This window comes from Arvicanthis niloticus, chromosome 12 (assembly GCF_011762505.2).
Source record: "Arvicanthis niloticus isolate mArvNil1 chromosome 12, mArvNil1.pat.X, whole genome shotgun sequence".
Classification (NCBI taxonomy): Eukaryota; Metazoa; Chordata; class Mammalia; order Rodentia; family Muridae; genus Arvicanthis; species Arvicanthis niloticus.
The window spans coordinates 56,058,240-56,130,328 of record NC_047669.1 but is presented as its reverse complement, the minus strand read 5'-3'; positions in this window follow the sequence as shown (position 1 = coordinate 56,130,328).

Sequence of the window (72,089 nt, the reverse complement as noted above, 5' to 3'; positions counted from 1 at the left end):
ACAGGGATTTTTCAAGCTATTAATAATATAAATATCATAAATAGGAATGAACCAAGTAATTAAGTGATCATAGAACACACATTACAAAATAAAAATTATTTTTGAAACATACCAACATTAATATTCATCTATTGCAAACCCTAATTCTCATTCATAAATGTATTAGTTTTATATATGTATTTTTCCCAAAATATCTTTATAATATATACTATCTCAGGCTCATAAAAAATAGTCATTAAAACCTTGAGAATGCAAATTATCTTCAGGAAACATGTCCATTAGGGATGAGGCCCGGTGTGACTATTCTTGGAACATCAAATATATCAGTTTCAATCTTTCACATTCTGATAAATAATTGCATAAAACACATCTATTGGAACAAATTATTTTGATCTCTATAAGCCTGGTACCATAGCTACTTAGCAGAAAATCAAAGACTTAGATTATTGAACACATGATTAATTAATAAGTACACTATGGTTTTTCACAGTTATCTGAAACTAAACAAAATAAATCTTTATCTAAAACAAGTCTTTCTGCTTGGGGTCGGGGGAGGAAGCTCTGAAAACATTTAATCAATTTTATATAGATTCAATAATAGTAGACATATGAACGCATGAACGCACACAAACACATACAAACATAGACACAAGGTCTTATAAACACATAAATGCAGAGACACAGGCACATAAACATAAGCACGTGCACACACACACACACACTCACACACCTCAAAACGCCTCACTCAAAGTTGCAGAAACCAAAGATCACATCACTCTGTTGAGCATTTTAGTTTGGTTCTGAAGAGCTGTGGCGGGAAGTCTGAGAGTCTCTCTACATTCATTCTGTTTCACTTACATTCTCTTAACTCATAATGGGATTACAACCTGCAGTTGAAAGGAAAATTAAAATGGTAGCTGATCACTCTCTCTAGATGTATGCACACCAATTGAAGCCAATTAGGTTTGGACAAAAATGCTAATTATCCCGGGGTCACTACCTTTTGCAAAGCCTTTTAAAGTGAAAAGGAGGTGTGGTTTAGCACTCAGAAGTTTCAAGCGATCCTTTAATTGACTTTTTTATTTTTTATTCAGCAGTTCAGTTGGTAGAAAGGTTAAATTACATTTACTCTTCTCCATAAAGGATAATGAATGCTCCGTTATAATTATCATTCATTCACTTATAAAGCAAATATCTATTGATCCTGTGCTTTGAACTCCAGAGTGAGACAACCAAGTCGCAAATGAGAGAAGCGGTCACTGGTGGATATTACATTTTGTTTTTAATAGAGACTCTCGCTTCCCACTCCACAGATGATTTTGAGTGGACTGCAGAGTACTCCCAAAGTCTAGAAGACTCTGGGTCTCAAGCCCACCTGTGTTCTAATGCAGAATACTTGGTTAATAAAGACATCACAACTTTCCTTTGCTAAAATATTATCAAACTCTTCCTTCATAAGTCCACTTCATACAACAAACAAAAGCTGATGAATAAATCATACTCACTGCCAGCAGCAGAAGAGGACATCAAACAGTTAATCAAAGTACTAACATACTGATTTCAAAGGTGGAACCAGAAGCATGCCATGAGCTGAAGTTTCCTGCAAAAGCCTCGTCCATGCTGAAGTTGACACAGACATATAGATTAATTAGAACTCCCAGCTGTGGAGGGTTGAAATGTTGAGGATTGAATGCTAAAATCCTGTTTGCAATGTCTTTAATTCTTTTCATTGCCATTTATTTCCCACCTCTACATTTGACCCAGAATCCCGCTAGACTAACAGGTGGAACCTTTGAGCATGTGTTAACTTAGCATGATGACCACAAGGTTCAACGCACACAAAGCTGACATGAGTTAGCATCAGGAACCTAAAGCCATGTTTCCCTTGCTTTTCTGTAACCCATCTACCTGCAGCCCCCATCAGTGGATTTGGTAAATATGTTGATTTGTGGATTTTGAGACTATTGAGGTTGGTGTACAGAAATGGGTCAGCAGTTGAAAGCACAGTTTGCACTTTCTGAACAGTTAAGGTTTGATTTCTTAACACACATATGGCAGCTTGTACCCATCTATAACTCAAGTGCCAGCATATCTAATGCCCTCTTCTGGTCTCCATGGACATCAAGCACACATGATACATATACATATACATATACATATACATATACATATACATATACATATACATATACATATACATATACATATACATATACATATACATATACATACATAGAGGCAAAACAGCCTTACACGTGAGGACATGCACCTATCTTGTAGGGAGGCAATTTGTGAAAATCTTGTCTCTCTTTCCATGATGTGGGCTTTAGAAATCAATCTGATGTCATCAGGCTTGGTGACAGGTGCCTTTACTAGCCTATTACATGAACCCCTATGGCTTGGTTTTAATATAACTTGTGTCCAACTTATCTTACAGAACCCAAAAGCATGTTCAGTATTTCCCAGGAAGCACACACACACACACACACACACACAAATGCACATGTGTGTGCACACAGGCACACATACACACACATGCATGCACACACACACATACATGCACACAGGCACATATGCACACATACACACACATGCTCACATACATACTTTTATCAGGCACTTGCTCTAAGGGACAAAAGGCAATCTTGACATAGGACAAAAACAGTTTTTTCAATTAGCAAACAACAATTCTCTGTAATCATGTAGAAAAATTATATATACATATCTACTGTGAAATTCTATAATTAAGGAAAAATTTTAGTGTTTTAATGTACTTTATTTTGTAAATGATATGAAAAACAGTTCATAATATACTCAGTGATAAATGTTAGCTTCTCATAACTTCTGGTTAATATAAAATAAGTAGTAGCTGCATTCCTCTGGGGGGAAATTGCACATACACATGGAATAGAGAAAACACATAGAAAGCTACAGAGAAACCTTGATGTCTGAGCCAGGAAAGAAATCCCAGCCATAGGAAAGATAACAGTGTTCAATCTTCCATCTCAGGAAGGATTTCAAATGTATTGCCTGCCTGACCACAGACAGGATACACTTTCTCTCAGAGCTTATGGGGAAGAGTGATTTATTCACCCTAAGGAGACTGCTATAGGGATGAAGAGAGAAATGCCCAACATTCTGAACAATGCCAGGCATAAAAAGACTTCATATTATACCAACATCATTATGACAATAGTCAGTGATAATGACAATAAAATATTGCTGACATGAACACCCAACTCAGATACATTAAGAATAAAGAATATAATTTATACAGTTTTTTTCACAAAGGAATCCCAATAGATGCTACTCATTATCATCATTATGGTTTTGATTTCTTTTCCTGTACAGAAAGTCAGAAAAATAACAGTTGTGATTTCCTGTATAATAGGTAAATTAACCATCCACAGACTGTGGCACAATATAGAGCTTTGGAAACCAACCTAGTTTGGGAGGTACATGAGGGTAAACAAAGCATTTGAGAATATCTTTTAGTTATAGCCTAAGATTTAGATTCCTGCCTGAAATTACTTCTTTATTCTAACCTAATATCAGAATCCTGCCTGAAGCTCACTTCCTTGTCCTTGGCCAATGTCATATTCTGTAGATGTCCAGTGGCCAAGGACAAACTGGGTTCACCTGAAAGGAGGGCTGGAAATGAAAAAAGAGATGAAGGGGCAAGAAAAACATGGAGCTAAGACAAAGTGTTCTAATCAAGGCTCAAAGTTTAATATTCAGCATTTGTATATATAGGAAAAAGCGCCACTGAGCCCATACTTTATTTCAGCTGGATTATGTCACAAGGCAAGCTCAGTGGGCAGTCTATTCTTATAAGTTCCTATAGGAAGTTGTATGTGCAGCCATGGTGAATGACTCCACCTAGGTCCTATTGTTTCAAGGTCTATTGTAGTAAACAAGCTCTTTCCAGGCTGCTCAAGGCTGGAGAAGGGCACAATATTCCTGCCAAGCAGCCCATTTTCTTGTCCTTGGCCAACATCAGATTCTTGCCAGGCAGCCACAAAAGCTCTCCACCTCTCCCCCTTTTTATTTCATAAACAAGACTGAGCCTGTCTTAGGTCATCCAGACAAGAATGCCTTCCTTACCTGCCATAAAATATGCATTATCAAAAGTAATGCACTTATGTCTTAGGTTGGTAAGGCTCTGTGCAGAATCTTACCCATTTTGAGCTGCCAGTTTGTTAATTGAATAACTGTGTCTGGGGGTCCATTTTCATTTTCAAGCCAGGTAGTTTGGCTGCCAACATGTTGATGTTGTTAAAGACAAGTTTTATCACTATGAACTGGAATAAATGTATTCCCAGGACAAAAAGGGCTAGCATGATCAAGCTATATATGCCATTTTTAAAGCTTGACCAAAATAGATATACTGCCTTCAGGCCATGGATAATTTTATCAGCAGTATATACTGCATCAACACTCAACAAAGCAGCATTCTTGAAATTCAGAAGCTCACTATGTAAAGTCAAAACATCCAGAGAGGTGTTAGAATTATGCCAAACATAATGTAAGCATCTTTAAACTTTTTCCTAATTATAATGACTATCATTGTAAATTTTAGAAGTAATAAAAATCCAATGGTATTTGTCATGACACTCAAGATGGCTCCTAACTCTTAAACTCTGACCACCTTCCAATAATTTGAATAGGATAAAGAGTGTTGTTCCAAACACCTATCTAAAACCTTTTGTATACTCAACACATTAGTAACATTTTTTGCTAACTGATTAATGAAAGTAGCTGTCCTAACTTCTTGTTTCAACGCATTTGCAGAAGCAGTGGTGTAATTAATGTAATTAATTAATTAATTAATTAATGTAATTAAAACTGTTATACCAGCAATAATCAAGCCCACTACTTCTTGCTTCTGCTTAAAGCTTAACTTACTTCTTCCAGTACTTGCAAGCTTTTTTCAGAATACCAAGGTTCTATAATACTCAGGGCAATAAAACTAAAGCTGGTTGATAGACATCTATAACAGACATGCCAGGTTTCAATACACTAATACAATTAGAAAGTGTACAAGCAATGCAACTTACAATAAATATTGTAGAAGAAACAAAAATAATTTTAACATGACAATTAAAAAAGCCTTATGTACTAACACTTGTTTGAAATCCAGATCTTGTCCCAACTTTTTCTCTTGCTAATATAACATCATAGAGAACTGCACCTAACTTCCAAATATGCTTCTGAAAATGTCCGGAACCAGCCTTTTAAATAAAGACTCTTATTTTCAATATTGGATTTGATTTCTAGACCAGTTCATGATTGAGTCCAAATAACTGGTCACATTTAAGAAAAATACAAGAGTCATTATAAATTTGCTATTTGATTATCTCTTCCACAAGGTCTAAAAACTTGAGGCAAGGCACCTTGTCCCATCTGGGATATAGGCAAGCAAAAGTGGGTCATGAACATATGTCCAATACAGCTTCCCAGTCACCATTGTCAGGACACTCAGCAAGCTCACAGATCAGCATCATTCTTTGTCCAGGCATCAGTGCACCTCACCCCTCACTCTGGCAGCCACCATGCTCTTTCAGCACCATGCACAAAAAAGTGTAAATATGCCCTCTTCCCCAATATTAAATTCCTGATCAGAATTATGCCTTATGCCATACGTGGATCCTTCCCTTTCACCTAGGCATAAGTATGCCTAGTTGTAGGGTGACAGAGACACTCAGACATGAAAATGAATTTGGGCTAGGACATGGACATTGGCTCAGATATTTTGGTCATCCTGATAAGCCCTTAGAAATAGTGATCATTGGAATGATCACGGAACTTTGTTTATTGCCTTGTTTGTTCTTTAACTAATTGTGTTTATTGTCTTGCTTGTTCCTTGACTGTTTGCATCTATTGTATTGCTAGTTCCTCAACCTAGAACTGACCTTAATACTTGCATGTAATTAAAATGGTATAAAAGCAAAACGGAGGAGGGGGATTGAGATGTGGGTTTCTGAGGGGAGGGAAATGGGGAAAGGGGATGACATCTGAAATGTAAATAAATAAAATATCCAATATTTTAAAAGAGAGAATAGCTTTTAAATAATTATAAATGTGACTACCATGCAAATATAAAATAAACATATGTCAAAACATTTGTTCAACTCATTAGTTAGGAAAACACCAAGATATGAAGGTCATTATAAAACATGGTTTGAAGAACAAAGACTCAGTTAAGGCTGTTGAAATGAAACATCTAAGAAATGGAAAACTGATTGAAATCCTGTAGGTCAATGTCATGCAAATATTAGTGTTAAATTTCTTACAGAGCAAATCATAATTATGTATTATCTAGACTGAATTCATTTGAATTATGTCAGACATAACAACCTTCATAGAAATAAACTTTCTAAAATTTTACTTCCATCCCCACAGGCTCTTGTCCCCAGAAAGTCAAATCATTCTTTTTGGCCCTGTGAAAACAGAAGCCAACATGTACCTGAAAAAAATACAGCCAGCCACTTAGGACAATCTTGCTCTGTGCCCCCTCAGTTTCCTCATCTTTGTCTCTTATATAGTAACTGTGTTTAGAGGATATACACAGAGTTATGAAGTATAGAAGATACTGTCTGACAGATATTAAATACATAGTGTTCCAGGAACAATTCATCCTGTCTTTCATCAATGAACTTCTAAGGAATAATTTCAGCTGCTACCAAACTTTAAGCATTATCATGAATATTTAAAATGAGGATGTTAAAGCTGCTATCAACTCTCATTTTCAGTGTTCTAGACAAAAGTGATTTTCAGCTACTTTGAATAAATATCAGGACACATAACTGGCAGACAAAACCATGCATACAAGTTACACATAGTCTATAAATATCTCCCAAATCTTTCCCTGTCCCTGTCCCTGTCCCTGTCCCTGTCCCCTTCACCGTCCCCCTCCCTCTACCTCTTCCTCTTTCTCTCCCTTTCCCTCTCGCTCTCCCTCTCCCTCTTCCTCTCTCTCTCTCCCATGCTATTAAACAATGAATTTTAAAGTCCAGTTGCTCCACATTGAAATGTCAAAGATTTTAAATTCAGACTCTATTTGAGAGAACTTGACCTAAGTTTGAACTCAGCTAGACTAACAGGCTGGTATCTACCATTAGTTTTCAAGTTGCTCACCACCCCCCGCCCCCAACAAAACCTGACCTTAGCTCTACTCTCTATTCTAATCCTCAACAAGGCCAGAGTTTCCTTGTTACACCCTTAACAAGACCAGTGTCTCCAGGATATTGCCCCAACAAACTAGCACCCCAGGTTTGAAGCCCACCCCTTGCCTAACTCCCACCAATGCTCTTAGAGGGGAGTAGAAGTTTATGATATGACTCCCAGCACTAGACAATTACATTAAAGGCCACAGTAGCTTTCCAATTAAATGCTTGTACACGTACTCCCTACTTGCTGCTTACTATAAAGCCTTGCCCCAATAGACATTCAGGGCTCCCTCCCCAGCAAAACCATCTTGCATGAAGGTGGTGCTTTGGGGGGTGGGGAAGCTGAGAGAGCTTGAATAGGATAGAATAAAGACTTTGCTGTGAGTTGCATCAGATTGGGCCCTGTTTGTGTTTTGGGGATCACCAACATTTCCCTGACACAACAACATGAACTCAGTGTTGGGTAATTTAGGATCTGAAACTTTGGATATTCAATAAACATACAAGACCATCTTTCAGAAGTTTCCATTTGTATTTGTCCTGTGTTTTCTTTGCTATGATTGCTTGTTATCTGTATACCCACATTAGCAAGCTGTCTGTAGATTAATCAATTTTTAAAATTGGATTGTTCATTTTCTTTCCTTGAGTTTAAAGATTTATTTGCACACTGACATCAATGTTTTCAGACCTATATTTTTTAGATACTACTCCCACTTCTCTAGCTTAACATTTCATTTTCAGAACTTTGGCTTACATAAGAAGAAGTTTTTAATTTTAGCAAAATCAGGCTATTCAAACTTTTTAAAATGGAGCATACCTTTCCTGTCTGTCCACACAACTTACTATCACAAACTCATATTCTAATGTGTTATTCTCTAGAATTGAACAACTCTATAGTTTACACTTAGGTTTTAGAATGAAAGATTTCTGTGTAGATGTTTTTATCATCTCTGGAACGCTAGTCCTTTCAGTAATATCTATCCAGAAAGACCATCCTTGCTGCACTGTGTCCTGTATCATGTTCTTTGGTGATAGAGGAGTCTGTTACATTTTTTTTCTTATTTTTTTCAATTTTCTTTTTTTATTGGATATTTTATTTACATTTCAGATGCCATCCCCTTTCCCCATTTCCCCTCCCTAGAAAACCCCTATCCCATACCCCCTTTTCCTTTTTGCTTTTATACATTTTTTTTTAAAATGTTAACCAAAGGCTTTATAAGTTTGGTAATGCTCAATCAGAAGTGTAACCCAATACCCAACCTAGACATATCAACTATCTTTGACTGGTAGAGACACGTGAACATCTGCTTCCATGTCTCCCCCTCTTTCTCTCTCTTTCTCTCTCTCATCATCTAGCTTCTCCTATCCTTCCTCTCCTCCTCTCTTTACTCCTTCTCTTCCTCTTGGTACTCCTCCCACCTTAGCTCCTCCTACATATCACCCTTCCTGTTAAAATAAAATTTTTCTCTCAAAATATAATTAGTGCATAATTATGCCAATTTGTACCAGTGAAGTACAAGATAGTCCTAATACCCAGTCCATCATTTTGTTGACTAACCAGAATCTCTGTCATCTCTCCTAACTAAAACCCTTAGTTCTGAACCTGGCTTTTTTCTTGGCTTTAAATTAAATGTCAGCTGAAAACCATCCTCTCAAATCTTTTCTCTCAAAGTAAATAGCCGGGATTGGCTATAAGACTATAAGTTTTCAACCCATCAGAAATCCAGAATGACTGAGTTAACTGAAATTATGGAAAGCACTAAGCATAGCTTCTAAAACTTAGCCAATTTATAGAGACCTCTGAACACCTGGAGAGTCCCTATACTACAAAACGTTGGAGCATCTGCTCTTCAGCCTTCTGGCCCAGAATCATCTGACAGACCTTAGTGATGCAGAATTATTAAAGGCTGATTACTCTGTCTAGGCAGATATAATCAGTCGACTATTCTGCATGTGTGTCCTTTTCTGGACAGTAATTTGACTGTAGATTGAAAGAGGCAATTCTTGACTAGTGACTGTCTCACCACAACTAGAGTAACTCCAAAGATGCTCAATTTCTTCTTAGAATCCAAGACAGAAAGCTGTCAGGAACAGACAGGTCTCTAATCAAAATGAACATTAATACAGAAATGTTTGTAACGTCAATTCTGTGGACTTCTGACGTTTTGAAAACCAACTATCCATGTAAGGTAACCTGGACTGTTGTCTGTTAACTCCTCTCAGCTATTTCTAAATAAAATATAGAAAACACCCTAACAATAAACTCAAAGTCATGAATTTGCTATAGTCCCTTAACTCACAGGCTAACCATCTCAAATCAGTTTAAAAAAAAGTTAAAGAAGGACTGGGTCTAAGCCTTGTATTCCTAAATGTGTTATACAGGCACAATGCATATGAGAGTAACAATATTCACCTCACTTTTATATCAATAAGAAGCTCGTACTAATGGAAACCTTAAATTTGAAATCAAAGTAAATTTTGTACCATTTAAGAAATTATAACTTCATCACTAAAATTTGTTTTGAGAATTGTATATTGCAGAGTACATAGCCTTGGTATATCTACTCATCAAGCAAGCTGAGCACACCTGCTCAAACCTCTGAGGTCCTGGAATTTCTTCTGGATGTAGTGAAGACACAGCATCAGAGGCTTATCAATTTACTCTTCCCCCCACCCGTCTTCTAATATCTCAATGCCAGTAATCAGCTTGAAGAAGTTAATGAAGAGTCAGTACCCCTCTTCCTTGGGCTTGGGGACTAAGGTGGTTAATATTGGGCTGTCTTTCTAGGGAAAAGTAGTGGTTTTGTTGGAACAGAGGGGATTAGCTAGGATTTATTTCATAGCCATAACCTATTGGTAGAAATCTGTATAATTATTATCAAGATGAAGTCTGTTACATTTTTATAGATCTCTTGCTGAGTTCTCTGTTCTTTTTTCCATTTGTCACTGTGGCTCTTTGAGATTTGTGGGCATGTGATTTCGTGATCACAATTAATTCAGAGATAGTTTTTAGTCATTCTTTTCCCAAATATTGTTTCTGTGCCCCGTTTTTTGTGCATGACACAGAAGTTACTGCACTTCTTTCATGCTCTTGGCTAATCTATTCTTTGTTCTAAGCCACATTTTTTTCATCATCTCTGTGGTGGTTTAAATAGGAATGGCCCCCATAGACTCTTATGTTTGAATGTTTGAATGATTGCCCCATAGGGAGTAACACTGTTAGGAAGTATGACCTTGTTGGAGTGAGTACAGCCTTGTTGGAAGAACTGTCACTGTAGGAACAAGCTTTGAGGTCTCATATGCTCAAGCTATGATTAGTGTGACCTACAGTTTTTTTCTTCTACCTGTGGATCAAGATGTCGATCTCTCATCTCCTTCTCCAGCATCATGTCTACCTACATACTGTCATGTTTCCCACCAGAACAATAATGGACTAAACCTTCAAGATCGTAAGTCAGCCCCAATTAAATGTTTTCCATTATAAGAGTTGGTCATGGTCATGGAGTCTCTTCACAATACTAGAAACCCTAAGACAGTCTCAAATGTCTTCTCTTCTGGAAATCCCTATTGACATATTCACAAACTTAACGAGTTTTTTCGCAGCCTTGATAAGTATACCAATAAGTCCACTGAAAGCATCCTTCATGTCTGCTGCAGAGGCTCTCGTTTCTAGAATTGCTGTATTCACAACAACTCTCATCACTATGGTCCCCTTGTCCACCAACATTATCCATCATGCCTTTCTTTTATCAGATCACTCAGCTGTTTTATACTCTTGTCTAAACAATTTCAGCATTCCTGACATGACTATGTCTAGTTCTTACTCTGACTCTTTACACTCTATAAATTATTTTTAATATGTTCCTTCATTATGTGTGTGTGTGTGTGTAGAGAGAGAGAGAGAGAGAGAGAGAGAGAGAGAGAATGAGAGAGAGAGAGAGAGAGAGAGAGAGAGAGAGAGAGAGATCCTAGAAATATACAGTAGGAGAAACAGCCTTAGTAATGTCATGGTAAGCTGAGGCAGAAAGGTTGTGTAGTGAGCCGCTGTTTCAGTGGCTACACACGTGCATTTTCCAAGATGGCGCTGGCCGCATGGTTCCCCAGCAGTAAACAATCATTCTGCGCAGCTGCTAGGCAGAAAGAGCGCCAAGCCACTGGCCTATCCCGAGGCGTAATATTGGGTGGTGAGCGAACAGCCATTCAGAAGTGAATACGTCACTCTAGGGTGTATTTAAGGGATCCTCTTCCGGTTTCTTGGGTCTTTCCGCTTTATCATATGGAGCAGTAAAAAGTTCCTCGTGGCAGTAAACCCGACTACCGCCTCCTGTCTTTATTCGCGGGCGAAAAGGGATTTTGGGGGCGTTCGTTACAGGTTGCTCTAGTATTATGGTTAAGTGTTGAGCTTTTCGGTGAACTATGGACTTGACATCCTTCTCCTGCTTTAGACAGAGAAGACAATTAGAGCAGATGGGACTTGAGTGTGTTTTCACTACTATATAGGTTACCTTTTGGTAAAGTCCCAGAAGATAGAATTCTGCTAAAAAAAAAAAAATTAGCTGCTTTCTGAGAGCACGTGTTATTAAGGTGGGAACAGGGTATTCAGGTATCCCTCAAAATGGTTTCTTTCTCCCTTTCCTAACATGGAATAAGTTTTCATTCATATGAACCATGAGAAACTGGCTTTGTTCTTAAATGTAAAAATCAGCCACTGTCCTTTACAGACTGGGTCCCAGAGAGTGTTTCAGATTCACACTTGTTCACACTGACCCCCAGAAGTTCATCTATTCTAGTTCAAGTCTCTCCTGAGACTTGCTTGACTCCTGTGGAGACTTTAGTGCATGGGTTTCTGCCTGCCCATCTCTCTAGTTTTGAGAGTAATAGTTGGTCCTATAATCTGAGAAATGTAGGAACCATGGTTCATTTTTCTGACTGTTCAGCCAACTTTTCCTCACTTAGGTTACAGCTAAGGTTTCCAAGCTCTGTACATGCTGAACATTAAGTCTTGGTGCTGTTTCCCTGTGGTGCTTCTGCACAGACCCCACACATCTCCTCATGGGTGACTCAGAATCTCCAGCAGTTCAACAATCAGCACACAAAAAGAAATCCTTCTGTTCATATCAAATACCAAGGAGGAATGCTGAGATTAATTTTAAAAATGATAAAACAAAACAAAACTGCTTCTGATTTTCCCCCTCTCGTTATCAACAAGAGAGTGGAGCAATATATTTAAAACTCTTTTGTTCTTGTTCATAGGTTCTAAATCCTGCTCATCTCTTTAAGTGCCCGATCTGCCCGTGGATTCCATGCCTGAATCAGTTCTAGTCACAGCTACTTTGGGAACCTGGCTGTGGTAGTCTAATATGACTTCTAATGTGACCACATCACTATTGTCACAGAGAACTTTACCCAGATAACACAGAATGAGAATGTACTCCTTTCCTTACTGGCTTCAGTGGAAGCAGTTTCAAAGAGGTAAGAAACACAGTTTCAATGGCTTCAGCAAAGCACATCTGTCTTCTGGTTTTCATCTACTTTTGTGTTTTTAATGTAACTGTTGTACACATGCTCATCATCTTTGTTCTGAGACCCGCTGACACCTGCAGCAGCAAACACTCGTGAAACTCCCTTATGTCCAGTTTGTCCTCATTTGTCTTTGCGTTGTTTTCATTATTGCTTGCTTGGAAGATTTCCGCCCTCATCTCTTTTCTCGTAGCAGTTCATTGTACTATTTCTGACATTAAAACTCACTATATAATCCCTGTGAATTATGAGATTATCAAATATTGTCGTTTTCTTAGAGGAAATGGGTTTCGAGTATTTTTTTTCCCAATTCCCACTACTCCATACTTGCTGCAATTTAGAAAAAAAAAAAAGTGCTGATGAATCAATTAATGCAAATGAAGTAAAGGCTTTCTTCTGTAATTTGAGCTCAACATGCCAGATCTAGCCACAGAGCTTTGTATTATGATGAAGTGCTAGTTAAAACACTAGGTTCAGTTTTCATTTACCTAATGTTCCCCTGTAAGAAGACATGTCTATTAAGGACATCTGTTACAATTTGGAAACCTCTAATTTTAATGGAAAATAATAGAGTTCATGTCTGTAGATTAGAGGTTATGGACTAAGTCTTTAAGCTGGTTTGGCGCCCTTGATATATTGTTCTGCCAGCCAACCTAATATATTCACTGAAGGTCCAAAGTCTTGATTTTCCAGCTTTAAAACAAAAAGAGGGGGAAAAAAGAAAAGTGAAGGGGGAAAAACTTTCCCATCTTGTCACATTGATCAGTGCTTTGTGGAAAAATCTGTCACCACCTGCTAGAGAATAATTTTGTGTTTCTTTAAAAAAAAAAAAATGCACACAGGAAAAGACAAGAAACCAATGAATAATTACACAGGAAACTGTACTCTGCCAACTTACTACCAGGGGAGGGAGAGGGCAGAAGATGGGACAAATAAGCAAAGCATAAAGACAGAAGTACCAGGAGCCAGGAGGTCGAGCCAGAGTTCCTGGGAAAATAGGAAAGAAAGCCTGTGGACTCTTGGTGTGGTTCAGTTTTTTAATGCTTTCCTTTGCTAGGTGGTCAGGGATAAGGGTACTAACAGACTTACAAACCTTTTCCCTCTTTTTCTTCTGTTGTACTTACAACCAGTAAAAAGAAAGCAATGACATCTCCCAAGTTGTGACAATGAAATCCTGATTGGTTTTTCTTATTCAAGCCAATCTTAAGCAGTCCTTTCAAGATCAACTCCTTAGTGGCATTTATGACTCTCACAGGCATTTATCTGCACTGAATATCTTGCATTTGCTATGCCAAGAACCTATCTAGAGAAAGAAAGAAAGCATAAAAAGAGAGAGAGAAAAAAAGAAAGAGAGAAAGAGAGAGAGGGAGGGAGGGAAGGAGAGAGGAGAGAGAGAGAGAGAGAGAGAGAGAGAGAGAGAGAGAGAGAGAGAGAGAGAGAGAGAGAGAGAGAAAAGAAAAGTTCTGTCATTTTATTCAGGCTTCAACAAAGAGCACTCCAAGCCAGTAAATCATTAAATGCAGCTACCAACTTCCTGTGTCACCCATGAATAATGCCTGAGCAGCCAGCTCCCTGCCTAAGAGCTTAGCAGGGGAGGGAACAGAATCCTGCAAAGTGTGCCCAGAACTTCATCAAAATCAAGCCATCTCATTTGACATCTGAGTAGTTTTCAAATGTTCTAGCAGAAAGTAACAGAACCAAAATTATTTCCAGGATCATTTTTCCTTTAAGCTAGAATTATAGTGACCAAACTTGCTAGGTTTTAAGTAACACCAGACGAAGAATGGCAACTGGAGGTCTCAATTGTGACACAGCAAAGAAGGCGGCAAATATTCAACATTGAACACCCTGAGTGACAAACACTGAGACAGCCAGGCTTCGCACAAATATGTTTTCTTTTTTCATTAGCACGATAAAAGTGGAAATAACCTAGATCAAATTATTAGTTTGAGTTTAAGGAAGGGAAGTAAAATCTGGGAAGACAGCTCCTTTAGTAACATGTTTACTAGGCAAACACGAAGACCTGAGTTCAATCTCCAAAATCTACATAAGAAATCCAGGCCTCTTGGAAAAAGCTTGTTGTCCCTCATCTGAGGAGATTGAGTCAAGCGCATCCTTGGGATACCAGCCTAGTCCTGAGCCAGTGAGAGACTATGTCTCAAAAAATAAAAACAATAGTCTCTGATGATGAAGACACAGTATACTTCACATTCAGGACTATGAAAATATAACTTGAATCTTGTGTGAAAACTTCTACCCAGAAGACTGTTAATTACTGGAAAGTGCTATGAAATCTTGGAAGGGAAAATAATAATCAGTAGTAGTAGCATCCTACCTAGTAGCAAGACTCTTAAACCACAACAAATATCAGCACAGCAGCATATTCCTAAAGTTTAACAGTGGCACACATATCTTGGTGGTAACCAGAAGCTCTCTAGTTATATTATAGTTGAGGATTCTCAACAGGAAGAAAACCATGCGTAGTATTGGAAACCTATGAACTACTCAAGACTAGTGAGGTCATGGATCTTAGACATCAACCTATTCCCTCAATTTTACTGAACAGTATAATTCCTAACTTAATTCTACATACTTGCCCTTATACCCACAGATACGTCTACCTTCCATCCATCATTAAAGAAGCTTCTACTTGCAACCAAAGAAGACTACATTACAGAAGATCACAACTGGTCAAAATACAAACAACTGATTGTGAAATGCCCAGCCCTAGTGGATACATCCAAAATGAAACTCCTACACCCAAGGTCAAAGGAACATTATAGAAAAGAAATCAGAAAGATTGTGAGAAACAGAGGACCAGAAGTCTTTTAAAAGAAGTGTTTCCTGGAAATGAATCCTCAACAGTCTGGCTGCTGAAACAAGACCTGAGCAATGACAATAGAAGTGCTAACATAGTAGGGGCAAATCTCACAAGGTTTCATCCCTAGACAAAGAACTACAGGCAACTAATAATTGCTGAAAGAAGAAGGGTTATTCTTTCTCAGGGATGAGACCCCTAGTTGGTTATCCAATGTCAAGTGCTCAAACTTGAACTCCTATAAATACAAGAAACATCGAACAGACTCAGCAAGTTATAGTTATATACTTATGCATATATTTATATATGTAATATATACATACATACATATAAATATATATACACATATACACACATATATATTGTTATATATATACATATATATACACATATATATCTATTGTTTCATATATATATATACATAAATTTGAAAGGCATGGAACATGGAAATGTTTGGAGGAAGAAAGGAGGAGGTAAATGATAACTTATAATTTAATTAAAAATAAAAAATTAAAACGACCTCATAAAAACCACAGAAGGTGAACAATTTGCCTAAGGAACAACACCCAAACTTGATGTCCTCACATATGCATTCCTACACACACACACATAGAGGGGGCAGCAGGGGGTGGGTGGTGGAGCAGAAAAGAAGTCAGGAAAAAATACTCTATACAGATCACATAAGATAAAGATAGGGTTATGAAGTTTTGACTATGTAGAGAATGATGGTGAATATATGTATTATAGTCATTTGCTAATTAAATGGTCCTTCATCCAAGTGCATCCATCGAAATCCTAAGACAGACCTGTCTTCCCGTTCTCTGTGTATTACTTCCCTATTGAAGGAAATGATCTGTTTAAAACCATTCACTGAGTACATTTATCCTTTGAGGGAGGGTCTGTTTTCCACAGCTGAGTACTGAACACAGAGGTACCATGCTATGTAGTTACTAACTTTACAAATAGCTGCCTCTCCTATCTCGAAATGAACATTCCATGTTGTTTTTTATTCTCATCAAAAAACAAGTTTTATGTTAAATCAATTACAGTCAAGTTTACTAGTCATTTTGATAGAAAGATTTCTTGATAGAAGATAAAATATACTATAGCAATACATAATGAACATAATATCTTTCGCCTCCTTTAGAATTTTTCTAAGCTCTTGAATATATAATCTAATTTAAAAAAAAAAAACATATGCTATACTTTCCTCTTGTTAGCTTGTCTTTTGTTATAAAAATATTAGCCATGACACTCAGGGTCAATGAGGCTTCTACAGTGGCCTTTATGATAATAGGCCATTATTAAAAGGCTAGGAGTATATCCAGTGTATGTGTGTGTGGGTGTGTGGGTGTGTGTACCTGTTTGTGTAGAGGTCAGAGGTCAACATCAGATGTCTTTCCTAATCCATATCCAACTTGCATTTTGAAATAGGGTCTCTCATTAAATCTGGAGCTTACCAATTTCACTATGCTGGTTAACCAGTTTGCTCTGGAATTCTGTCTATCTCTAAATTCCCTAGCTCTGGGAATGTAGACTGCCAAGCCCAGCTTTTACATAATTACTGAGGGTCTGAACTCATGTATTTGTGCATTCGCATAAGGCATTTTATACACTGAGCTAGTTCTCCAGTCTCAGCAAGCAAGATTATATGCACATACTTAAAGGTCAATAATTTATTTACAGCAGCCTTTATTCTGGATGTAGATTTTGAGTGCTGAACTGCTAGGCTTATTTAGCTGACAGCCTTTTCCCATTATAATGCACTACTCCAGGCATATTATTACTGACCTGCTAGAAACTGTTGGTGGTTCCTCCAGTATTTACAGTGTAGTGAAATTTAATAATTTCATTTCCTTAGACCAGCTTTTAACAAGTTCTATCAGTCAATTCGAAAATGTGTTCATTTCCTCAACACGCCCTGCTGTTTCCAACATTACTGAACCTATTCTTCAATGATTCTATGCACTTTCCTCTAAGCTTTAGTCAACAACAAAGATACACTCTCCAGAAATCATTTCATTCCCTGGGAAGATTTGCAAATTGCATGAGCTCATGCATGCCATGAATACTTCTTTCTACCCATGTACTTTCCTTATCTATCGCTTTCTACTTGTGGAATCTTTAGTACACATTGTGTTTCTTTTCTACAGCACAATTCAAATTTTAGCAACTGTTTGTCACAGTTATGCTTTGCATTCTGTTCTAGAGACAATGTACTCAGAGAACAGACAAGTGTCATGGTGAAATTACTGTCTAGGAATCTATAATGCATAATTATCAATGATCCAATTAACCTAGAAAATATCATACCTGTAAATTTAAAAATAAAATATTTTGAAATACCTCACAAAACACCTTCTTCTCATTGGATCAACAAATTTAAGAGCTGAAGAAGAAAACAAACATCTGGCATTATCAGTAAACTGTGAAAAAAGACAAACCCAGAACTCCCACCAGCATCCTTTATCCTTTAAGGGACCTCTACTCAGGGAAGGTTGGATCCTTGGCTTCACTTCAGAAAAAAAAAATCAGAATGTGCCAATTCAAGGCAGAGTTGAGGTTTATTAAAAAGATACTTTTGGTGTAGATTTAAGGCTTCAGGAATGAAAATGACTTTGGGCTAGGACAGGGAAGTAGACAGAGATATTTTGGTCATCCTGATAAGCCCTTAGAAACAGTCCTCACAGGAGTGATCATGAAACTTTGTTTATTGCCTTGCTTGTTTTTTGACTATTTGTGTTTATAGTCTTGCTTGTTCCTTGACTATTGTATTGCTAGTTCCTCAACCTAAAACTGACCTTAATACTTGCATGTAATTAAAATGGTATAAAAGTAGATTGGAAAAAATAAAAATAAAAAATAAAGGACAGGAGTTAAGAGAGACATGCTCTGTGAAAAAGTAAGGAAACACACACACACACACACAGGATATACTCCTAGTCTTTTAATAATGGCCTATTATCCTAACGGCCATTGTAGAAGCCTCACTGACCCTGAGTGGCCCCCAGGAAAGCCTAGGTATGGGACTTTCAATTTAAAAGCTGTACTTCATTGCATTTATAGTAGCCAATTAATGTTTTGGTAAGTTCTAAAGTTATATCCTTCAGTGATAACAATGTGGTACCAAGATGCTCCTTTCAAAATTGCAGGTAAGCTAAATCCCTAGAAATCAGCCTTCTGGGAAGTTAAAGTAGACAGAAGTTAATAGTCATCTATGTAGAAGTCACAAAACATATTGGACTAGAGGCCATATCCACACACGCCTCAAACCTGGTATGTTGTTACTTAACATTCTTTTTTGAAAGTAAGTCTGCATAAAACAAATATTGCTTTTCATGTCAGCAACCTTCACAGCAAACATTGTTAACTATGAGGGAATTCTTGACTCAAACCTGGCAAGAAGAGTTCTTCACCAGAGTCCAGACAGGAAGAGCTTCCTTTTCTCTCCTACCTTATGATCTTCTCTAGTTTCTACTCCATCATAGTAAGAGCTGAACAGATTCAGAGTGTGCCAGTGCAAAATATGCTTTCCTGGAATGAGGCATGTTCTGAGCAACAGCAATAAAAAACAAACAAGCAAAACAAACAAACAAGAGAAGAAAAAAAAAACTCCATGCTCTCATTCTCTTCTAGAAAACCCAGCGACTCTTAACCATAGGACATAAATCTGGCCTCTTATTGATCCCATGTAGACACCAGAGACTGCTCTATCACAAGCCAAACTTTAGCTCCACCAGACACTTTACACAGTGTTGCCCTAGAAGCCCTTTTCTTTTTGTCTTGTTCCTCTGGGAAATTGTGTTTGCTCAGAGGAGATATTAGTGGAAATCTTTGTCAATACGCTGAGTGACTCCGTGTGTACACAATGGTCCTGTTAATAAACTTCTTATTTTCTTTGTTTTAATTTACCTTTGGACAAGTCTGATTTTTAGAGATCTAGTCAATGTACCTAAAGCAGGTAGAGGAAAAAGACAATTTATCTTTTCCTACACAGAAAACTAGATCAATACTTCCCTGATGGACCATCACCAAGGCACTCTGGTAGACTAGGCGCACACAGAGATGTTAAGGGAGAAGATTTGGTATTGTCTTATTTAGGGTTCTCATTGCTATGATGAAACACCAGGACCAAAGCAACTTGAGAAGGAATGAGTCTATTTGGCTATGCTTATGCCTCACTGTTCATCATTTAAGGAAATAAGAGAGAAGCTCAACCAGGGCAGAATCCTGGAGTCAAGAGCCAATGCAGAGGACATAGAGCAGTGCTGTTTACTGCCGTGCTTCTCACAACTTGCTCAGCCAGCTTTCTTATAGAACCAAAGACCACAACTCCAGGGCTGGCATTGGCTACAATGGGCTGGAACTTTCCACTTCAGTTACTAACAAAATGCTCTTACAGTCTTGCATACAGCCCGATCTTATGATCTTATAGAGGTATTTTCTTAATTGAGGTTCCCCTTTCTAGAATGCCTCTTGTGGGGCAGAGGTCTGTGAAAGGTTAGCTTGGTTCCTGGTCGAGCACAGGCCTTGAACCCTGGACCCTAACAGGAGGACACTAGGTGTTCAGCCACACTCCTAGACTCCAGGCTCCTGACTCTAGACCCCCTCCCCCACAAGAACTTCATTGATCCTCATCTTTCCCTCCCAAAGAGAGGTTTTTGTCACCTAGCACAGGTAGAGAGTATGAGTACAGGTTTCAGCCTCAAGCGATTTCCATATTAATGAGATACCCAAAGGCCAGAGGGCATAGCCAATTAAGTATTCTTTCCCAGACTTTCCTCCCTCCCTATTTAACTTAGGTCTGCCCTGAGTTTGGGGGGGGGGGTGGTGGAGGGTATAACCAGATTCATCCACCATCCACCATGACAATAAACCTTTTGGAACCATGTACTTCTTTGTGTCTTGGGGGGGCCCCCACTGTGGAAAAAGCCTTTAACCAATGAGTTAACCACCTAACCTCCCACTGAGAACTTCTCTACATTCCTGCCATGGAGGCCGCCAATTCAACCAAGCTAACAACCCCATAGTCTCTATTCTGTGTCAGGTTGACATGCAATTAGACAGCACAATTATCAAAAATACTTATGTTTATTTTTTTTTAATTTTTAGCTCATACATACTTTTGATATAGAAAAATCTTACAAATTGCTTAAAGTGTATAATAATTTATAGCTTGACCTTCACAAAGTATTAATTGAATTGTATTAAAACATTTTCTATGCTTTTTGCATGAATTTCTCCTTTTTCTTGCTGCCTATAATTCATAGGTTTTGCCTTTGTATTGAGTCCCAAAATTATTACATGTTCCTTTCACAATTTTCTAATTACTCATTGACCTTGAATGACTGATCTAATTCTTCTATTTTGTCTTTATGGTCTGATATTCTAAAAGTATTGATTTACAATAATAACTTGTTCCTTTCGCTCTCTCAAGAATCTTTCCAAAAGATTACATAGATTTTGGGGCATAGATGTAGAAAAGAATACAATCCCTGCTTTTAAGATACTCAATGTACATATAATCATCATGAATGCCATTATGTCCATACATGCATGCTGAATTTTAGAACCAAAACATGTATCCTGCTAATTTCATCATAACTATACAACCAGGGAACTATTGTAGCATCCTGAGAATAGAATGTATCAGTTGTTTTGTTGCTATTTTGTTTTCTTTTGGACTTGTTGTTGGGTCTTATAAGTACTTTTATTGAACTTTCTTTTTTGAATAGATAGAAAAGTATAAAGGGAACATCAAGCTTGGTCTTTCAAAGGTTTCTGTAAGTACATGATTATTTTTATACTTTTATATTTATATCATTTTGGTTGCAGATTAGCAATTGATATATGTACAAAGTCCCTTAGGACATTGGGATAGTTATGGCTTTTATTCATTTCTTTACTCGATTTACATTTTAAAATAAAAGCCATGCATACCATGAGTTATTTCTTCTTAACAAAGGTCTCTCAGAGTTGAGTTATGGCTAAGATGTCAAAAACACTGAGAAGGGTCTGAGATTTTCATCAGCTAGGCACCTTTCTATAGGGTTTTTCTTACTTTTCTTAATCTGTGTTGTATCTTTCCTATGGGTGGATTATTTCATTTGTACTTCTCTTTTTTTTCAAGAAAATATGACATCCCTTTGTGTCTTTTGAAAATAAAAGGAATATGTTGTTATGTTTTAGACATTGCATCACTTGCTTGGTTAAAGCACAATTTTAGGAGAAGCTAGCTGGGGACAAAGTCTTCCCAAATGTGTTGAGAAAATTCTTCCAAATCTATATGCTTTTGAATATTTCTATACATCCCCAGAAGAGCTACACTTAGAATAATCTGAGCAATTCTTTTCAGTAATTTTTCAACTTGCATCTTCTAGTAATATTTTCTTTTGCCAGTTTCTATTTTTTAATGGTCTCTTAAGTGATCAAAAATTTTGACTCCAGTAAATATATTAACCTCAAATATAGGCATTAGCCCTGAAAAATCTTTGGTGTCAAAGAATTATAAAACCTTTCTGAGAGTAGAATAAACCAATATCATTTTGGTGGTTTGTATATGCTTGGCCCAGTGTGTGGCACTATTAAATGTGGCTTTGTTGTAGTAGGTGTGACCTTGTTGGTGGAAGTCTGTCACAGTAGGTGTGGGTTTTAAGACCCTTGTCCTAGCTGCCTGGAAGCCAATCTTCTCCTAGCTGCCTTCAGATCAAGAGGTAGAACTCTCACCTCCTCCAGCCCCACATCTGCCTAGACATTGCCATGCTCCGGCCTTGATGATAATGGACTGAACCTCTGAACCTGTAAACCAGCCTCAATTAAATAGTGTCCTTTTTAAGACTTGCCTTGGTCATGGTGCTAGTTCACAGCAGTAAAACCCTAAGATAATTCTCTATCTTGTACTCTTAATACTGTACCTCAACAGAGATGATAGACTCAGACTCCAAGTGACTCTTAGGTGGCCTGGCATGGAGATGAGTCATCAAGAAGCAGTCTTTGGAATCATCATCTTCCAGTCTGTCAGTGAGCGTGGAAAGAGACAATAGCAACTTCTATAGCTCAAACTGCCATAATACTTACATCTGCTGTACATAGTTATGATTTGTAAGATGTTAAACTTAGGCCCATGTATTTGAAGACCTGGTCCCCAGCTTCTGGTTCAAAACTTATATATTTTTTTAAAACTTTTGATTGATTCTTTGTGAGTTTCACATTATGAACCCTAGTCCCACTAATCTCCCTGTCTCTTCATATCTACCCTTCACCCTTGCAACCTCCCCCCATGCCCCAGCCAGCAGGACATTGAACAGGGGTCTGGGGAGATCACCTGAAAGAGAGAATGGGGGACACAGGCAAACACAAAGAACAGCAGCTTGTCTATAGTCTGATCAAACCACTGTTCTTCCGTTAACCTAGCAACTTGCACGCCTACACTGCCTCTGCGTCTGTCCCCATTAAAAAGCAAACCTCCGCCTTTAATGGCTGATAGTACCTTGGACAGGTCTGCTCCCTCATCGGTCATTATTGACATGGAAGATGCTGCTAACATTCCCCTCCCCACCTCCCCCACCCCCTAGAAAACCCCCTTCACAGTATGCCCAACTTTGTAATGTTACCCTTGAACCTGATATTAGCAGCCAATATTTAGTTCCACCAAATGATACTTGGTGGATTTGCCTTGAAGGCCTCACCCCCTGCCTCTCAGCCAGTGTCTTTTTGGCTGAGAATTCTGATTGTTGCATTCTTATACCGTTGGTCCCTCTATTGGTTTATTGCCCTTCAGAAGAGTTTTTTCATTTATGGGATAAGTCTACTGATTCCTCTTCTTCACTAGTTTGCCAGCAAAAAGAGCCCCTAACTGATATAACCATCACAGTTCTCCTAGGCCTTGGTGCCATGGGCACAGGGACTGGTGTTTCCTCATATGTTCTCTCCAAATATAGGTATCAAGAACTCAGTGTCACCATTGACAGAGAAGTTCAACATCTTCAACAAGGTATCAATGACCTATCAGACTCCCTCTCTTCTTTGACTGAAGTCTTCCTCCAGAATCGTAGAGGACTTGATTTACTCTTTTTATAACAAGGAGGACTATGTGCAGATCTTAAAGATAGGATTGTTTAAAGAGAGCATGAAAAAGGTCAGAGATGGCCTTGAGAAAAGACAGGGAGAGAGAGAAAGAAAGACGAGAGCTGGTACAAGAATTGATTTTCAACCTCTCCATGGTTGTCAACCCTACTTCCTACCATTTTGGGACCAGTAATTGGGTTACTTTTGCATATTTCTTTTGGTCCCTGGGCCTTAAATAAATAGGCTTACTAACTTTGTGAAAAAACAGATAGATAATTTGATAGCAGAACCTATTCAGATACATTATCATAAGCTATCTATGGAGGACCATGAAACTCAAGACAAGGTTGTTACTCTATCCAGGGTGGTAAATTTTCACCAAAGCTGCCTGTTTACAAAATCTTATAGCTATTTGTTTCAGTGTTTTTTCACGGAGACCCAAGACTTTGTGTTAGCAAGCTTACTTAGGCCTATTGCTTATTTTAGGCCTTCAGTATATAAGCAGGGCTGCCTCTGACACCCCCAAAACAAAACACATGAACAAGTAAACAACTACAACAACAAACCAAAACCAAAACGAAACAAAACACTCAAAAAACAAAGTGTAGAAAACACCTCATCCTGAAAGTCACACTGTGAGTTACTACACGGTATATCCATCCCTCTGTCTACACATCCTGAAAGTCACACTGTGAGTTACTACACGGTATATCCATCCCTCTGTCTACACATCCTGAAAGTCACACTGTGAGTTACTACACGGTATATCCATCCCTCTGTCTACACATCCTGAAAGTCACACTGTGAGTTACTACACGGTATATCCATCCCTCTGTCTACACATCCTGAAAGTCACACTGTGAGTTACTACACGGTATATCCATCCCTCTGTCTACACATCCTGAAAGTCACACTGTGAGTTACTACATGGTATATCCATCCCTCTGTCTACACATCTTAACTTGCAAATGGTCATTGCAATGAGTCATTTTTCTGATGTGCGATCTCTGGTTTCTGTGATACCATCCATATTGGATCCTCATCAGGGCTCTCCTAGTTTTTGCATCATTGCCCTGTGTCATAGAGATTCTGCAGCTTTGGAACAGCAGAACTATCCTTTCCACAAGCCCCAATAGCTGGCAAATGATACATACTTGGGAGAGGCCCAATTCAGAGCCCTGGATGTGGGCCTAGGTGGTAGCTGATCTGATTGACTCACCAGCTCTCCCTTACCCACACCACTAGGAATAGCTCTCCAGCACTGCCCCAGGTAGTCCTCCTAATGCCACCATAGGCAGGGTCAGCTCTCCTGATCTCATGCCTTCTGCCTGATTCACCCACACCCAGTCTCGAGACTCAGCTCCACTGTGCTGCTCAGTTAAGATTTGGGGCCCATTCTCTCAAGTGCTGCAGCCTGAGAGGGGCTGGGCCGGCTCTCCTGCTCTCACAGCTTGAGTGCGTTTGTCATCAAGGCAGCTCCACTGTATTACCCAGGGGAAGGTAAAGGCTGCTCTCTGGGAGTGATGCAGCCAATGAAGGGGCAGAGCCTGCTCACCTGTTCTCATAACCCTCAACTCTTTAGACTGCCTCACGTGGCAAGGGTTGAAGGCTGAGGGCATCTCCTCCCTTGATCCTCCACGTCCCCCCAAGGCTACCTCACAGCAGAGGAGTAGAGGGGCCAGTTCACCTCTGTATCCGCCACCAGGGCCAGCACTACAGTGCTGCCCAGGTTAAGATGCAGTCTTCTCTCCCAAATGCTGCGGTTGATGAAGGGACAGGAATAGCTCTCCCACTCACATGACCTTGGGGGCCATCTCTCCTGACTGACACAGGTGGTGAGGGGTAAGGAGGGCATGGAAGTAAGGCATCACCCTTACAGCTATGGTACCTCATGGCAGACGAGTGGTAGGGAATCTCTCCTGTGCTCTCACCCCCCCCCCCAGGGGCCGGCACACCTACACTCCCCGTTCAGTACTGCTCTGTTGTCCAGACGAGGTTCAGGGCTCTTCCCAGTTCTGCTGATGGTGAGGGGCATCCACAGCTCTCCTGAGCTCAGGATCCTGTGGGAAGCTGTCTCAAATACTAGAGGTGGCTGGGATGGCATCGTCTCTGCACCCATGCTATTCCATGGCAGACGACTGTCAAGGTCGGTTCTCCCAAGCTCACACCCTTGCAGCTGGCTCACCCACAATCCTGCCACTGGGACCAGCTTTACTGTGATCCCTGAGTGAGCTGCAAGGACCACTCTCCTGAGTGCTGCAGCTGGTGAAAGATGGTGCCATCTCTCCAGATTTGCCTCTTCCAGTGACGGGTGGGAGCAGTTATGCATAGCCCCCGTACATCCACATCATCCCTGGCAGCTGCCCTGGCCAGGGACATCCCCATGTTCTCTAATGGTAATATGAGCCAAAGACATTGACGCTGACCCATGTACTGCATAATCACAGACTCAGACATGGCTTTAAGTGGCAGATCTAGCTGGGACCTCATCATGGCCCCAGGTATTAGGACTGGCCACTCATAACAGACTAGTCCTCTCCATCCTCGAGTCCTCAGTTCCATTTCTCTTCAAAATGCTCAGGCTGCTCTACTTCTCTTTCTGTCCCATCTGTCCACCCCATATTCGCACATTGTGATGGTCATGCAGAAATGCGCTGGAGGGCAGGTCTCTGGGTGGCATGGAAGTCCACAGGTGTCTGTTTGTCTTCTTCCTCTTGTGCTGCACTGTCTGGATTTGATTTGGTTTGACTTGATTTTTATAAGCCTTAGGCCCAAGACAGCTTTGGCCACCAAGCCAGGCATCAAGCCAGGATGAACAGATGAATCTGCTCTGCCTGGGACTAATGTAAGATCAACAACACCAACAGGGTGTTTTTTTAGTTCATTGCCAGGGGTTCAAGTTTGTTTGCCTGTGTATTTGTGTGTGTGTGTGTGTGTGTGTGTGTGTGTGTGTGTGTGTGTGTGTGTGATGCACATGTGCATGCACATGCCTTGATTTGACCTTGCTTGGTATATGGGCAAAAAGACTGGATGTCTGCTTTTACCTGTCCTGAAGATCGTGCCTGGGGCACTTGCAATGAAAAATAACTGATAAGAGAAAAAGCAGAATACATCTCCTGAGCAGGAATTATACGTGAAATGGGAGTGTAGAGATAAAAGATATAAGGAACACAGTGTTTGTGATTCAGTTTCATTGGACAAAATGGAAAAACCCAACATTAACACATAGTGGCAGAAGAACTTGAGGCTTTGTCCAGATTCACAAACTCGGTATGTAAGCATGTCTTTTTTTGAGGGGATGGAACAGGAGATTTGTAGAATAAAAAAGAAGGTTCCAGGTTTTAACAGCCCATTGTCTGGGCTGCTTACAGTTAGAAAAAATGTCCAGACAGAGAACAGTGGGAAGATGAGAACCCCCTGCTTCTCTTCTTGGACCCTCCTGTATCCTTTGGCTCAAATAGAGTAACAGCATCATGTTCTGGGCCCCAGCTTTGGTATAGCGTTTCTTTATTCTTTAATTTTCCTATTTCTGAGCCATAATGCTACGATTCCTTGTTTTATTAAGGGAGAGCTTAACAGCTAAAATCTATGTTGTCAACGCTGTAAAACATGGAGGGCACCAGCAGACATTTAGTTCTGGATTATCACATCTAACTAGGGGCACCTCATTAATCTTCCATTTTCTTCTCCGGATTCCAAATCGACACACTTAGGCGATTTAACACTAACTGAAATGATTAATAGGTTTCTCCAGAACTAACCTAATTGCTATGACACTAAAGACAAGAATGTTACAAAAGATAAAGCATCGAGACCCAAACTACCTCCCTTCTAGGTGGCAATCAGCCGTTAAAGCAATTCCAGGACTCCTTTGAGCAACAAACAAATGACCAATGCCAAGAGTAGTTTTATCTGGTTAGAATTCTCATGCCCAGCTCACTGTTTCATGCCTCCTCTGAAGTTTTTGCCACTGAGTGTTTTCACACATACACCATCCTCTGAAAAATTCTAATTTATTTTTCGTAGTTCATCTCCATATAGCAACACATCCCTATGTATGTATACTATAGTCTCATTTTTGATTAAAGTAATAGTAACCTAGCATCAAAGGACTCTGTCACTAAGGCTAACAAATTAAGACAATAGTCTGAAAAGTCACATTTGTGATTTCTTTATATTTAGAAGAAACCCATGCATCAAAATAGCAAATATATTATTTCCAGTTTTAGGGTTGATTTTCTCTCTTAAGGTGACCTAATTATAAACTGTCTGCTTTGTTAAAACTCATCAAAATTATATATCAGAATTAATCATCAAATAAATTTTTTCTAGTATTTCTTTTGATTTTGTTTTCAAATTTGTATATCCACATAAGATATGCCTTTTAGATCACTTAACTGTTAGCTTTTTTTCACAACAAACCTGTCTCCCAAAGTTATCCTCTATCAACAGCTAGGTCATTAGTGGGTGGATATATTTTCTTTTGTACTTCATACATATCTGTGATATAAACACACACTTGTAAGTTTTTAAAATGTGGAGATGTTGATGTGGTTGGGTCTATATATGTTCAATCCCATCCTTTTCATGGGATGCCCAGGACCTCAGGATCCCCTACTACAAGCAGAGTTTGTCCGCTCAAAGAAAAATATTTTCTCTCCTTTTGTATTTTGTGAACCTAGTATTTTATTAAGCTGTTTAAAAAGACACTTTAGCTTTCTTTAGGTCCTTTACTTGGTGGCATTGCCACCACTGAGTTTTTATTATGTAAATTATTGCAATCTGGTTAGCTCCTTCCGTCTTTTTTTTCTGAACAAAAGGGGTCTGCAAGTGCTAATCAAAATGTTGCAATTTACATATTAATGAATTTTTCATACAGACAATTTCTGTATACACTGAGTGAGCTAAAGAGGGACTTTTTACTCTTTATATTTTTTTAAGAATGACACCACCACCAAACTCTGGTCTTGAGAAATATCTTTAAAAGTTCCCAAATCTGATTGGAATTACATTAAATATACTTTAATGTGATGCCAAAAATCTGAAGTCTGAGTTATTCTTGTGATGCTGTAATGTTTATAGGGGAATTTCTGTATACATTTGTGTGGTTAGGATGACACAAACTGCTAAGAATTCATTTGGCATTTATGACACTGCGCACAATCAGGGAGTAAGCATTTTCAGGAAAGAAAAACATTCCACTTAAAATGACTGAAGACCAGGACTGTAGGACAGCTCTGGAGACAGGGTTCAGCTGTTTGCATAGAGTATAGGTGATTTCCTGATGCTAGCAAAAATCCAGAAGAAACATTATAACCAGTACAAGTGCAGATGATTGCCAAGATGCTCTCAAGTAGAAGAACCACAAAAGATGGAGAGGAAATGAATTAAGTGACCACTTTGATAGCAAGATACTTTGAATATAGAACTATTTTGTCTCTTTAGAGTGTATCACTGAGCAGCAAGCTGAAAAACCAGTCAGTAATATGCTCTCCCACAGACATTATGTTCATAAATGAAAAGACATACTCCAGTAATCATCATTTGTCAATTAATGATAGTCTTGGAATATCCAGGCAAGAAAACAACTTGAGTCATATTTTCTTTACTTATCAAAAGGTACAATATATGTTATGAGAATTATTGCTTCAAATAATAGCACCCTAAAATCAAGCATTCCTACATTAAAGCAGAGGAGATAAATTTTGTAAATTCTTACAGTATTAGCTAATATTTCATGTGAAAAATGCACTATTCATAACATTTTTTAAAAAAACTTAGAGCTTTTTCTAAATCCCACTTCTTAAAAAAAAAAAAAAAAAGAAAGAAAGAAAGAAAGAAATTGATGCGAATTGGGAATTGGTTAGCTTTTCCTGGGAGTAATGGTATAACGCTTGATGTGTTTTCTGTATAAAAAGAAATCATTCAGTGGCTAGGACCAGCAAAGCTTTCAGAAGATTAAAATGTCATATTCCTATTCCTAACAATTACCTACCACACTACAAACTCACATTTAAATCTGAAAAAAATCAATACAGAGTGGTTATATCTCAATCATCAGCTTGACTTCAATCTAAGTTAGGTGACTACATCTTTATTGTCGTGTGATAAAGAAGAGGCTGTTCATGTTTTGAATACATACAATGGAACCCCAACTGTAAAAATGATAAAGCAGGTCTTGCTTCTTCTCAGAAGAGGAAGAGACTGCCCATTCAACTGGATTAGACAACATCATGCCAAGAGGCACTGGTCCAGTCAATGACTTGTGCCTGACAGGGCTACTGTGCAGACACATAGGACCACTTCTAGCCACATCTGGCCTCTTGAATTTGCAAGTTGGCACATGCTTGCTATGGGAAGAATGAACACCACTGCCCAAGCCATTTGCCCTAAACTCTTTACTATTTCAGGGTTATTTCTTGTATCAAAGGAAGATGCTTATAATTAGGGAACTCTCATCTGTGCCCTTCTGATGGTAGAAACTTTATTTTTCTTCCTTTTCTTTGCTTCAGTAGTTGGTTCCAAACAGCTTCAATCTGCCTCAGGCCTCTGGACTGTTGATTGCTCGTGTTCAGGTATTGATTTCAGGTTGTGCCAATTCATTGAAATTGTACTTAATTTCAAAGAACCTCCATCACTTGCTGGAAGACCAGTTTGTGTGAAAGTAGACAAATGACTTCCCTCCGGGAAACCTGACCTCTCCCAACTATAGGTATGTATAGGGCTTCCAATGACAGAGAGTAATTGTCCTAATATTTTACTGGTTATTGCATGGTTCTCACAATTGTTTCCTTTTCCAAGGGGCAAAAATTATTTTGCGTAATTTTGTTCATTGTTGTTTTTCCTCACCACATCTAGAACAGTTATATAATAAAATGTACTCACTAGTACTCCTGGAATAGCAAGCTGAATTGTAGATAACTGATTTACATACAACCCCCAGCAATCCTTTACACAACATTGTCATCTAGAGTTAAAGTGTACAACAAACTCATGAATGCACACACACACACACACACACAAACATACCAGTAACTCATCAGACACACACACAATTCTTTCAGTAAAGATTAAATTGTTAAGCTGGGCACCTTTAATCCCAGCACTTGGGAGGCAGAGGCAGGCGGATTTCTGAGTTCAAGGCCAGCCTGGTCTATAGAGTGAGTTCCAGGACAGCCAGGGCTACACAGAAACCCTGTCTCGAAAAACAAACAAACAAACAAAAAAATTCAATTGTTTTCTAATTCTATCTTTATAACCATCAAATCCTACACCAGTCTGATCGCTAATAAGTCTTTTCCTAAAACTCACTGTGTCTCATCAGTTCATTTCTACCTGTGGTGCTTGTCCCAGTATTACCAGATTAAGATGCAAAATGGTTATAACATGTCAACAATGTTCTGTGTTCCTAGAGAGTTACATTTGATAGATTTCACCCCTCATCAAAGTGACGTGCACTTGTAAGCAACAGAACACATCGCAGAAAAACACAGCTGATCAAATTAGACAGAAAACGTGACTACGTAGTAGCCAGCCCCAACTGATGTATCTATAGCACAACTCACGCACCTAATGCTCAAGAATCCCTGTGGAAGAGAGCACAGACAGACTGCAAATGCCAGAAGAAAACAGAGCCTTCTTCAAGATGACATCTCCTAGAAGTGTCAGAAAAGCTACATTCATGAAATGTGACCACCATGGCTGCCCACACATGACCCCAACAAGGACTATACCAACAGATGTGTTACCTAGGCAAAGAACTACAGGTAATTAAGAATTGCCTAGGAGCAGAAATGGTCTCCCCCAGGGAAGAGCATCAAACATCAATTGGTCTTCTAATAGCAAACAGTTAGTCTCGAAAAGATCACTGGGTACGTCATATTTACGCACTTATGAACGTTTACATATATAACAACAATTAAAGAAATGGAGACCATGAATTTGAGAGCGAACAGGGGAGAGAGTGCTTAGAGGGAGGAAAGAGAAGAAGAAAAACAATAGAATTGTATTTTAACTTCAATAAATATTTTTTAATGGGTTGCATTTCGGCCCTGTGTCACAGCTTCAGCTGTCAACTTGACACAAAGAATTGCCACCTTTAGATTGGACTGTGAGCATGTCTACAGTGTGTGTTCTTGATCATCGCTAACTGACAGAAGGGCTAAGCCCTAGCCTGATATGAGCAGAGCTGTGCCTAGGCAAGTGGGCCTGGCCTTTATTGGAGAGTTCCTGTGACTGTGTGCCTCAAAGCAAGTACTAAGCCGTATTCATAGGGGCCCTCTGCTTCAGTTCTTGCCTCCAGGCTCCTGCCTTGAGTCTCTGCTTTGGTTTCCCTAGATGTTGGGCTACATACTATATAGACTTACATCCTATAAGATGAAACCCTTTCCCAGGTCGGTTTTCTCATCTTTTTTTAATTACAACAACCAAAACAAAACATTAAAACAGCCTGTTCTCAACTTAATTCAGTGAAACATGAGAAAAATGTAAAAGGTCAGAATGTAGAATGGTTTACAAATTCTGTTGACTTGTTCTCCAAAGTCATCTTGCCTTACAGGTTTTTGCCAATGCAATGCTTTTGTGGGTACATTTCAGGTTATAAGAAGAAAAACAAAAGACAGTGAGTTCACTTGGTTTTTTTTTGGTTTTTTTTTTGTTTTTTTTTTTTTTTTTTTTTTTTTTTTTTTTTTTTTTTTTTTGCTGTAGGGAAATAAGTCTAAAAAAATGCATTAAGAGTCTATTAAGCCAATTCTACTGAACGAAAACCTGAAAACACCTTTTAGTAACATCACCAATGCTAAAAAATGACCTCATTAATATTTCAGTTGATCTTCTGTCTAACACTGAGGGAAAACAAAAAGTTCATTTCTCACCCAGCTCAGAGTTCATATCTGAGACATGATTAACAAAGAAAGAAGTCAAACAAGGGCATTGTGTACATGTATTCATTTCTGGAAGGATTATGTGACAATAGAGTCTTTCAAGGTGAAGAATATATATATACATATATATATATGTGTGTATATATATATATGTGTGTGTGTCTGTGAATACGTATATATGTATATACGTATATACACATATATATATACGTATATATATGTACACTGTATATGTATATGTATACATATAGAGTGTACATATATATGTATATATATTATATACATATATATATGTATATATATAATTCTGAATTAAATGAAGATGTAGAAAGCTATGCAGTGTGATTGCACAAAGGGGATATGCTCAAATCCTCACAGCTAGATAGGCTTGGCAACACCTGTGTCTTTTGAGTTCCAAGTGCTCTTCAGTGTCCCAGATAAGGGTGTCCTTCACCTCCATGTGGAGTGGGCACCGCTCCACAAAGGTTCTTATGGCCTGTGTCAGAACAATGTGAAAGAAAACAGGAATGATGGTGTCATGGGATTGTTCTGTTGTCATCTCACCTGTTGCCATGCCAAGGTGGGGGGACATAGCTCAAATCCCATCAACATTATATTTTTAACATCAACTTTTCCATGTTTATAATAAAATTTATTTAAAAGATTTGATATAGTAATTTGACAAATCTAAAAGCACTGGAAAATAATTATTATAATTTTAAATGCCTTAAAAGATGTCAACAAGTACAGTTTGAACATAAAAACAGATACACAACTTTCCACAAATAACTATTTAACAATATCAAACCTACCAAAAAGCAATGAGGATCCAGACACCTCTTAGAGCTATTTCATTTCTTTTTAAAATGTGTTTTGTTTTTAGTCTTCTCTTCTTTTATTCCTGATTCTAAATCCTTCTTCCTGAAGTTTCTCCACTGTAATTTGCTAAGTAGATATAAGAGGGTCCTATAATATTCTTCATTTTCACAGGTCTGCACAGGTCTTCCCAGAGGAATCTAAAAAAAATCTGATGAATGTTTAAGAATCTTCAAAGTGTTTCATTTTGCAGTTAATCTCACTCCATCCTCCCTTCATAGGCTCTCATAATCTCTGAGCTCCTCAATGAAAGCCTTCCTTCCTTCTTTCCTTCCTTCCTTCCTCCCTTCCTTCCTTCCTTCCTTCCTTCTTTCCTTTTTCTTTCTTTTTTCCAATGTGTGTATGTTCATGTTTGTGTGTGCGCATGCACCTGTGAATGTGTGTGTGTGTGTGTGTGTGTGTGTGTGTGTGTGTGTGTGTGCGCGGGCACGTGTGTGTCTGGCATGCAGGTACACACACATGATAGTATGAGTGCATGTTTGTTGTTGAAGAATGGACATCTGTGCATATGAATGTACATCTGAAAGCCAGAGGTAAACTTTGGGCTTCATTCTTCAATAGAATGTTTTGGAGAGAGTGATTCTCATTGAGACCTGGGCCTTGTTGAGTGAGTGATGCTACTTGTCCTGAAAGCTCCAGAGATCTGCCTACCACAGCCTTCCCTAGGATTATAGATACAGCCACCATGTTTTGCTTTTTATGTGGGTGCTGGTGATCCAACTCAGGTCGTTGTGGCTAACCAGCAAGTGCTTAACTGCCTGAACCATCTCCGATCTCCATTCTCCCCAGTGCAGGTTCACTTCTTTCAGAATGTTCCCATTACAAGGACTTCTCACAGGGGGAGACTTCTATGCAGAATCTTGAAAGTGGATCACAACTGGACAGAATATTTTAAGAAGCATGTGTTCAAAAATTTCTGCACTAATCAAAAGTGGCAAGCTTTCAGTTTTTATTGCAAATATCATTTTGTTCTCTTTGATGCTAAACATGTAAATTGTATAAAGTATTTAATACATCTATTCCCCTAAACATACACACAGCTTATGTATGTGCACATGTGCGTAGTGTGTTTCTAATATCAGAAGCAACTGTGTCCCGTTACTCATCAAATATGAAATCTATTATTTGGTTACTAATAGCCAGACTATGTGATCTTAATGTTTGGAAAATACATTTAAGCTTATGTTATATGAAAGTTTATCATTAAAGTTATTAACCGTTCCTTAGAGGAGTGATGAGTTCCAAGGCTCATTCCTCTTTTCAGCTGTAACCAAAACATATGCATTTTTCCTGATGTTGCTTTGTTTCCAATATGTTGTAATGTTCTTAATTTTCATGTTGAAATGGGTTTCACTCTGTTTTCTTACCATATGGAATCCAAAGGCTTTTGATTCTTCCTTTGCCTTGCTGAACAGTCAGATTTTTCACACTTTCTAATTTTCTATTCTCTCATGCTACTTCTATTTAAAAATAAAAATTCTGCATACTGTATTCCCTACACTTCACTTTAATGCAAGCGCTGATCCTTTGAGCAGAGTGGTGGCACACAATGACTTCTCTGTTTGTCTATGTTTACACTGCTCAGCTAACAACTCTGTCTCTATCACATAGAGAATATAAGATATTTTGATCAACACTGGCTGCCAGGACTAAATGCCTGTATCTTCCTAAGAATCCAATATTAAAACTGAAGCCCTCGTGTGACTGTGCTAGGGGCCTTTGTGAGGTAATCAAGTGATGAGATGATTCAGTCAAGCCCTCATGAATGGGATCAGTGTTCATGTGGAAGGGAATCTAGAGAGTTTTCTCGCATGTTAGCTCCCATTTGAAAATGCAATGAGATGACAACAGCTGGCAACCCAGAAGAAGCCTTCACTAGAACCTGCCCACACTGGTACCCTGATTGCAGCCTCCAGCTTCCAAAAAGATGATGGGAAGATCCATGTTGTTTATAAGCTTCCATTCTGTGCAATTCCATCACTGCATCCCGAGTCCAAGACATTGGGAAATGTTGATTGGTATTTGACTATCATTCCATGCCTAATAATTTGATCAATTCATTCTTTTTGTTTGTTTGTTGAATATTTTATTTATTTACAATACACATGTCATCCCCTTTCCCCATTTATCCTCCCTAGAACCCCCTATACCATTCTCCCTCCTTTATGCTTTTCTACCATTTTGATTACATGTATGTATTAAGGTTAGTTCTAGGTCAAGGAACTAGCAATACAATAGATGCAAATAGTCAAGGAACAAGCAATACAATAAACACAAATAGTCAAAAAAAAGCAAGGCATTAAACCCAATTATATGAACACTCCTGTAATCACTGTTTCTAAGGGTTTCAGGATGACCAACGTTTCTGAGCCTACTTCCCTAGTCTAGCCCAAGGTCATTTTTATGTCTGAAGCCTACTTCCTTGTTCTAGCCTAAAATTTAGATTCCTGTCTGAAATTACTTCTTTGATCTAGCCTAATGTCAGATTCCTGCCTGTAGCCTACTTCCTTGTCCTTGGCCAATGTCATATTCCTGCCAAGCAGCCCATAAATGACTTATATTATGAACAACTGAATGCAAAGGGGAGATTCTGTTGCTAAAGTCTTATCCCCCAATTGGTTCTTGACTTGTTAATAAAGAAGGCTGGGGAGCCAATTGTTGGATGGAAGGTACAGGTGGGACTTCCATATCCCAAGAGGAAAAGGAGATGCAGGGAAGCAGAGAGGGCTTTTTCTGCCATGCTTTGAAACAAGCAGAAAGTGGCAGTCATGTAAAGTCTCAGGTAACTGCAACCTGCAGCCTCCACTGCAGGCAGAGGGCAAGGATGTCGGAGAGGGCTGGTTGATGTAGGCCATTAAGTTTATGGAGGAGGGAGAGATGGAGATGAAGAATTGATGGGGCACACATTTCCAGGCAAGAGGTATCTGTGCCCAGCAATTGTGCCTAGAGGCAAGTTCTAAAGATAACAGAGCAAAGTGTGTGTGTGTGTTTTATCCAAGAATTCAAGGGTCTCGGGAGTGGGCTGGAGGAATGGTCAACTCCTGGAGCTTAAGACAGTAGAAAATGAAGGCGGGTGGGAGCTGGCTCTGCTGAACCCAGAGCTGAGCATGGTGGAACAAAAGGGAGCTGGAAGGGGTCAGAGCACGGGCACCAGCTCCCAGGAAAAGACAGGGCATGTTTATTAAACTACACACAGCACTGAACATGGGGATACATGTCAATATGAGTTTGAAACAAAGCAGGCTAATATCTTAGCAGCAACAGAAGTCAGTGCATGATAAAAAAAAAAAAATAAAGAAAGAAACAGAAGAAGAATGTCATTTCAATTCCACAAGTCACTGTGCTACAAAATGTCAAGTGTAGATTAATGACACACAGTGTTTTAAAGAAACAATCATTAGAAGATTCATCTATTGTTCATGATTGGCTCTTGTGGTTACAGAGGCCATGTTCAGGTCTAAGAGCTGCTGGACATGAGAATCAACAAGCAGTTCTGATCCATCCCAAAGCCTGAGAACTAAGAGAGAGGTTGAAACAAGTCCCACTCTGAAGCAAGCTGCCTTAGTCTGCAGAAATATCGTCCATTTTTTCATTCACTCTTTGTGTCCAAAATTCCAAATTACTAGTGTTTCAGCTCCAGTTGCCAGGCAGGAGAAGCTGCCTCATCTCACCTCTGTCTGTTCTTTGCAGGGATTCAGTTGGTTAGATGAGGCTATTCACATCAACAAAGGGGACAGTCTACCTTACTCAGGCAAAACTTTCCGATGCTAAGCTCGTGTGGAGTCTTCCCCACTCACATGTATAAAATGACATTCGGAAAAATATTTGACTTCATCCCATGGCTATCCAAACTGCCACATAAAGTAAAGCACTACATCAATTTTAGAGGAAAAAAAAGGTTAAAGATAAAACAAGAGAAGCCAACTCAAAGGTTAAATGGATACGTTTTTAGATTGAAAATAAAATAAGTAATTAGATAATTAGCTACATGAAACTTTACAGAAGGTAAAACACTCTCTCCCTGCCTCCAACCCTTCTTTCCTCTCATCATTTCCTTAAATACTCATTTTTATCTCATCAAAATCATTTCTGTCTAAATTTTGACCATATTATATAGAAACATCACTACCACACTGTGTACTCTGTTCTTTGCTTGACTTGTTCTGGTAATTTTAGTGTGTCACATTCCTTCACAGACAGTAAAACAAGACAAACTCAAATGTAACTAGAAGAGACCAGGACTGCTAACAGCAAGCAGTGAATGGTGTCTTCATGGTGAAGTCCAGACTGCATTCCCAGACTAAACACATGAGCATGAACTATGTGGCATGAGCTCATTCCAACCATCCTTTCTCTGCAAAACTTGATTTATAGGTGTGTATGTTTGCTAACTAAATACCTCTTTGAAGTTCATGAGAATAGACTTCTTGTCTCTTGTTCATTATTATATATCAAGTGCCTGGCGTAATCCTTGACATAGAATAGGAATTCTATAAATATCTTCAGGATTATCAAAAGGATAAACTCTGCATTTTCTCAGTATCCTGACTCTTTCTATTGTCTTTCTAAGAACAAATAAAGGTAGGCAGGTGGTCGCACACATATTCCTACCCACCATCACTTGGAACAATAAGGTTAGACTTTCAGTTTAGAATTAGGGAGGATTACTCTTTGCTTTGTAGGTCCCAGGTCAGTCTAAGAGTCATTGAGATAAATTCAACGTTGGTTGTAAGACCTAGAGTAGAGCAATCCTAAGGCACGAATGTATAAGGAAGGGAGCTAACACATTGTGATAATGTTTCCAGGACTTCACCATGACTATTTAACATCGCTGTGAGGAGTGACTTATTTGGTCACTAAGGACCCGTTTGGATGCTAGTAATCTGATTGTACCTAACATGGTGTCACCATCACTTAGGTTCCCCATCCAGTTACTTAAGAGTAAATGAGGAATAGCATCCATTGACGGCAATGAAACTCTTCTCATTTCCTAATGACAAGTTTCATTTTAATTTTTAATTGTACATATGAACTAGCACATAGCGAAATGCTCAAGAGCAGTTTGCCTCACAACACTTGTGAGATGAATTGTCTCTTGAAAATACAAAAAAAAAATTAATAATCTGAGATGGAAGAAAAGGTTGACCTAATGTGACACTAGTAATTAAGTGATCATTCTGTTAGATGATGGGTCAATGTTCTTGTCCTCCCTGACTGCTCCTGTCTTTAAAGTGAGGTTAGGAAGATGCACGGTGAGATAGAATGTATACATGTAGATGTTACAAACGCCAATCATAAGAAATACTTCATATACATATATGTCTTTAAAAAAATTTTTTTTATTTCATTTTTATGCGAGAGTGCTCTGCCTGCATGTGTACCTATAGGCCAGAAGAGGGCATCAGATCCCATTATAGATGGTTGTCAGCCTCCATGTGGTTGTAGGAAATTGAACTCAGGACCTCTGGAAAAGCAGCCAGTGCTCTTAAATGCTGAAACATGTCTTTAACCCCCAACTGTATAAACTGATTCTACATATGGTTTGAAGTTATAAAATTAGTTGTTGTTGTTTTTTTAATACAGCAATGGGAAAATGTCATGCAGTAATAAAACTCATGCTTTGTATTTTTTGAAAATCTTACTGGGTGAAAATAATAAAATACCTATCCTGAAGCAACACATGTGCATGTGTACACACACACAAATACTGCACACCACACACCCTATTTCATACATATTCCACACCACATACCACACGTACACACACAGCCTATACCATACACACACTGTACACATTATACACATACCCCATTCCATACAAATACATGTATACAATACACATATCACGCACACACATACCCACACATCATGCATAGCACATGTACCATATACACTCACACCAAATACACACACTTTATGCCACATAACACACACACACACATATACACACCTTGTGGAATTCTCTCCTTCTTTTTAGGGAATTCACTTAATGGTAGTGCTATTAGCAAAATAATCTAGATTAGAAATCAATTTTAATGTGACTGTGGCAGTACAGAAATAACATAAAACAATATAGATAGAATAAAGCACCCTTCCTCTGCCTTCCCATAGAGCACTGATTAACCCTCTAATTACCCTCATAACAATGTCATATATTTTTCATTTTTGGGCCATTCTTATGAAAAGTCATCCTTTCCTCTTCTGTAGCTGAAGTAACCAGGCAAGTATCTGGACACTTGTATAAAATCATTCAAATATCTTCAGAGATAGCAGCAAGTAGAAGTAGGTATCCTTATCAAAGCCTCAATCAAGTATTATCTTTCCAGGGATTTCTATCCTTGGTGCAGAAACTAACAACAGTTGTTCCTTAATAATTAGTTATTTCCTTTCTAATTCACCCAGCAAGGTGACTTGGTTTCCAGGGTCACCTTTTATTCAAAATCCATTTGGGCTACATGTTTGCTAAGGCTATTATCTCATAGCAAACAAAAGCTGTGCTTTGTATGAATGGACAAAGCCATGAAGACCTTTAAGTTTGGGACCATCACAATTGGGTTCCTTGTACAGGTATAAATGTCCATCAAAGACCACCCATCTCCCTCCACAGCACAATGCCAAACACATGAATGGCCGTTAAATCTAAGCAACAAGAAGCCTGTTAGCAACCATCATGACTTTTACTTTATTACTGGACAAAACTATGTTCCGAGTCAGATGGATGATAATTTAGTTCTGAGATTCTGATAGATTGTAAAATGAGATGATTTAAATAGAAAAAAAATATTGACATGTGACAAAAGCTACAGAGAAATATTTTGCTCCTGAATGTATATATGATCCTGTGTACTTTGCACTGACAGATGGCATATATAACATGAGCTCGCTCACATTCCTCTAATCAGAACCACGAATCTCTTTCCTTCTTTTCCTCTCCCTATTGTTATGATGCAGAGCCCTTGAAGCTGTCAAAGACATCATTCTCTACAAATGCACTGGCTCTCAGCTCCTCGAGCTTTTGCTCATTCGCCATCCCATCCTTGGCTAACATACTGTGTAAGCCACAGCTTATTAATATCATTTTTATGTAGCTTACTGAGACTCCCATTGTTTTGCTCAAGTGTCTGTATTTTTCCCCCCATCTGGAATCGAATGCCTTGATGTCAGGCTGGGACTTGCTTAGTCTGCACTCCACCTTCTCATACTGAGTGCCTGCCTGTCTCCCTGTGGGTGATTGTTCTTATGAATGATAATGAGATATATTCACTGTCCTGAAAAGGAATATAGGTTGGTTTACTAGCAAATTCTAAGGTTGTTGTCAGCATGAAATTACGGGTGGCAAACATTTGAAATGATATTATATCGGCACTGGCTATTATTAGCTATCTAGTAATGTCTGGAGAAAAATAATGAAATAGATTTTACAAAACTGGATATAAGCCAATGTACTAGGAATTAGTTTTAAAGCAATAAAACTTAAGATCTATTATATATGGCTACGCCTTTGCAATGCCTCAATTTATTCGGTCAGTGGGTATCTCTTTTTTTTTTTTTTCTTCCAGTTATAATATTAGCAGCTTTGCAGGGAGAATGATGACAAAAAAAAAATGATAGCAGCATTGTGGCTTGATTAGATGGTAAAACTTCCACGAGGGTCATGATACAAAATAGGGCTTTTAAAACAACAAAATTAGATCAGGTTTTATAGATCTAAGGCCTAGCATGGAAGGAGCAGATGAATGACACCATTTTCCCTCTTGCTGAGAGCTCAGGGCGAGGTGAGCCTGGTGTTTAAACTAACAATCCAAAGCTCGGTGTGATGGGACAAGCTTAGGAGAAATGCAAGTAGGAGTTCCTATCAGAGGAGAAAGCAATTAATTTATCCTCAAAGGTCTGGAGAGGTTTTATTAGCAAACTCAGAAAAGGAAACAGACATTTTTGAGGCAAGTTGGACTGAATATTATATATATATATATATATATATATATATATATATATATATGGAGGAGGAAGAGGGGGAGGAAGAGGGGGAGGAAAAGGGGGAGGAAGAGGGGGAAGAGAATGAAAAGGAGAAGGGGAAGGAGAAGGTGAAGGAGAAGGAAGAAGAGGAGGAGGAGAAGAAGGAAGTCAATGGCAATGACAAGGGTAGAAATTAGGAAAAAACCAGAAGGTTGGTAATAGTTTCTAAAACGTCCTTTGTATTTGAATCAATCGAGAATGTTACATAAAAAGAAAACAGAACAAACAGAATACAAGAAAACTCCAACAATTGAAGAAGAGATTCAAGGACAAACAAAATCAAATGAAATTGGAATTGTACTGGTGTTTCCAAAAATGGTCCCCACACAAAATCAACACAGGTTACACAAAGAATTAGAAAGCCAAAATTGGAGCCACCATAAGTGTATCTCGACATTCATGGGCTTCATGCCAGCACTACCCAAAACCTACTTGTCTTCACTTTTTAAAAATTGCCTTTGTGTTTGTGGCCAGCAGAGGGCTGTTTTCACCCAAGTGGGTGCACATGGAAGCCAGATGTTGATATCTAGATGTCCTCCCTCAATTGCTTCTCTGTCTTTGTCATTTCGTTTCATCATTTACCTTTTGCAGCCCCGGGGACTGAACCCATGTATCATTCACAAGGCATTGATTAAATGTTATATTCACCCTAAAAATCCTTTAGAGGAGAAGGAGACCTTTTCATGGTATAGCTGCCTGGAAGATGTAGAAGGAACTCCAGTGACAAGGCTTTATGAGCCATTCTGGGGTGGGATTCTCAATGTTTCAGCTTTGTTCTCAAGTAACCCCAAAAACCTTGGTTCAGCCACATGAATTTTGATAGAGCTGAATCTTTAACTCGTCATTGCCCTCTATAACTTAGGTGGCCTGAAACAGGCTTCTCTTTTTAGTCACATCTAACCTCTCTTTCCAAAAATTAAACATTGAATGCCACAGAGTATATAGCATGTAGTTTCTACTACCTCTCTTTATGCTCCTGTGGACAGTGCTACCAGCCCCACCCAGATTCCCTTGAATCTGCAGATGAAAGACACACACACACACACACACACACACACACACACAATTATTAGCTCAATTTTAATATGCTTTTAGCTCAATAGCACGGTACTTCTAAGCCTCCCGCAGCTAACACTGCTCAACACCTCTGAATCTGCCCTCAACTTAGTTGCCCAGTTACCTTCTCCTTGTTCAACACTTCTAATTTTGTTCTAGCTTAGCTATACTTCTATCTCCCACCTGCAACCTCCATACAATGGGGAAGCTGACAATGGCCATTCTGCCTGAGATCTCACATGGCTGGTGGCTCTATCTTCCTCCAAAGTGCTGAAATCCCTTTCATCCATCCTCACATCCTACTCTGTCTGGCAGAATCTGGAAGTCCTGCCTCTTCCACCCAGCCCTTGGTTGCTGATATCTTTATTGACCAATTAAAAACCAATTGGAGAACGGGACTAGTTCTCCAATTGGTTCTTAATTGGAGAATAAAACTAGAATAGTTTGCAAGCAGATTCCCGATCAAAGCATCAGAACCACCCCCTAGAACAGAGCCAGATCTGAGGTGTCCATTCATGCACTCATGCATGCATGCACCTTCCTTCTACAAACTCTAATACAATTTAGCAGCTTCAAATGATGCTGATGTGATGAGGCAGAATACAATATTTAAGACTTACTTGACATTTCACCCTTCCCAGCATACCCGATAACTAAAACTTTCTACAATAATGTAAAACATAAACTAAAACATACAAAAGAGGCTTAGAGGCCACACATGTATGGAGACCTGAGTTTAGATCTCCAGTGATCATGTGAATGTCAGATGTGATGGTCATTCTGTCTAGCCAAGTTCTGTGAGAGATCTGGTTTCAAAAACTAGAAAGAAGTGTGATCCAAGGAGATACCAGAGGCCCCACACATGAGCTAGCACATCCCCCCACATTCAAGAATATTCATGTGCTTAAGCACACACACACACACACACACACACACACACACACACACACTAAACCCAAAGAAATCTTTTCTACCTGCCATGTTCATTTCTTCCAAACAAAATGAATCATGTCATCATTCAAGGAATAAAATGCTAAAGAATTGGTCTCAAGTCCTTTAGGCATAAATAACAAAGAAAACCATATACATATTTAGGCTGCATGCCTTAGTTTTGCTGCTGTGAGGAGATACCATGAACTAGGCAACTCTTATAAGGACAACATTTAAGTTTACAGAGGTCATATCTAGCTATAGTACAATGCAAAATACACTTAGTCCAACTTCAAAAATCCCACAGTCCGTAACAGTCTCAGTGATGTTAAAAGTCCAAAGTTCAGTGTCTCTTCTGAGATTTATGCAATCTCTTAATTGTAATAAATTAAGAAATCAAAATCAAAAAGCAGTTCATATACCTCCAACATCATGCAAGGATATTACCATTCCAAAATGTCATGATGAAGAAATACTGCATTGAAGCAAGACAGAAAACCACCTGGGCAAACCCAAACTCCATGTTTCCATGTCAAAGCACTCTTTATATAGGTCTCTAGCTCCTTTCATCTTGTTGACTGCTATTGGCAGATCTGGCATTTAGCAGCAACAAACTTTGTTCTCTTGGGTTGGTTCTACTCCATGGTAGCAGCTTTCCTTGGCAGATATCCCACAGCTGGTCTCAGTGATGCTAGTCTCCTCTTAATCACCACCAATTTCTTAGTTCCAGATAACCAGTCTCAATTATCCCAGTAGTCCCTTATATTTTTGACCCTAAAGCCAGAGCCACATGGCCAAAGCTACCACGTTTTGCTATTTGCTGGAGACAGAACATGGCCCCCTTGTTTTATTACACTATCATCAACTTCCTGCTTTTCTTTTCTTTTTTTTTGTTTGTTTGGTTTTTTTGTTTGTTTGTTTGTTTGTTTGTTTGTTTTTCGAGACAGGGTTTCTCTGTGTAGTCCTAACTGTCCTGGAACTCACTCTGTAAACCAGGCTGGCCTCGAACTCAGAAATCCGCCTGCCTCCCAAGTGCTGGGATTACAGGCGAGCTTCCTGCTTTTCAACTTCTTCACTACTTAAGCTTGGCTGCTCTGGATCTTGCTCTATAAACTCACCTTGAACTCGGAGATCTGCATGGCTCTGTCCCCTGAAAGCTGGAATTAAATGCATTTACCACAGTGCCTGAATTTAAGCTTTTCTTCACCCAGAAGATGTTCTGCCTCTTGAATTCAGAGATCTGCTTGCTTTTGTCTCCTGGGATTAAAGGTGTGTATAACATGCCTAGGCCTATGAATTTCATAGTCACTCTTCCTCAGGATCCAGATCAAATGCCTGAGTCCTATATTTCTGGATTGCAGTTCATTCCAGATTAAAAGTCCAAACTATCCCTTGTTCAATTGTAAACATAAACAATGACCTCAGGTAGATGAAGATCTTGCCCTGAGATCACGGTTTCCTTCATCTTTTTTATCTCCTTAAACGCAGGATTCAGTTCCATTTCAGTCCCTGGTGCCCCTTTTTCATTATTTGAACCACACATTTTATACTTTTTTTCTTTTTAAGCTTGCTATGCTTGATCAGGGTGCTCTTCATGAGACTAAACCAGAAAACAAAGTCTGCTGGACTTTTTTGAGACTTTCTTTGTTAAATCTCTTTACCTTAGCCTCAGTTGGCTCTTTAGACAAGAACAAAAAACAGCCACATTCTCCACCAAAATACCACAAAAAAAAAAAAAAAAAAAAAGGTCTCTAGGCCACATGTTAAAATTCTTCATTGAAATATCTTGGGCCAGACCTGCACAGTTCAAAGCAACCTCAGCATCAATGTCTTCTGTGTTCCTAGTAGGATGGTCCACTAAACCCCATGTATTTCATTCCATTGCCTTCCAAATCCAAAGTTCCAAAATCCATATTCCTCCCAATAAAAGCAGGGTCAGGCCTATCACAGCAATCCACACTCCTGGTACCAACTTCTGTCTTAGGTAGGATTTTACGTCTGTGAACAGACACATGATCAAGGCAACTCTTTTAAAGGACAATGTTTAATTGGGGCTGCCTTACAGGTTCAGAGTTTTAGTCCATTATCATAATGGCAGGTAGCATAGCAGCATCTATGATGCTGGAAGAGTTGAGAGTTCTACCTCTTGTTTCAAAGACAGCTAGGAGAAGACTGGCTTTCAGGTAGCTAGAATGAGAGTCTTAAAGCCTACACCCACAGTGACACACTTCCTCAAAGAAGGGCTACACCTACTCCAAAAAGGCCACACCTCCTAATAGTGCCACTTCCTGAACCAAGCATATTCAAACTAACATACTGGTCTTCAATTGCAAGTCTCTGAGCAGAAAATGATACAGCTTACCAATTTCTATATTTTCTGTGGAGCCTTTGTTGTCTCATTTGGATTGTTCTTTTCAGCCTCTCACTGAATCTGACTAGACTGAATGCTAGGAGGGAATGGGGCCCTCACTCCTAACAATATTTAATACATATTAAATATATATTTATATTGTACTTAAATTATATATGTATAATATATTTTAAAAGTCAGAAGAGTCTATTAGCCAAAGTACTGAGAAAATAGTGTGTGGGGAACAAATGAGAAGTTTCTGTTACTACAAAGATGAGGATTGACTGATGATTGTTTAGCTAAATTATTAATATTGTACTTAAATTATATATTATATGTATAATATATTTTAAAAGTCAGAAGAGTCTATTAGCCAAAGTACTGAGAAAATAGTGTGTGGAGAACAATGAGAAGTTTCTGTTACTACAAAGATGAGGATTGACTGATGATTGTTTAGCTAATAAGCAGAAGCCAGAGCCCTTAGTTTACAAAATAGAATTCTTAAGAAAAATAAAGATAGTCCCAGATGTTACTCTGTTTTACAAAACTATTTTTGTAGAGTAAAATTACTCGTTTAGACCATGATGTATATAAAATATAATTCACACCACCATCATAGTGCAATGGCAGAAAATTCCCTGTCCCTTGCATGGCTTCACCTGCCACCTCAATATAGTAAATTCAATGCATTTTTCATACTTTTATATGCTTAAAATGCACCTAATGTAATGACCAGCAATAATGTTGTATTATGAAAATACAAACATACTTTTGTTTTTTTGTTTCTCCTCAGTGGCCTTACAAAGCTATCCCACATCACATCATCTCTACCCTCACCTTCACAAGAAAACAATAACCACCACAACTAGAAAGCAGAGAGCAGTCACTGGAGTCTATAATGCCAGACTTTATTTACAAAATACAAGTACTTGGGATTTGGAACCAACATTTTTCTTACTTCAAATTAAATTACCAGTGTACTCAGCCGCTGATATTTGTTCACTGCAGGCTGGGTTTTGCATTTGTAGTCTAAGGTTGTATAAATATAACAAAAGCAATAAGTACCAAGGTATCCAGTCTCAAGACTCAAACAGAAGTTTGGAATTAGCCCTGACTTGAGGTCCTTTGATTGACACTTCCATTGCTAGAGATAGGCTCAGACATTTTCACATCCAAACAAATTTGATTTTGCCTTATCTTCAGGTTATCATTCTTGCAAGAATCATCTCATCCTGGCAGGATCGTGATATAAGGCTTTAAAACTCAGTGAAGCTCAAAGAGATTTTTACAAGGTCAAAAACAGTGTAGGTTTATTTAATCATACAAACCCCAAAGATAGAATACCAGCTCTGGAAGATCTCAGCAGTGGTTAGACGTGCTAGCCACTGAGTTCTCATTTACAATCAGAATGCCTTTGAAAGCTAAGTAGTTCACAGGTTTTTTTTTTTTTTTTTCTGAAGCTTAGTAAAAACATCTTCTCAAAATATATAGTAGTTAAAAAATTCTATCTCTTCCTAGCTTATTCATTCAGGACAGTATTGCTAAAATGTTAACATGAATGAGTACTCTGCTGCTACACTTTTTAAACTAATCAGATAGATTTCTCTCCTGAGAGGGAAATTTTAATCTCATAAACCATATATCTATAGATATAGAACTAAATGTTATATGTAGTAGATATGAAACCATCTAAATATCTTTAGAAATCAGCAAGAAAGTCTTAGGTTATATTGGTACATCTGATAATTGTATAATATTGGCTATGGAATGAATAATGTTTGATATTAACTAAAGAGCTTCAGTTTAAAATGTGGAGAATTTATATGTAGAGAGAAAATATGAAAAACATTGAGAAATCTCAGTGGAATACATGCTGGAGAATATTCATATCTCAGTGATGGGTGGCCTAACATTTATAGATAGGCAATTTTTTGCACTCATGTGGATATGCCACCTAGTTGTCTTTGGTATAATTTTGCATGTTACATCTGTGAACAATTGAGGATCTCCCTCATTTTTGAGATGGGTGATCTGACATTTGAAGCTATTTGTAATATTCATAACTATATTCAACTTTTAAGAATATTTAATTGAACTGTCAATAGTTCATAATACAAAACAGTAAATGTATATAAAATACACAGATGCATTTGTAGTTTATGGATTTAATAAGCCACCAGGCACTTCTAGGTGTCTAGCCTGGGTGTCATAGCCTAGGTGGCATAGCATGGTGAAAAAGGACATATTCTATATTGGAATTGGTCTTAGTATGGCTTCAAATCAGGTACAATATCTGCAAGCAGGAATTTACATTAATTCTGTAAATTCCCTGGCTTGAGGATGCCTCATCTATAAAATGGCCACGATAAAACTTACCTCATTACAGTATAACAAAAATTAAATAAGTTAGTTATATATCACTAGAGATTTAAGTATTCATCTTATTACTAGTCACTGTGCTTACATTGAAAGTTGCGGTGATTTGAATATTCTTGGCCCATAGAAAGTGGCACTATTAGGAGGTGTGGCATTGTTGGAATAGGTTCAGTCTTGTTGGAGGAAGTGTGTCACTAGGAGAGTAGGATTTGAGATTCCTTCTGGCTGCCTTCAAATCAAGATGTAGAACTCTTGGCTCTTTCTTCAGCACCATTTCTGCCTGGATGCTGCCATGCTTTCTGCCATGATGATAATGAACTGAACCTCTGAAACTGTAAGTCAGCCCCAGTTAAGTGTTGTACCCTATAAAAGTTGCCTTAGTGATGGTGTCTCTTTACAGCAATGGGCACCCTAACTAAAACAAAAGTTTTCAGTCCTAAGCAGGATACCTACATCGCACACTCCAAGGATGTTTCTCCTTGGGGAACATCACAGAAAGGAGAATGGAAAGCATGCAAAGGCTGATGAATCAAAAAAAAAAGGACAAAAAACACCTTCTTCTGGACATTGCATGTCGGCTACATACACGAACTCACAGCAACACTGAATTTGTACAAAAGAATGGACTAGCAACTTGCCATTATCGATGGGGGAGAGGCTTGTAAGGGCTCATAAGGTCTGACACTTCTCTGAGAAGCTAGAGACACTGATTGTGGTAGACAGGAGAGTCTATGCTCCTCAGTGGGGTAGACACTAGTAACTTGCCTCACTCAAGTAAATGCTTCACTGAATTAAATTTTAGTGCAAAAGAAAGAAAGAGAAGGGGTGAAGAGGAAGAGAGAAAAAGAAAGGATGGGGACCTGAAGTGGAAAAGGAGTTTGGTGGCAAGAGGGAAGGGGATAAAATGTCCATGGTATAGACATTTTATATTTGTAATAAAGCTTGATAATTGGTAGAGGTTATAGATTAGATGGGTGTCATCCAGTAATAGTAATTTATTATTATTCATATTTATTTACTATTAATGTTAGCAACATTTATGAAGTTTACAAATGTGAATAATGAAATAAAGGGGGAAAAAAAGCCATGAGTCCTACTTTACACACACCAGAAGTTGAGTCAGAGTTTGAAGAGAGGTTCGGCCAGCAAAATGCTGAAGGCACTTGTTGCCAAGAATGATGATCTGAATTTGATCGATTCCCAGGACTAAGTGAATGAAAAGAACCAACTTTTACAATGGGTCCTCCAACTTGAAAATGCACAGTGTGGTACCCCCATGTATCCACAAACCCAAGATAAAACTCTTTAATATCTTAAAGAAATGGGAGGTGTAGTGCATATCACTGAAGCCATGTTTGATTTAGCTGTTTTCTACTGTTGATACTATTCTGTCATCTCGAACTGTTTTGTGATATTATCAAGTATGTAAGGGTAAACATGCAAGAAAGTTGGGTTTACATGATAGAAACTATATTTACTACTGGGGGAAAAAGACATTGTGAATCTCATCATTGAGCAAGTTATGAATTTTATCCAATATGATCCTGCATTTCTCTGTTAAAATGTTTCAGCAGAGTGGAGCTGACAGCATTAGGCTGATCAGTACCATCTTGTAAATTTTAGAACTGGAACTGAATTATGAAAATGCCCCAGGAAAATGAAAACTATTGTAAGTATTATGAAAATTACTATCAAGAGTAATTTCTTTAAAAGTTAAAAATAGAACTTACTTACATATGATGTAGCTATGTTCCTCCTGGGTAACCCAACAGGCTTCATATTCTGTAACTTGCATATTATGTTCAAAATAACAAAGATTTGGAACCAGCCAGATGTTCGTAAATGGATAAATAAAAAATGGATGATAAAAATGTGATACATTTATACAATGTTAATTCATTCAGCTGTACATAGAAATAAAACTATGGAGTTTATAGGAATGTGGATAAATCTGCAAAGTTTATATTGAGCAAGGTAAACCAGACTCAGAGAGACAAAACTCATTGTGTCTCTGACGAAGTGTCTAACTTGTAAGGCATACATGTACATATATAATTGTCTATAAATGTGGTAAAGTCTAAAACAAAACATATAAGAAACCCAGAAGAGGTAAAGAAAGAAAGAAAGAAAATAGTGAGAAGGAATGGCAGGGACGGCAAAAGATGCTAGGAATATGAAAGGAGACAGGAGACAGGGATATCACAAAGGGGCTTGAGACAGGTGGAAAAGATGAGAAGGAAGAAAATCTACTGAAATAGACATTTTTTTCAAAGTGCCACAGTGATATCTAATACTTTCACCAGGAAAGCAAGAGGCTCCCAGGACCCAGTGAGAATGAGATCAGCTGAAATAGCCAACAAAGGGGAGGGAGTACCTGTAGAGACCATATTCAAAGGTTAGGCATGACCCCCCCATTGAGGGATGGGGATACTCACCCTTCTCAAAATTTTAACCCAGAATTGCTCTTGTCTAAAGGAAATACAGGGATAAAGAGTGGAGCATAGACTGAAGGAAAGGCCATATAGAGACTGCCCCACCTGGAGATCCATCCCATATGCAGCCACCAAAACCAGTCACTATTGCAGATGCCAAGAAGTGCTTATGGACAGGAGCCTGGTATGGATGTCTCCTGACAGACTCAGCCAGAGCCTTACCTTTCCCACTGAGGCCAGACAAGGCAAGCCAGCTAGAAGAACATATCCCATGTGCAGACAACAGCTTTTGGGATAGTCTCCCAACACGCTTTCCAGTTGTTGGGGACCCAAAAGAAGACTAAACTGCAGGTAGGCCTAGGTCCAGCCCGTGTATGTTCTTTGGTTAGTAGTTCAATCTATGAGAGTCTCAGGTGTCCAAGTTAGTTGACTCTGTTGGTCTTCTTGTGGAGTTCCTACCCCCTTTGGGGCCTGCAATCCTTCTTCCTATTATTCCACAAGAGTCCCCATGCTCCATTAGAGATATGGAACCTGAAGAGAACACCTCCTGTAGTCAGGCAGGAGCCCCACTGGAACAATAGAGACACTAAACCACCCACATAACTTTCGACCCAATATTGATCCTGTCTACAAAAAAGGTGGGACAGGGGATGGAGCACAGACTGAGGAAATGGCCAATCAATAACCCTCCAGACTTGAGACCCATCCCATGGCCAAGCACCAATCCCTAACAATAATAATGATCCTATCTTATGCTTGCAGACAGGAGTCTAACGTGGCTGTCCTCTGAAAGGCTCTGCCCAGCAGCTTTTTTTGTGGCTTAACACTGCATATGCCAGACTACCTGCTCTGATTATTCTGTCTCGACTTCCCATCTCAGCACGCATGTACTGAGATTACTGGAACTTGCTACCAATTATATACATACATACAAACAGACAGACACACACACACACACACACACACACAGAGAGAGAGAGAGAGAGAGAGAGAGAGAGAGAGAGAGAGAGAGAACATGAATTTGAGAGAGAGAGCAGGAGAGCAGGGAAAGATACATGAGAGAGATTAGAAAAATAATTTCAAAAAATGAAAAGTGTGTGTGTGTGTGTGTGTGTGTGTGTGTGTGTGTGAATGATGAACAAACTGTTACATTTCCACATGAAGAGATGACTGGAAATGAGAAACTGTTGTGGAAATTCTGTCTTTCTTTTTGATTTCTGATTGTCTCTGTTCCGTTGTTCATTTTGGTTACTACCATTACAAAAAATGTCAACAAGCTTATAGTGGTAGCACACACCTTTAATCCCAGCATTCAGTAGACAGAGACAGACCTCTGTGAGTTTGAGGCCAGCCTGGTCTACAGAGAAAGCTCCAGGACAGCCAGAGCTACATAGAGAAACTTTGTTTTGATTGAAAAACAAATATACAAACAAAAAACAACAGCAACAAAGTTCTCCTGAATATTAAAATACATATAGACACTCTTACACCTGCTCTGTTCTTATAAAGATACTTGTATGCACGTAATCTCAGGAATGACCACCTGGTATTGGATAACCAATACGGGGTTCTTCCCTGGGGAAAACTGTGTCTCCCATATTTAGCATTTCTTTAGTTGCATGTAGTTCTTTGTCTAGACTGGGGCCTCAGTCTAGCAGGATTGTTGGTTTCATCCTTATTCAGGTTATGTTTAGGCATCCAAGTTGATGAGATTTCATGGGAGTAGTTTCTTACATTTCTAGAAAACATAATCCCACAACCAACCCCCTGATCCTCTGGCTCTTCCAGTCTTTCAGCTCCGTCTTCTGCAATGATCTCCAAGCCTTCGGTGCAGGCTGTAGATGGAAGGGCTAAGACTGGGCTTCATGATTCTGCATTTTGACTGGTTGTGGTTTTGGCTTTCTGTGATATTCTCCATCTGCTACAAAGAGACATTTTCTTGATAAAGGGTGAGAGCCACACTTCTCTGTGGGTATAAGGATAAATATTTAGAATGCAGTTAGTAATTATGCTGATTTAGTAAAGTGGTGGTTATAGGGTCATCTCCAAGATCCATGACTTCACTAGCCCCAGGGGAAGTTGGCTTGGCTTCTAAGACCAGACATGATTTCCTTCTTGTTGAGCAGACCTCAAGTCCAATTAGAAAGTAGCTGATGACCACAGAGCTGTGTGTGCCTGTATTGCACTCATCTGGTTACTGTGCCACGCTGGTTACTGTTGTGTCATAGACAACAAAGTTGGGTAGGACTACAGCTTGCTTCCCTACTTTGTAAACTCACATGGTGCTTCCGGTCTTTAGTGCAGAGGCTCTCGGGTCAGATCCTTCTTGGATCCTCTGAATGCTGTGTCTGAAATACACTACACACAGCTTTTTATAAACAGGTCTCTGCCTATGTAGACAGTGGCCCTCTCCCCCTGCCTCCCTCTGAAATCATGCTGTTTGTTCAGGAATTTTACTCAACTTCCTTTCATTACATTTTTTTTTTTCATTTTCTGGTGGGAGATGGTTATTTGTTGGTTGGTTGGTTGGTTGGTTGGTTGGTTGATTGATTGATTGATTGATTGGTTTGTGGAAGGGTCTCCCTATGTAGCTCTGGCTTTTCTGGAACTCATTTTGTAGACCAAGCTGGCTAGTCTATAAAAATTCACAGAAATTTACCTGCCCCACCTCGCCCCGCTACCCAAGTGCTCCAATTAAAGGCATGTACCACTTACCCAGCTCCTTTCATTTCTTAAATGTATCATGATCATTCATGTATTCATTCATTAATTCAGTCATTCATTTCTGATTTCTTAAAGTTCTCTGCCTTTTGCCTGGGTTCCTTTTTACCACCTACCATCCACCTATATACTAAGCACATTTATTCTTTTTAAATTATTATTATCTTTAATATTTTTTTTACTGTCCAGTCATTATCCCCCTCCTGTTCTGCCCTCCAACAGTTCCTCATCCCACTCCTGTCCCCCACCCCATCCCTGTCTCCAAGATGATGTCCCCAGCCCCCACACATATACCTATACTCTGCCAGGCCTCCCTACTCCCTGGGGCCTCAAGTCTCTCAAGAGGCCATGTTTATTCTTTAAATTCATCTCAGCTGTCCTCAGTCAAGGACTAGAGAAATTAAATAGCAGAACTCTAAAATCCCTCTTCAAATCATTTTCATTTTCTTAGCATTGTACTATTTTTTTTTTCCTGGAACAATCTCAGCCACTTCACCTATCTTTGCACACTGAAGACTTTTGAAAAGGAAATATGACTTCTCTTTTTGAATAACAGAGAGAGAGAGAGAGAGAGAGAGAGAGAGAGAGAGAGAGAGAGATACAACCACAACTTCCACGAAAAAAACAAATAGCTCCTGTTGAATATGCATAGAAATAAAATGATTTCAGCTGCTTCTTATCCAAGACCATCTTGCTTTAGAAAAGAATGTAATCATCTAGAAAAGAAATGGAGAAATTCTCATTGGCTCTTCTTTTCTCATATGATGCCATCCTAAAAGGATTGGAGAGGCAATCTAGTTATTACATTGGCATCGCCAAGGTCATGTTTCCCAGTGCCTTGGTCACAGTAGCAGCTGCCATCACTGGTCCTGGCATCTCCACCGTGATCCCTGCCAGTTCGGTGCCTACTGGTACTGCAGGCACTATGGGCACAGTGTTGCCAATGCCTCCTGCTCTTCTCCCCTCACAGCCATTACAGAGCACAGCTCTTCTGAGTGGCACATGTTCACTTATGATTCAGCCCTGACATCCAGCAACCTTAATCACGTTAGATAATGAGATTTGGATTATGTCACATTTCTGAGGCACACGGCATGCTCAGAATACCGTCTTCCTTCTGTATTTAGTATTTGCCAGCATCCCTTTAACCAAACTCGCCCTTCTCGACCTTTTATCTCCCCCTAGGATGAATTTTTATTTTTCAAAGAGGTATTCTGATCCTCCATGTAAACACTTATTCCTGCTTGCTCCCCGACAGTCCTTCAAGTTATGCCTGAACACGTGTGAGTCCGATAGGAAGCAAAGCATAGGTTCCTGTAGTGACAACCACGACCACGTAAGCACTTGACAGTTGGTGAACAGTTGATGCAGACATAAATGAATGAATGGCTTTTCTTCTTAAGTGGGTTTCACTTTTCCAAAATACTGACTTTGTTCCCAACAGATTGCACATTCTTTTCTACTGGGCTGCGAAGAATCCTCCTTGAGAGCTTGTAGGCATATAACCTATAATTGTTACATCAATTGCACTCAGCTAAAAATCTTTACAAATAGTATTATGCTGTTAATTTCTAGAAATACTGGTTCATTTATCATGTTATAGGTATTTTGTTTTAAAAGGGGGGGGGAAGAGATATAAAAGACAAGCTACCCAGTCCCCGCTAGGACATGCTCTTTGCATAAATTAGTACAATATCTGAAATATGTTTGTTAAGGCCCTCAATAGACATTTGTAAAGGGAAGATTACCTGCTACACTGAACTTATACAAAAGAACCCTGTGTGATGGTTTGAATGTCCAGGAAAACTCATGACTCTGACCTTGACCTCCAATGTGATGGAACTAAGAGGCAAGGCCTTGAGGAGGGAAGGAAGGACCCTTTTGAAGGATATCAGTGACTTCATAGAAGAGACAGAAAAGAGACTGACTTTTTTTGTTGTTGTTGTTGCCCATCAAGCTTTCTACCATGTGAGGATGCATCATTCAAGGTACCATCTTGGAAGCAGAGACCAGGTCCTCATTAGACGCCAAGCCTACCCACCATTGGTTTTGAACTCCTGTAACTACAGTATGAGGAAATACAGTATTATTTATAAATGGAAAGGACTAAGACACTCATCGTGTGGCCATCATTTTAAGGGAGAATGTGATTCTGTGCTTGTTATTGTATTCCCTGCTTGTTTAAGATAGGTCCTTACTATATTGTTCAAGCTGACCTTGAATCCATGATCCTTCTGTTCAGCCTCCATGTCATTTTAAACACCTAAACTTGTAAGAAAAACCATGTGAGTAGTCTGATGTCAACATTACACACACAGCATTCTGCATGAGGACTCTAAAACCAGGTAAACGCTAATTAATTTGAGAAGACAAAAGGCTAAAAGACTAAAAGGCCATTTAGTCTGCAACTCTTCAAACATTACACAACGATGCTCTTTCTATTTGCTCGTCTCTTCAAAAGACACTGCTGTTTGCACCGCATTATCAGCATCTTTCGGGGAAACCAACGAATTATGTTCTCTGAGAATGAACAGATGTAGTGCTGTTTAATTAGTGCAACTCTTTGAAGTGCTCGGCCATATCTAGAGTAGGATCACCAGGCTTTCAGAGACATAGGTCCCAGGATTCTGGGTTTACTATCAGCCCAGATTATCTAACCTATGCAGAATTAAAAATGAGCTGATAGTAACAGCAAAGATTGCATGTCAGGTAAACCAATACAAATCTCTAATTCTATGTGAAAGAGCTTATTTTATTCAAATTGGCATAGGAAGAAATAGAAAGCCCAGGTAAGAGTCAAGAAGCATCTGTCTTATGAAATGTTGCTTTCAGATCTTTTCCTGGCCACAGTCAGGCTTGTTATTTTACCTTGTGTCAGGGCTTGTTTTATGTGGATGCTAAAACTTTTATAACTTTAATAACTTTCTAGAGATAGTACTGAACAAATGTCAAAATCAACTCTTTAGTGAAGGGCATGATGCAGGCCAAATGAGACCAACACGACTATTTATAATTAAGAACATTATAGAGATTAGACTAGATATGTGGTTCATTAATAAGCAACTTTTAGAATTTAGATTTTTTTTTAGTGTAGAAGTTAGAACAGCAATTTTCATTTCCAAGAAAGAAAAGGAATTTTACACTGCCTTTTCTGACCCTCTATGGACTTCGCTCTAGCATAGAATTCTTTCTATTTCATTGGTCATTATTTTGTCTTAATGACTGCTTTTGCAGTTTAAGGAGCTTAACAATCTTCATGTCCTTTCTAGCTAGTACTGAGAAGGTTAATAAACTAAGGCAAGATAAAGCCTCATAACTCAGAAAGTCTATGAATTGCACATGAAGAAGAGGAAGGGTTATTTCCTTCTTTGTTGGATCAGTGTAAGTTCTAATGAGCTCAGTCTCCTGGGGAGCATGTTAATGTCTTTTTCTGCCTCCCCTGATGACCATGTTTATGCTAAGCTCTGATACAGTATACAGGGCTTGTGTAGCAATTAGCATTCAAATGGACTAGTGATTTCTCTTTCACCAAGTTGCCTATTTCCAGTCTTGGAAATGGAATCCAATGAGTCAAAGCTTGTAATACACAGGACACATTAACAATTCAAATCTAAAAACAGCTAAGACAGAGAGTGCAAAAGGGAAGCCGCATCCATGTCGCAGACTGTGTTAAGTCTAAAAGGGAATAAAATAATGAAAGGGGCAAACTATCGTAGTGAATGGTCTATTGGCAAATACAAGAAGGACCAGAAATAATGCGTGCTGCATAAAATGCCAAACCATATTGAATGGTGGAATATGTTGCTTTTTAGACTTAAGGTATATTAATGTCTTTAACCACTGTTTTCAATATAGGTATTAAAAAATCCAAGCAAGGCAAAACAAAATAAACATAGCCTTCTTAGTTGATCAACATTTGAGAGCATTTTAGAATGTTTCAAGAATCATCTATAATGTGAGGGAAGAGCTCACTATTTCATGTGAAGTTTGCTAATTGCAATCACTTTAGAGTCTTCTCAAAGCATCCTGGAGTATCTGAAAACACTACATTGACTGTGGGGATATTTTTGAGACACAGACACTTTAAAGCCTAATACAATTCTATAGCATCTCCTTAAAGTTTACATCCACTAACAACAAGCATCTGAGAAGTACTGTTTTAAATTATCCAAAGCAATTAAATAGATCTTCCACATATTATTGACTTAATTATATTTTTTCTTAGTTTGTAAGTCTATGACTATACTAAGAAACTAGTAAAAACTCATATTCAAAATTTACAAGGCACTGCATAAATTAAATACCAATAAAATAAAACTGCCAGTTGACACATAGATTGAGAAATTGAATAAACAGTTTAAGAATAAAAAGAAATACAAATGACCAATACCAATTTTTAGCAATGGTCAACATCCTTAGCCATCAGGGAAACTCAAATTATAACAACTCTTTAGATCCCACCCCTTTGACTGGCTAGTACTAACAACTCTGCAACAAATGTTGGAGAGAATGTGGAGAGAGAAGAATTCTTTTCACTACTGGATAGAGTGCAAATTAGTACAAACATTATGGAAATCAATTTGGAGGCTTCTCAAAATAAAATATAAAAGTAGAACTACCTTATGACTCAACCCTTTCACTCCTTCATGCACATCCTGGCTACTGCGCAGTCAGTGATTGAAATATTGGCACCTGCATGCTTATTGCTACTCTATTTATCATAGTTTGCCATCAAACAATGAATGGATAATGAAAACCTGATACACACATAAAATGAAATGTTATTGAGCTCTGGAGAAAAATGAAATGCCAAAATTTACAGGAAAAATGGATGGACTTAGAATGTATAACACAAAGTGAGGTCACCCATGCTCAGAAAGGAAAAGAAAAATACCTGTCTTCCCTTGTATGTGAATCCTAGCTTATAATGCATCCATGAATACAGATAGTAAACATATAAGTGTAGGTATAGTGTAACATTTAGAAAACACAAACAAAAGGTAATTTAGAAATAAAACACAATGTATTCTAACAGCAAGTCATTTGCATGCCTTCTCGAGCTATAACAAATTTTTCAGTGCTGAACAGGTCCTTAGGTGGGCAGTGTCCACGTGCTACTCCATGTGCAATTGTTACTTTACCATGAGACATGAATTTTAAAGTTTTTTTTAATGAATATTCCTGTAGGCTGTTTTGTTGAAATAAGAAATTTGGCTCTTGTTAGAAATACTTTTAAAATAAGCATAATTGTGAAAATTCTAATAACTCCTGGAAATGGGATTTATTGTCCCTGAATATCAAAGTGTAACACACCAAGAATTTGAAAACAGTAAGAAACTTGTTTTCGCCTCAATGCTCCTATAATTCTAAAACGTGTCACTGCCCATGAATAAATACACTTTGTTTTAAAACAACAGCAACAAAGACTTTCAACAAAGGCATGCGTCATTTTCCTGATCTACTCCAACACTTGGCAAACAGTAAAAGAAAGGTAAATATAGCCTATTGGGTTTGCAAAAGGTCAAAACCATCATTATTGTTCATATCTTAAATGAATGGGAAAGCAAAGAAATTAAACTACTGTAAACTACAGTATTTTACTTAAAAAAGTACTTCTGGTACATTTATGTCCTACACAAATGGCATGAATATATTTTTAGCACAATTAACCAAATACCCTGGAGCATACTTCCATTTTCATGACTGTAGAATGGTTAATGTGAAATGTAATTTGCGCTAAGCTTCTCCAGACTACTAAAGTGTGAAACATACTGTATGTTGGATCTACCTAACTCACCATAGCACTAAATTAGTATAAAATTTAAGCTAATAAGGTTAGAATTATCTACTTCAAAATATGTTAAGGATTCATTATCAGGGGTTGAAATTCTGCTAAAATTGCAAAGTGGGAGCATCTCAGATGGACCCATGGTGCCTGCAAGCAAAGTGCTCTGGAAAGAAATCAGGGTGGGAGGAGGTGGGGAAACATTGTCAGTAAAAGATTTGCCTGAGCCTTGATCCTCAGTACCACAAAAGCTTGGCATGGCAGCGCACCTGGAGTCCTAGCACTCAAGAAATAGGAACAGGAAGAACAGAAATTAAGTTCATTCTGCTGCATGGGAAGATTGAAGCAAGGCTGGTCTACATGAGACCCTGTCTAAAAATAAATAAATATACAAATAATGGAAGAAAAAAACAAAACAAAACAAAAAAAGAAAGGAAAAATACAGAAAATGAGTTCTGTAGGGGTTGAGAGAGGCTCAGTGGGTAAGAGTGCTTGTTCTGCTAGCATAGGGTCTAGGTTCAAATCCCCAGGACCCACATTAATTTCAGGCATTGGTTCATTACTTACAACTCCAGCTCTGCGCATTGAAACAGGCAGATCACTGGAATTTGCTGGCCGGTGAGCCTAGTTGAAATAGCACTTCTGGCTTAGTGAGAGGCCATCTTTGAAGACTTTAGGAAGAGAGGGATAGAGGAAGGCATACTACATCCTGCCTTGGTCTCTTGCACATGTGCGCTGGACACAACCTGCTTGCATACATGTAAATACCACACACATATGTGTACCACAGATATATACAACATAACACATGCACACACTCAAAATAAGCAAATAATTCTGTAAAGTGGAGGCTGCACACTATTTTCTTTTCATCTATGGCCTGAGGGCCCAGAGAAGCCACCTGGATACTGCCCAGAGCAAGAAGAATGTTCCAATCACCCAAACCACATCTTCTCTTTGTGGCTAACCATGTTAAAATGTCCAGAATCAGAGTCGCCAAAATCAGGATTTCTTCTCTGTACAGAAACTGTCACAGGTTTGTCCAAACCAGAAAGCAAAGACCTCAGTGCAGGATACCCTAAAACCATCAGGCGAGCCAATCTAGTACCTGACTCATCTAAAGTCATGTTTGTGATAAACGCGAACAACTTTTAAAAGTACAGCAGGAGGTAAGGAAAGAGGGTGTGGTATACAATTTGTATTCTAAACATGTCAGGCTATTACACTGAAGGAAAATTCAACGAAACACTTAATGGATTAAACTTGAAAAGGAGTAATGATGTGAAAAAATATATAGGAGAAGGAGCAAATTGCATGCAATAAGGCAGAAAATAAAATTCAGGGAGATTTGGAGTGTTCACACAGTCGTTGCAGAGGCGGCTCGGTTTGCACTTCCTTCTGGGAACTCACATCACAGCTGTCGCCACACAGAAAAAGGTGAGCAGCCCGACCTCAGCAAATTAAAAATACACGGCTGTGTGTGCATCTGTACCATTTAGCATAATGATACGAAAGCCAGATTCTAAAAGCACCCCAGCATTTAAAGGAAACACGAAGATATTGAGGGAGAAATTCGTTTAACATAACTCACAGTCTGTAGTTTGTGGTATGAGTCAACATGGTAAAAAAAAAAATAAGATTCTTTGAAATCTAAACTGCTATGCAAATGTATGGTATTAGATGTATGATATTAAGAAAAGTAATACTTTAGCTGCCAAGACAGAAAAAAGATTAATGTGTTGTAAAAGCAATTTTATCTCTTATGTGAGTATGGTTACGCATTCACGGGACAAACAAATGTATTATTCCTCCAATATGAAGACGGTGGGATGAAATCACTTTCAATACGATAAATACTTTCTGAGTTATTCATTGTCAGATCCAGTCAACCCGGAGAGACGATGAGAGGAAGACAAGGTGTTTTCCAGGCATGTTTTTATTTTTATTCACTTTACCTATGAGAGAAAGACTTTGGGAAAAGAGATTGTGTTGTACAAAGCGAGATTTATCTCCTGATAATAAAATGAAAATTAGATTCATTTTGTTGAAAGTTGAAAATGTCCTCCTGATCTACAAAAATAAATCCTAAGCTATCTAAAAATTTACTGTTAGAAACTTTTAAACAAACATGAAAAAAAAAGAAACCAGAATAATTTATTTAGAAGTTTTCACTAGATTAATGTATTAAATGGCATAATTTTCTACATTGATGGTTTACAAACAAAAGTGCTTTTTAAAGATAATAGACATTTTCCTAGCCTCCTGGAACCCCAGTCCCTGTTCATGAGCTGTGCAGGCCCCTAGGTGACAGGTGACAGAAGAGGAATATACGTGCAGAACTGCACAGAACCCCACGTGATATAAATGCCTGAATCACGTCAACCCTAGTCACAGATCCTCATGACTTTAGGTCAGAAGACAGGACAAACAGAGTAACTGAGACAAAAATGATTTCATCCAAACCAGACATACTTATTTTATCCCAAGCTAATATCAGATGTATTCCTGGCATGAAGATCTTCATGTAAAACTCAGCATACCGCTTGAGTGGGTTTCTTCATTTGATCTATGCTGGGAAACTACATAAGGAGAAACAACCACAGCAACTCAGGGGCAGCCACAGTGGCTGATATTCAAAATGCCTACAATTATATCAAGCTGAAACCAGACGGCTATGGCAATTGTCGTCTTATCAGGATTTTTTTTCCTGTGCTGTGAAACAGTTGATACCTCATTTATACATAGCTGCTTCATAACCATGTAATTTGCTTGCTTAATGTATAGCTTAAATGTTTGAGTCATTAAAAATATAGGATTACAGTGATCAGTCTCTGCAAGACAGAGTAATATGTATGTGTTGTGTGTTTTCGGGTATGCCTTCAACCCCAACACTAATGATAACTTTTCCACCGGTTTCTATTCTATGCCTCCTTCGAAGGTCAGTGTTGAGTTCAGGAAAGTCCTTCTCTAAACATTGTTAATACTTTTAGCCAACACTGGTAATAGCGATTTCTAGTGATTCCCTTCATTTATAATTTGAGTGATTTTTTTTCACTTAGAAATAGTAGCACAAAATCTAGATCTGTAATATAGTTTGGGAAGGAATGTTAAAACATACTAGCAAGCCTGAATCCTTTCCTGAGCCTCTAAGCTTAGCAGCTGTTGGTCTGAATGAATGGATATGCCACACAACTTAGTGATCTAATGTCACCTAGGCTTTTCCTGCGTGAGGGTGAATGGTTTCCTTTACTTCCAGGGTAGTAACACTCAGATCTTATGGCAAAGCACTTGAACCTCATCTACAGATGTCTTGAAACCACCTTGCTGAAGAAACACATCTTTTGTCCTTTGAACCGTGTTCTTTTTAGGATAGAGAGGTGGTCAAAAGTATTGATGGCAAATTTATTGAAAGCAATGTAGCTGAAATAGATAGGTTAGTGTCTATCACATGAAATGGATCAAATAAACATGCTTGTAATTATGAAAAATGGATCCAGTACTCTTCAAACTTCAAAATTCTTTATCAGAATCTAAGAGATGATCCTAAGGAGTGCCTCCTCTCTCTCTCTCTCTCTCTCTCTCTCTCTCTCTCTCTCTCTCTCTCTCTCTCTCTCATGTGTCTGTCTGTCTGTCTGTTTCTCTGCCTCTCTGTATCCCTCCATCTCTGTGTTTCTGTCTCTGTCTGTCTCACTGTCTTGTGTGTGTGTGTGTGTGTGTGTGTGTGTGTGTGTGTGTGTGTGTGTGTGTAGGCTGGAAAAGGGTGTCAGGTATCCTCCTTTATGACTTTCTGCCCATTCCTTTAAGGAAGGATCTCTCCCTGACTTCAGAGCTTGCCTTTTCTCTACTAAGCTGGAAACCACTGGTCCTCATGTCTCCATCCATCTCCAAGATAGGATCATGGAGCATGCACAGGACCCCTGGCAGTTACGTGAGAGCCATCTGCTCCTCATGATTGTCCACCAAGCATGCCTAACTGCTGAAGCATTTCTCTAGCTCTGGACTCCAGTATTTTCTATAATCTAAAAATGCATCACTAACCCAGTGACCATTATTTTACAAGCACAAAAGGACTACTTTGGAGAGAAAATATTTGCTATTTTTGTGTTGATATAAGTTTATTAGGTACAAATAACAATTTATTTAAGTATTCCTTTATTATTCTTTTTCAAAAGGACTTGAGATCATCATTTTTCTCACTAAGAGTTCTCTTGAGAGAGCCAACTTGATTAATCCATCCAGATTTTTGAAACTTTTTTTCTCAAATCAGCTCAATGAAAAGAAATGGGCAGATCTCTTTTCCTACTGCAACTTTGAGAAATTTTGGTGTTTGAAATTATTAGTTAAAATTTAGAAGTATTATAGGTATAGACTTCCTTTTTGAATCTGGCTTTGAGTGAAAGACAGGTCATGTGACCCATTTATAGCATTACTTTATGCTCTCTTTTCTGTTTCAAGACTTCCAAGGAATTAATTAAAAGTTGATAGGATTGCCCCTAAAGCCAATTATCCTTCGACTGAAATGCTGAGAACACATTATTGAGTTTTCAAATAAATTGAAAATTTTTCTGTCAGTGAGCGCATTATCTTAATTTATAAACATTAATACAAGAAAATATCTGATTTGTTTGGAATGATTACTGCACACTGTATTACCAATCTCTTCTTTTTCTGCCTGCTTAAGTGTCTACCAGAATACATTCTCAATCTTTAACCGGGAGCCATCATGCATAATCTTTCCGATATTGAACAGACTGTTCTAGCTGAGATGTTTCTGGAATTTAGAGGAATGGCATTTCACCAGATTTATATTGTATTTCAATTTCTCAGTTGATGAAGCCTTCTAACCTGTTTGTCTTTTCAATCTCACAGTATGGAGGAGTGATGGCTTCAGGGACTTTGCCCTCTCACCTTTAAATCCGTTTTCTTGTCACCGCAACATGACTATCCCATTTTAAATAAGCACATTTAATTTTGCTTCCTTCACATATGTGAACACACAGACATACAATACAATATGAGACCTATGAAAGTTACAGGCAAATGCTGAAATTGCTTGTGTTATGAGATATTTTTCCTGTACTGTTGGAACAAAAAAGGAAAAGGAAATAAAATGGTTTAAAATAGTAGCTTGTACTTTACTATCTGCGCCTGGCTTTTGCTTAAGTCACAGTTTAATATTTCTGTTTAAACAATAAGAAGCTAACTTGAGGTGACAAGTGCAGAGAAAAGGATGTTTCTTTGCCAAAATATGAACCTATGAAATTTGATCCCAAAATCTCTCAATATTCTCTCATGCCTCGGTTGATAAGCATACGTACTCTGCTCACTTCGGAGCTCAGGAGTTTTGCATCTAAGCATGGTCAGTACATGTACAGGCAAACTCATATACTAATGCATCCTCAAAGCATCGTTTTCTTCAGTTGTCACTGAAACCTTTTAGGGAGAAAGAATCTGAGCATGTTCATAAGTATTCCTGTCTGCATCTTCTACGATGCAAGTCAAGAGTGGCTAGAAGTGGCCCCATCTGCTATTTTAATCTTTCAAATGTATGTCCCATGCATGACCTTAAACTAAGCAACCCCAAGAATGTGCCTGCCATCTTTCGTTCTTTAACTATGACCTTGCATCAAGTGTATGCATGATCGCACCTCTTCTGTTGATCAGACAGTGTACCTATCGAAGTGTTTTCTCGTATGAGTACATGCAGCCTCTTTGCCGGCACCTCATGCTTTCTTTGTTAAGAGAAGGCACTGCTTTCTGTGCGCACCTTACCAGCTCTATGTGGCTAATCCCCGGCTCCTTTACCTGTTGACTTTGCCCTCACAAACTCTTACGCTTTGTGTAACAAAGCAACGTATTTTAAAAGAATGACCTGATGCCCTATCTTTAAATGATTCATTTCCACTAATAACAATAATGCACAAAACTGAATCCTCTGAAATAAATGGCAAATAATATTTGGGCTTGAATATTATTGCAGAGTCAATGACCAATTGGAGAGGGGAAAAATGAGAGTTTTAATTATTACTGTCTTTATTTGAGTTTTAACTCATTTACAAACAAGGCTAGGCTGTGTGACTATAATACAGCTCCAAGAGCATTAGAAAACAGTTCACAACTTGTGACTTAAATGTTGGTTTTAATAACATGAGTGAATACTTTTCTACTTAGCTATACATTTCACACGTTGTTCTCTAGTCTTTTCTTTCCTTTTTTGTGATGCTAGGGTTGATAAAAACCCAGGGCCTTTCCAGTGCTAACAAAGGTCTTCACAAGAAGACTACATCGCCTGTCCACAGATACTCACCAATATTCAAGAATCAAAATAATAAGCACTTGTCAATCAAAGTACCAAGGGCATCACGGAAGGAAATCTCAACAAGGCCCTATCTTTTTACCAGTCTTTCCATAATTACACACACACACACACTAACATTTGTGTATAATATATATTAACATTATATATGTTCAAACAGGATTTATCATTCTAATTCTTATTTTCCTTGTCATTATGTTTTTAGTAACTGACAATGGTATTGGGAAAATTTCTTTCTATTTTGCACAATCTTTTCCAATAAGTTGAAAAATAAACTTACCTCAGAATATTAGGAAACACTTATGATCATCTAAATAATGCAAACATAATTCCAATAAATTCGTAAATATTAAGCAACAGATGATTTATTTACAAAAATACATTGTGGTATATTAAAGACTGGGCAAAATAAATGTAAAAAAACAAGAAGTGTTACATAGCTTTCTAAACTGCACCATCTTTAGAAATCCTACACATACCTTTATTTTTCTAAAGAGTTGTGTGTGTTAGTGTTTCTGACGTGGTTAGCACTTTCTTCTCTGAGCCACCTGAGAACTCTGCTCTTTGTGTTCACTAATGAAAATGTCAAAGACCAAGCTTGAAAATGTTAAATAAAAGTGATCCAATCAGTCTCCTACTGCTGTTCATTTTGCTGCTGACTATATTCAAAGGCAGCGCTACTCCCTGTTGGTATTTCTTAGTTGAGACCCTAATTGTCAGTAAATATTATTAAACAGGTTTTAAGGTTGTCGACATGAAATAGATGCTCTTGGCGATAATCAAGCTAAGAATTCGAAAGCAGGATTAAGGCTACATAACCAGCAGAAACTTAAAACCACTTAGCCCAAAACACCACCCAAACACCAATGCCATCTTCAAGTATTACGAAAATCCTTTCTAAGACTCATTCTTTAGAGAATATCCCTAGGCAAATTGTCAGGAAAATAAGCAAACTTGAAAAATAGTTTTTTACTACAGAAAATGTGGTTTATTTACACAATGGAAAAATATTGACCTATTAAAAAACAAGGATATCATGAATTTCGAAGGCAAATACAGAATGCCCATGATATACCCCACAGACCCTATAAGTTAAACAAGAAGTAAGGCCCAAGTAAGGATACTTAAATCCCACTTAGAAGAGAGAACAAAATAATCATGAGAGGCAGAGGGAGGGAAGAACCTGAACAGGAGATGGGAGGGGGAGGGGATGAGGGGACAGGGTCAAGTATAGGAAGAGACAGGAGAGAGGCCCAGAGGGCCAGGAGAATGAATGGAAATATGCAGCTGTGGGGGGAGGAGTGAGAACCTCTAGAAAATCCCAGAAACCTGGAACAGGGGAGGTTCCCAGGACTCAATGTGGGTGACCAGAATGGTAATGCCCAAAAGTGGGGATATTGGAACCTCAAGAGACCACCTCTAATACTCAGACAGGACCCCTAGTAGAGGAATGGGGACATCAATTCACCTATAAAACTTTCAACCTGAAATTCTTCCTGTCTATTGGCTGGTCCAAGGCCTGCCCCTTCCTCCCACACACATATGTAGCAGAGAACTGTCTTGTCTGACCTCAGTGGGAGAGAATGTGCCTAATCCTGTACAGACTTCATGCCCCAAGATAAGGGGATACCCGGGAGGGGCATCCTCTCAGAGGTGAAGGGGAGGGGGAGAGGGGAAAGAACTGTGTGAGGGTCGAAGGGGAGGGGCACAACACTTGAGATGTAAATAAATACAATAATTAATTTTTTAAAACTCCTAAAAACTATGAAAAATAGTTTTTACAGTTATAAGGGAAAAAAAACTAAGTAGTTCTTTAAAACTTTTTATAATTCAGAAAACTATATTCATAGACAATCACTTTTAAACTTGAGATTAAAATTTTAACTTTTTTACCTAACATATATGCTATAAATATTCTTATATCCTTATAAATTTTTAAGATATAATGTCTATTTAACTCACCTTTTGCACAGTGTAGGGAAATACAATGCTAACCCAATTTTATACGATATAGAGCTTCAGGATTTCAGATCTTACATTAATCTATTTGGTGAATTTTAGGTAACTTTTTGCACCGAATGAGAGGTAGGGGGGTGAGTTTCAATCCTGCACACAACTATTCAATTTTTTTAACTATTATTTATTGAAGAATTCGCCTTCCCCACAATAAATTCTTTTGGAAGCTTTTGGAAATACATTAAGACATTGGAAAGAGAATAGTTTTCTGAAACGTATCCCAGAAGCATAGAAAACAAACCAAAAAAAAAAAAAAGGATAAATGGGATTATATCAAACTAAAAATCTACATAGCAAAATCAACACCAAGGATGTGTAAAAATGGGGAGGGGGAGGTTTGCAAACAATTTGTTCAATCAAAGATTAATATCAAGGGTGTGTACAGAATTCAAATCCAGCCGGGGTGATTGCACAGGCAATTGGGATATCATGGCAAAAGAATTAAAAATTGAAGCCAGTATAATAATTTGCATTAGAATGACCCCATATACTTGAATGTTAGATTCCTACTTGGTGAAACAATCTTTGAAGAATTAGGGGGTATGGCCATGTTGGAGAAGGTGTGTCACTAGAACTGAACTTTTAGAATGTAAGCTAGCTCCAGCTCCAGCTCCAGCTCCAGCTCCAGCTCCAGCTCCAGCTCCAGCTCCAGCTCCAGCTCCAGCTCCAGCTCCAGCTCCAGCTCCAGCTCCAGCTCCAGCTCCAGCTCCAGCTCCAGCTCCAGCTCCAGCTCCAGCTCCAGCTCCAGCTCCAGCTCCAGCTCCAGCTCCAGCTCCAGCTCCAGCTCCAGCTCCAGCTCCAGCTCCAGCTCCAGCTCCAGCTCCAGCTCCAGCTCCAGCTCCAGCTCCAGCTCCAGCTCCAGCTCCAGCTCCAGCTCCAGCTCCAGCTCCAGCTCCAGCTCCAGCTCCAGCTCCAGCTCCAGCTCCAGCTCCAGCTCCAGCTCCAGCTCCAGCTCCAGCTCCAGCTCCAGCTCCAGCTCCAGCTCCAGCTCCAGCTCCAGCTCCAGCTCCAGCTCCAGCTCCAGCTCCAGCACCATGGCTGCCTGCCTGCCTGCCTGCCTGCCTGCCTGCCTGCCTGCCTGCCTGCCTGCCTGCCTGTCTGCCTTCCTGTACCAGGTTCCCCACCACAAGGCTCATAGACGCACCCTGTGAAACTATAAGCAAACCCCTAGTTTAAATGCTTTCATTTAAAAGTTGTCTTGGTCATGTTATCTCTTCACAGCAATAGACAAGTAACTAAGATAGCCAGAATGGGTTATACCAATATCAAATAAGAGCAAAGAAACAAACTGAAGGCTAAAACCATTCAAATATGGGAAGATTATGTGAATGTAAATTCTCAAAAGAGGAATTACAAAGAGCTACCAAGGATAGGTGAGATGTTCAATATCATTAGTTGACAAGAAATGAAAATCAAAACACTAATGAGCTACCATCTTTACTCCAGTTAAATTGCCTATTGTTTTAAAAAATTCAACATGGCAAGTGCTGACAATGATGTGGGGAAAAATCAAATATTGTACGTTGTTTTGGAGAAAGTTCTATGAGGTGCTGAGAAGAGAATATATATATATATATATATATATATATATATATATATATATATATATCCCTTTGGGTAGAATGATCTGTAAATATCTGTTGGGTCCATTTGGTTTATGATGTTAGTTAGCTACAGCATTTTTATGTTTGATTTTTGTCTTTCTATTGGCAATAGTGAATTATTGTAGTCTCCCACTACCAGAATTCAGAATTTCAGGGTCAACATACAATTTAAGTTATAATAGTGTTTTTCTTTATGAACTCGGGTCCTCCTGTACTTGGTACACAGTGTTTTGAAGAATATTCTGTCATACTAGCTTGCTTCTTAGGTCCATTTGCTTGGAATACCTTTGTGATCATTTTACCCTGAGATGATGTCTATTTTTTGATGCTAAGGTGGATTTCTAAGATGCAGCAGAATGATAGATTTTGTTTTTCATTCAGTTAGTCTGTGTCTTTTCATAGAGGAATTGGGACCATTGATATTGAGAGATATCACTGTGCAGTGTCTTTGAATTGGTGTTGTTTCCTAATTGTGGTGTATGTGTGTGTGTGTGTGTGTGTGAGAGAGAGAGAGAGAGAGAGAGAGAGAGAGAGAGAGAGGATGTACACATGCGCACATGTGTGTGGTGTGTGTTTCTTATTCCTCTTTTGATAGACTGTCTTAATATTATCTATTTCCTGTGTTTTCTTGGGTGTGGTTAACTTCCTTAGCTTAGAGTTTTCCTTCTAGTGTCTTCTGTAGGGCCAGAGTTGTAGAAAGTTATTGTATGGATTTCATTTTATCATGGAATGTCATAATCTTCAACTATTTTGATTAAAAATTTGGTTGAATAGTAGTTTCATCTCTGTTCTCTTGCAGTTTGTATAACATCTGTCCAGACCTTTCTATCTTTTAGAGTCTCAAATGAGAATACAGGTATAATTCGAATAGGTCTACCTTTGTATGATACTTGGTCTTTTCCCTTGTAACTTTTGATATTCCTTTATTGTTCTGTATGTTTAGTGTGGAATTATTGTGTTCCAAGAGCACCTTCTTTTCTGCTTCAGTCTATTTGGTACTCTGTATACTTCTTGTACTTTTATTGGCACCTTCTTTTTTAGGTTAGGGGGATTTTCTTCTATGATTTTGCTGAAAATATTTTCTGTGCCTTTGACCTGGGTTTCTTCTCCTTTTTCTATTCCTATTATTCTAAGATTTGGTCTTTTCAGAGTGTCCCAGATTTCCTGGATGTTTTGTGCCTGGAGGTTTTTTAATTTAACATTTCCTTCTACTGAGATATCTTTCTTTTATCGTGTCTTCAATGCCTAAGATTCTCTCTTCCATTGCCTATATTATGTTGTTGAGTTTTGCTTCTGAGGCTCCTGTTCAAGTTCCTAACTTTTTCATTTCCAGATTGCCCTCAAATTGGGTTTTATTGATTGATTCCCTTTCTAATTTCAGGTCATTTCCTTCCATTGTCTGTTTTCATAGATCTTTTTTTTTTTTTTTAAGAGAGAATCTTAGGAGTTGGAGAAAAAAAGTTTGGATGGGAAAATCTGTGTGATCTACTGGAGAGATCTGTGGAGAGGGGGAAGCAGAGAGGAAGGCTATAGATTTAGGGGTGAGACAGGGGAATTGAATTTTGAGGAGTGGAGGAAGAGGTAAAGACCTACAGTTAGTCTACCAGCCAGAGGGTGCTTTCAAATTTGAATTGGTGAGTGTATTTATTAGCATAAAAAGCAAAAGCCAAATAATAGCCATCAGCAGTAGAGAGAAGCATTGAAAAGTAAAATATAAAATTGAAAGCTTGCAAGATGCCCCCAAAACAGTTCAGGAAGATTGAAGCAACAAGCGAGACATCCCAAGTGAGCTTCTCTGTATGCCTAAGCTTCTGATGGCTGACCTTTCCCTGCTGTTGACATGTTTATACTATGGGATAAACAAAAAACGACCTCTGTTGGAAATGTTTTATCCTCTAGCTAGTTTCAAGAACACAAAGATTTTATCCTTGGGCTTTCCTTCTTGTTAGGGAATATGGGGCATACCATTCCTCAGACAAGAGACCTTGAAGGACACTGTGAGAGAGATATGTGTCAGTCTAGAATGGGAAGAGTGGCAGCCCAGCTTCCAGAGACAGCTTCTTGGTGAGCTCCAATAGCATCTGACAACTACCATTCTGTACAGTGTACAAACAATGGAGTAGCCAGGATATAAAGCCCTCAGATCAATTGTTATTTTGTTTGCTTTTTTATTGGATATTTTATTTACATTTCAGATATTATCCCCTTTCTCCATTTCCCCTCCACCCACCCAGGAAACCCCATCCCATCCCTCCTCCTCCTCCTGCTTCTATGAGAATGTGCCCCCACCCATCCACCCACTCCTGCCTCCCCACCCTCGAATTCCCCTACACTGGGGCATCCAGCCTTCATGGGACTAAAGATTTCTTCTCCCACCTATGCCTGACAAGGCCATCCTCCCCTACATAGACAGCTGGAGCCATGGATCCCTGCCTATGTGCTCCCAAGCTGGTGGTTTAGACCCTGGGAGCTCTGGTTGGTTGGTATTATTGCTCTCCTCATGGTGACGCAAACCCCTTCAGCTCCTTCAGTTTTCTGTCTAATTCCTCCTTTGGGAACCCCTTGATCAATTCAGTGGTTAGCTGTGAGCATCTGCTTCTGTATATATCAGGCTCTGGCAGACCTCTAAGGAGACAGCTATATCAGGCACACACCTGTAGTCCCAGCTGCTTGTCTCAGAAGCCAGAGACAGAAGGATCTCTTGAGTCCCAGAGTTCTGGGTTGTAGTGTGCTATGCCAATTGGGTGTCCTCACTAAGTTCGGCATCAATATGATGACCTCCCGGGAGCGTAGGACCACCAGGTTGCCTAAGGAGGGGTGAACTTAGGATGGAAATGGAGCAGGTCAAAACTCCTGTACTGATCAGATCAGATGTTTATCTGTGTCCTGAAAGCTCGGAGGAGAAATTTACTAGTGGTAAGAAGGAAATTTGTATAATTAAGTTTGCATTTCAGCCATAACGTGAAAGAGAACTTAGGCCAAGGAACTTAGAATGGAGGCAGTGGACCATTGAGAAGTTGCAGGGATGGCAAGGCTTGTTCAGAGAGGGATTAAAGATGCTGAATCCATATGGCTTGAGGCACAAATGCATTAGTGTAGACACTGAAACAAAGTGGGAATGATTGCCATTCCTTCAGCATGGGCCTCTAGAAAGG